The sequence below is a fragment of the Lipophrys pholis genome (assembly GCF_963383615.2).
Source record: "Lipophrys pholis genome assembly, chromosome: 19".
NCBI classification, from domain to species: Eukaryota; Metazoa; Chordata; class Actinopteri; order Blenniiformes; family Blenniidae; genus Lipophrys; species Lipophrys pholis.
Window position 1 is genome coordinate 7,058,821 of NC_137647.1, and position 51,348 is coordinate 7,110,168.

At 44.6% G+C, this 51,348-nt stretch overlaps 3 protein-coding genes across 4 annotated transcripts in view; 1 reads left to right on the top strand and 2 right to left on the bottom strand.

The window, feature by feature from the left end:
* fscn1a (fascin actin-bundling protein 1a) overlaps nt 1-6,316 on the top strand; it is a 16,691-nt gene extending 10,375 nt beyond the window's left edge. Inside the window, exons 2-5 of the mRNA XM_080488334.1 lie at nt 822-978; nt 2,021-2,142; nt 2,975-3,142; nt 3,581-6,316. Of these exons, the coding sequence (XP_080344460.1) occupies nt 822-978; nt 2,021-2,142; nt 2,975-3,142; nt 3,581-3,789 (656 nt within the window). The 3' untranslated portion in view covers nt 3,790-6,316. The remainder of the gene's footprint in view (nt 1-821; nt 979-2,020; nt 2,143-2,974; nt 3,143-3,580) is intronic.
* Nucleotides 6,317-12,628: 6,312 nt separating this feature from the next.
* On the bottom strand, nt 12,629-31,014 carry rnf216 (ring finger protein 216). Its single transcript, XM_080487704.1, has 17 exons — nt 30,924-31,014; nt 29,753-29,886; nt 29,491-29,621; nt 27,350-28,693; nt 27,169-27,245; nt 26,795-26,903; nt 25,481-25,642; nt 25,268-25,379; nt 24,951-25,084; nt 23,655-23,705; nt 23,320-23,457; nt 23,031-23,179; nt 21,426-21,504; nt 16,516-16,613; nt 14,709-14,931; nt 13,755-13,824; nt 12,629-13,547 (listed from the first exon to the last, which is right to left on the bottom strand). The coding sequence occupies exons 2-17, from the start codon at nt 29,817-29,819 to the stop codon at nt 13,114-13,116; spliced, it is 3,378 nt and encodes a 1,125-aa protein (XP_080343830.1). The 5' UTR covers nt 29,820-29,886; nt 30,924-31,014; the 3' UTR covers nt 12,629-13,113.
* Nucleotides 31,015-32,338: 1,324 nt separating this feature from the next.
* smurf1 (SMAD specific E3 ubiquitin protein ligase 1) lies at nt 32,339-49,277 on the bottom strand. Of its 2 annotated transcripts, none has more exons than XM_080488036.1 (18): nt 48,978-49,277; nt 42,180-42,218; nt 39,941-40,049; nt 39,691-39,824; nt 39,522-39,587; nt 39,299-39,374; nt 38,880-39,091; nt 38,700-38,784; nt 37,859-38,005; nt 37,327-37,552; nt 37,126-37,229; nt 36,040-36,154; nt 35,781-35,959; nt 35,541-35,678; nt 35,273-35,393; nt 34,952-35,153; nt 34,003-34,078; nt 32,339-33,926 (listed from the first exon to the last, which is right to left on the bottom strand). In XM_080488036.1, exons 1-18 carry the CDS (start codon nt 49,030-49,032, stop codon nt 33,827-33,829), a joined length of 2,184 nt encoding a protein of 727 aa, XP_080344162.1. In that variant the 5' UTR covers nt 49,033-49,277; the 3' UTR covers nt 32,339-33,826. The 2 variants fall into 2 exon arrangements, with proteins under 2 accessions (XP_080344162.1, XP_080344161.1); XM_080488035.1 differs by having other exon boundaries at nt 33,179-33,926; nt 34,003-34,087.
* Between the last annotated feature and the right edge of the window lie 2,071 nt (nt 49,278-51,348).

The window sequence follows — 51,348 nt, forward strand, 5'->3', positions numbered from 1 at the left end:
GTTGGATAAAACGCCCATGTGTACACATTAAAACTACAATTACTGGAATAATGCCTCCACATTCAGGTCTGAACGGAGCTCCCTGGAATTTGAGCAGCTGTTTGCCATTAATGTCATCTGCCATGACGGCGGCGGCCATCTTCAATATGGGTTCGTTGACGGCTGGAGATGTACACGGGTTTGAACTTGGATCACGATGGGATCTCCACAGACTGACTGTGTTTATCTGCTTCAGCTGCAGTAGTCACATTAGGATCACGTCACCATGTTGGCAGTACATTAACGTGGTGATTCAGCTTGAGCGCCACTCTGCCATTACACTGATTATGCAGTATTGTACTACAAGTCATGAAATGAGTTTGTTTTAAATGCCTGAGAATGACGTCATATAATTTCCATTGCTTGGCGTCAGACGGCCACACTTTTTAATTTCGTCGCCAGACTGTTTGCAGACTAACTTTCCGCCGCTCAGTGCAGTGCGTCTGCGTTTTCTTTGTGCCGTGACAGTTGTCCACCATGACGACTGATCCTTTGAAGCCCACTGCGACAGATGTGAGTGCAGCTGTGTGAAATCCCCAAATAATCCCAGCTGTCTGATGTTGCTCATTTAGCACGTCTGATCCTGACCAAAGAGAGTGTGTGTGGGATGTTTCTACTTCGCTGTCCGTGTGTGTCGCCATCTGGACTTTTGGTTTGTAATAATGTGCCTCTGCAGCTATTTCCAGCCCACTTGTGTGTGTGTGTGAGAGTTGGATGCCTGACTGACCCACTGGCCTGCATCCCCGCTGACCTCTCTTTCCCAATTGTCTGGCCCCTCCCAGGTATGGATCTCTCGGCCAATCAGGACGAGGAAGGCGACCAGGAGGTCTTCCAGGTGGAGATCTGTCGCGAGAACAGGAAGTGTGCGTTTCGGACGGCCGCCGGGAAATACTGGACCCTCACGGCCAACGGCGGCCTGCAGTGCACCGCCTCCACCAAGTAAGAGGCGCGCACACCCTCAAACCGAAACGCTCGCCGCAGCTACACCTGCTCCCGCCTGTCCATCTCTCGCCAGCAGTGATGGTTTGTGTGTTTGAATCTGGTTGGTCTCGGCCCTGGATGTTTAGTCCTGTCTAGTAATCAGAGCCGAGTTTGGGTGTGTGTGTGGTGGGGGTGGATGATGGCTGCAGTGAGTGGGAGGTGAAGAGTGAGTGACCCCCCCCCCCCCCAAATCCCATCACGGCTCTGGTATGTTACGGGAGACGAAGTGCATTTCTGTGCAGCCTCAACCTGCAGAAAGCGATTTTCTTTTATGTGCCGGACTCGTGTTCGAGGAGAGATCTGGCTGTTAACCTCTGACCTTTGACCCTGCGCTCCCGGATAATTTCCCTGCGAGACCACACGTAAATTCAGGAGTCGCGCCGTAAACTGCTCTTGTACTAAGTGGACTACTTAAGCGCTATTATCTTATGATAAACGACAAGTTTTTCCTTTTTTCTTTTTCCTGTTTGCACAAGTTACAAAATGCTCGAATAATCTGATCCAGTATCCGACGGGTCAAAAAAAACATGTGTTCTGACTCAACCCGGAGGCAGATAACCCTTTGTTTTTTGAAGATAAGACACTTTGGACACTGTGGGGTCGGTCAGCAAAACGCTCTGCAGGATGCTCCTCACATTCTTTCATCGCATTCTTAAGATTTCACTTGCTTTCCTCCTAATGGGGCAAAACCACAAAAATCCCTCGTTGCCAGTTCTGAGTCTTATTGCGGTTTGAGGGGGAGACATTTAGGATGTTTCCGAGCTGATTTAATGAAAGATCGCAGGACAAAGCGGATTCGCCGCCAAGCAAAAGGATTTAGAAAAGGAATTTGATTCAACTTAAGCACAGACTACAGACTTATCCTCCACACAGAAAACCTATCCGATTACCCAGCGGTTAGTTAAGGAGTGGAGGAAAGTGCCCGAGTAAACGTGACGCGCACCCCTGCGAATCACCCTTCTCACCTCTCGCACCCCCCCCCCCCCCCGTCTGTCTCTAGGTCGGCGAATTGCTACTTTGACATCGAGTGGCGTGGGAAGAGGCTGACGCTGCGAGCTGCCAACGGGAAATACGTCGCCGCCAAGAAAAACGGCCAGCTGGCGGCCACCATCGACTCGGCAGGTCAGTGATTGTTGTTGGAGACACACGGATGTCGTGTTGAATCTCGAGATATGAACATTATGTGACACGACTGGAGCATCCGAGGGCATCGGTTTGGGTTTGGTGGACAAAGGCCCCAGTGAGAGACGGCGGTGTGGAGATTGGATGGATCAATAGATCCAGGAAAAGACTGCTGTAGCTTGGTGTGTCAACTTTCAATATTAATGCTAATCAGAAAGTAAAACCACATTTTCTCCGTCATTTATATTGTATCTGGATATAGTTCATTAGAAATTCTGAGTCTCTGGAGGATAAAAGCCTCGTCAGCAAGTCAAATCTTCTATAAAATGTATTATCTAAACATTTGCAAGCTATTTTTATTTCTGTAATACAGTACAGAGGCAGGCTTTGAATAGAGTCAATGACGGATAAATACCATTCAGCTTTCATGAAACGCCCACTAATGTGTCCTGATGGTTAATAATCTGGAGTACAGAGACGCTGGTGAAGACATTCAGTGATGCCATCAGAGCAGCCGCTTCTCTCGTTCCTGCGAGACGCCGACATCCAGACAGGGAGCGGATCACAAAATGCTCCAATTATAGATCGGCTGTCGGGCTCCAGCGCCGGCGCATCAAAGCTGCAGCGCTGCAGTTTTGTGGAGTGGGAGGCGCTGGCAGCTGCTCTGCTCTGGTTGGCACATATCTCTGAGACGCATCGCGTACATTTAATCTTTTTCTGATGAGTTGTCATGAAGACTCTGCAACTGACTGGAGCTCAGAGAGCTCAGGTTGCCGTTCGGCCCGGTTGTTTCAAACCGGTTGGCTGAAGCGTCTTTGTTTCTGTGTCACAGGCGAGTCTGAGGAGTTCATCATGAAGCTGATTAACCGCCCGATCATCGTGCTGCGCGGCGAGCACGGCTTCATCGGCTGCAGGAAGGTGACGGGCACGCTGGACTCCAACCGCTCCTCCTACGACTACTTCACCATGGAGTTCAGAGACGGAGCGTACAGCCTGCAAGGTCGGTTATTGCGCCAATCAGCCATAACATTGTGACCGGTTCAGTTTATTTATCGCGGCGGTTTAGACGAGGATAAAATTATAAATGCTGGGAAACCGCCGGAGCGTCTCTCTTGGTGCTCGTTCTCAGGATGCAGCGTTGATTTTTGATCATTGTTGATCATTCAGTGCAAGTGGTCATTATATTATGGCTGAGCTGTGCAGCATTTACAGCAGCCGACATGACGTCCTGCAGGCACACGAGGGATTAAATCCTCTATTCTCTCGTCGCTTTTCATTGATTTGAGGCGTTTGTGCCAAAAGGAGGGATTTGATTCGGATAATGTTTTCCCGCCTTCACAATGTGTAATTCACACAAAGCTAATTGAAGCCGAAGCTTTCGTTCCCTCCTCCACTTTCACCCCGCCCCGTGACACGCCGCTCCCTCTCTCCTCCGCAGACTCCACGGGTAAGTACTGGATGGTGGGCAACGAGCAGTCGGTGGTGAGCAGCAGCGACACGCCCGTGGACTTCCTCTTCGAGTTCTGCGACTACAACAAGCTGGCCATCCGCCACGCCGCCGACAACAAGTACCTCCGCGGCGACCACGCCGGCGTGCTGAAGGCCAACGCGGACGACCTGGAGACCGCCACGATGTGGGAGTACTGAGGGGGAAGTCGAGTGGGGAAAACATCATGCGGGGGGAGGGGGTTGCACTCACCTCCTCGCCATGATGCAAATATTTCTACCTGTTCACACACCCACACACACTCCCTTCCTTTCCTCATATCGTATCCTGTACTTTTGACTTTATATGTTGATGAACTGCACAGAGAGAACGGGAAGGATGGAAGCTGGAAGTGGGACACACTTCTTTCTTCTTCCCTGCATCCTTCCTCCCTCCTGTTGTCCCCGCTCTGCTCTGCAGTGCCGACCTCCTCTGTTGCCATACTCGCTACGGGGGGCTGCGCACTTTCCTCTGCTCCTATCTGGTTCGCTGCTCGACCTGCCGCCCTCTCCCGTCGTTTACCTTACGATTGGGCCGCCCTCTTCCTCCTCCTCCTCTTCCTCCCAGAGCAGAGCAGAGCCATGTTTAGAACCCCCCCCCCCCGTCCATCTAATCTTTGAGTTATTTATGATGCTAAAATAGTAGCAGAATGATTTTTGCATATGTGTTTATATTGATTTGTGTGTGTCTGTAATATTTGAGTGGTTAGGGTGAGTTGTGGGTTCTCTTTTCCCCCCAAGTCTTGACTCAGGCTCATCAGTTTTATATCACTTTATTTCATTGCCTCACATCAACAGCAGCAATGATTTCAAGCACAGCTGGAGAGTGGATGTGTTGATTTTAACTGGTTGGATGAATAACTTTAGAAACTGAATAACACATTGGATGATATTGTAAAGCCATTTTGCATTGAGCAGGATACAAGTAAAAAAAAAAAATGCATTGGCTAACAAGCTTTTTGCCTTGTTGAAAATGGTTTCTGAGCATCACTGGCGAGAAAATATCACGACCCAGTTCTGTAAAGTCAGGCTTTAAATCACCTGAAAACTGAGACTACGCGCGGACCGACGGAGTGAGCCTGTCAGTCCAGACTGAGCAAATTAGAGAATCACAGCTATCATTACGCACAAATCACGATACAAACATAAACCGTTTAATCATTCTGCTACTCTATTAGCCTCTTTGCCAACCCCCTCGTCTTTGTACCAGTCTCCGTTGTCTGTGTGAGCAGCGCCCGGTGGCAGTATTTATGGTGTCTGAGCCCGTCTGGCGGAAGCCTCATTTTCTACATGATCCAATCCCTGGAATCGGTTCCCGTGCGATCGGATCTGGTAGAAACTAGATTCTCTGCTTCCGTCAGGCCGGGCTATACGTGTTCAGGAAGAGGCCTGGCTTCCTGTGAGGACTGTGATGTAACCAGAGTGGATCTGATGACGATAAAGCTATGGAAGATGTAACGGATGGGCTCCACCCCCTCACTTTTCATCTCAAGTTTAAGATATTCAAATGTATTCCAGTTTTTCTGTGTCGTTGTCGAGCTGTTTTCTCGTCTCGTCGGCGGTGGAGTCGGGAGAACAGAAGTAAACAAACTGGATGTTTACTGCACTCACATGTCTTATTGGAAAGAAGAAAAAAAAAAAAAAACACTCGCTGATGCACAGTTAGATTAACTTTCTATGTCCAAGGCACAGACATTATCATGGTTCAGTGTACAGTAGGTAGCAAGAGTAACTGGAGAGAGAGATGAGGTTTTTTTTGAAAGCTGCTTTTTGATTCCCTCGACCAAACATACACCTTTTCAGCCTTTACATAGACTTAAACCCTTTGAGACTGGATTAACTACCTATCATCTTACGCACACAAACTGGAGAAAAAAAAACTAAAAAACTGGAACTTGGTGCTACTCGGCTCGTAACACGTCAAGCATCTCATTTATTTTTTTCTTTTCTGGTGCGTCTCTGCCTCCCTGCACCCGAGAGCCTTGTTGCCCACCTTTTTCCTTTGTGTTTGGTTTCAGTCTCAACTTTCAGCCTTTCTAACGATCTATGGCTCAACGCTTTTGTTGGATTTTCTTTCTGTTAACGGAGGAAATTCATCCTCATTTGTTGGGTTGAACTGTTTTCTCATGCAGTCATGTAGCGCCCGCAGCTTCTGCCCTCTTTGATTCTCCACCCTTCTGCAGACTTTTTTTTAATTTTTTTATTACAACCCCCACAGAAATCATCTCATTCTTTTTTTATTTTAACAAAAAAGATTATCTTGGCTTCTCCACCCACCATCAGGCCTTCCTCAGATGTGGAAATCCATCCACTGTAGTCTTGAGGAATGAGACCTGACTGTAGTCGGTTGCTCCCAGCACACACACACACACATTTTGCATGAAGGGTTGAGAATCTCGAGTGAATGGAAGAAGTGGTGATGTTCTGAGGAACCAGCATCTCTGTGATGACTGGGACCGAGGCTTAAGACAAACGGATGTGGAAGAGTAAACATGTGGTAATGACTGTGCCTTACTCCTGAATTTTAAGGCAGTAGGAAAATAACTAAGTCCACATCTTTGCTTTGTATAACTGGAACTTCCTTTTGTATTATTATTTTGTATAATTTTTTTGATATTGTGGATTAATCTCTCTTGTGCCATTGGTTCACCCGAAATCCAACGACCAATAAAACTGGGATTTGGAACGCAATACGTTTGAGTCTTTTGGTCTTGATATGTAGTGAGTTATAGTTGAACTATCACCTAATGCAGGGGTGTCAAACATCAAGACCGTGGGCTGAAACTGGACTACAAGAGCCTCCAATCCGGTCTGACCATTAACATTTTAAATGCTGGAAAGACTCTGGCATGAAAGACGGAAAAACTAACATTAATCCTCCAAACCATGCTATTAGTGCAAGATGGTTCAAACATGCACACAAAAGGAAGCAATATGCAACAGCTACAGAAGATTTTTCAACATTTCTCTCTTTGATGATTAAAATTGGATTTATTTTTGGTACAAATTGTTTGGTTTTTGCAAAAACAGACTTTCTCATCACACCGACTCGGGTGTTGCAACAAATAAAAGCTTTTAAAGTTTAACTTCAAAGATCTTCATGGTGCTATTTTACCAGCCGGCCCACTCATGATGAAATCGGGCTGTATGTGACCCCTGAACCAAAATCTTTGACATCACCCGACTAGGGATGGGAATTGAAAACTGGTGCTGACTGAGAACCGGTTCCAATTGATCAACTCCATCTGAATCGTACACCTTAAATGTGTTCGATTCTTCTTAACGATTCATTTCCCAGCACGACGTCAAGTCGCGTTGCGGTACGTTGCATTACGTCACACTCTGCGACTCAGACCTTCAACCACGACAAAACATGGAGACGAAGAAGGTCTAAAGTGGGAGACGATAAATTACATGATATACGTTAAGACATGTTCCACTCACCACGTCCTGAATCCAGAGTCCACAGCCAGAAGGTCTCCCTGGGAAAAAAAAATGAAAAATGTCTCGGTGCAAATCCCGGCAGGCAAACAACCTGCACCATGGCTCCCTGAGCTACACCCCCCCAGCCTCCATCACCTCCCCAGAGCTCTGTGCTGTGTGGCTGCTGAAGAAATGTCCTGTTTGAGGACTATTGAGGGACTCTGCCGTCAATGTCAATCTGTCCCGTGTAGGTAATGTCTGCTCCAACAAGCCGACAGCGTAGACATATGCTAGTAGATCCTACATCTATGTGTGAGTCCCTAGTTTTCACACCATATAGCAAACGATCTACTAGAGTATGTCTATGTAGACGTACACAGTCAGGTAGAGGTCTACTTTACTATATTGTATTACTACTACTACTACTGTCTATGTATTAGATCATTCAGTGTTGAAAATCCCCTAAAAATAAAAAGCACCAACACCAAATGAAAACACAGCACTCCCTGCAGACCGAAAACGAGTTCCTCCTCTCACGTCACAAAATTCGAAAAAGTGTAAATTCCAGAGGGCATCCAATGATGTTTTTTTTTCCAAGAAGAAACTTATAATTCAAGTTTCATGTTTGGAAAAAATGTAATTGTTCCATTTGGTGCAGAAGACTGTGTAACCCCCCCCCCCCCTCTTTTCTTTCCCCTCATGATTTTATGCATTGACATAAGTATAACTACCTTAAAGTTTGCTCTTCGGCACGGAAAAACAATGACTTGGAGCTCCTGGAAAGAAAAAGAAAAATTTTCTTCCGATATCACAACCTTAAAGACTGGGTGATCCCAAAAGTATGTGGTCATTCTATACGCAGCTACTGTATTTACAAATATTTGTTGACAGTACAGGGACCATACGGTGCGAAGTCTTTGGAGGAACTTCTTTTGAAATTGTTCTCTACTGTTGAGCCAGGCCCGCTCTCCGGTTTCTGACCACGGTCCACTCCCTGTGTCGTCCCACTTAGACGCACGCGCAGGCACGCACGCATATACGGAAACACACTTTTTCCTGCCTCCTGAATGGAGCCTTTGTGCTGGAACATTTATTCTGGTACTGAGAGGAAGGCAAACCTTTCAAACATTGCACCATTTGGAGTGGTAATGTACTGATGATCCCCCCCCCTCCTCTAAAAAAAAAAAAAAAAAGGTCTTTAATCCATATACACCCCCCCCCCCCCCCCCCCCATGAGGTTTGCAGATCCCAGAGGGACACCCAACATGGCAAAACAAACACACACCAGCCCCATTTAATCTCTTCCCCACTGCTGCTTCGGCTCCCCCTTTCCCCCCTCCCTTTCCCTCCTTTGAACGATTCCGCTGAAAAGATGAGTCACTCAAAATATGACCCAGATCCCAGGAATGGCTGCAGTGGTTTGTGGGTAAAGTGTCGGGCTGCAGGCAGAGCCAGTTGGTCGTCCCTCTTTTCGCTCTCTCTGGGAACAAACGAACGGGTAGATAGATGGATGGAGGAGGGAGGAGAAGCTGTGTGCAAAATGGCCGCCAACTCCACCCACACCCACCTCCCGGCCAGCCACACTGTTACCATGGAAACAGCGGCTGCCAGAAGCAGAGAGGGCGTGTGTGTGTGTGTGTGTGTGGCATGAAATGGGCTAGAAATGTCAAAAACCTTCATTATATCCATAATGCCGGGGCCTTTAGAGGCCCGGCGTGCTTCGAGGGGGTGGGGCAACACAAAGCTTGGAGGGGTGAGGAGGAGGAGGAAGGCAGCGTCTGCCTTTGATCAGAGCCGAGCTCATCACCGAGGAAACGGCACAAAGCTGCACTCTGCTGCAAACCTCCTCCTCCTCCTCTCACATAACATCCAGCTGCAGAGTGTGTGTGTGTCTGTCTGTCTGTCTGGAGCGTCGGCCATCCGATCGCCAAATCTATTGGCTCTTTTCGTTCTAATCAAATCTACATCACACTCATTGCCCCCCCCCCCCCCCCCCCCCCTGGGTTTTTCCATCACTCACGTGTCCGGGGCTGTGAGGCAATGGGTCACTGGGTCAGTCCGTAATCTCTTCAGGGGATGTGAAGGAGCGACGTGGGGCTGCGCTCAGGACGAGCCTCACTGTTACAAATCTGCCATCAGGGCACTTTGCACATACTTTCACACGCTGCAACGCCAGCTCACCGACATCCCTGCATGTCGAAACAAAACCGTAACCAGTTAATGAACATATAACGTGATCAGGTACGAGCAGCTGCACCGAGGGCCACAGTCGTCTCATTAAAAATACACACACACACTCATTAAAGAGACACACAAGCAATAACAGAGACAAACAAACTGAAAAAAAAAAACTGTCTGGGGAGCAAACGCTGGCAGACACCAGTGGTCCCAGCAGCAGCCTTAACATGCACACACGGCCTGTAGCTGTGTCTCCGACTGTCACTATGTGTTTATTTTCTATCCTCAACCTGCTTCTGATTGTAAAAATTGAAGTTTTGAAACCATCAATCGGGCCTCTGAAGGTGAAAATATCACGTTCCTCACATAGCGTGACTCTTGGGGTGTGACGTTTGTCCCAGAATCCAGAACAACAGGAAGCTGCAGCAGAGGATCGTTGGCGTTTATCTGCCTCAGGTGTCCCACAAGATACGTGGGTCATGTCTGGTTCGCACGTTCAGGCCCGCAGACTGAACAACAGCTGCAATCTTGATTCATCACAAGCCATCCAGGGCGTCGGGTCGGCGATGAAAAGGCAGTGTTTGTTTGCTGGGGGGTTTGAATGGAGGAAACGCCTCGTTTTTACACTTTTATATCTCGCAGCAGATAAGAGCAGTTCCAGGATGTGACTTCGGCGACACTTTTCAAACACAATGAAAGGAGTGAAGACTGCAGCATGCACACATACAAGCCGTATTGAGTCTTGTACGCACAGTCTCTCATTATCTTTATAATTTTGTAAAGTTCTTACTGACAAATAGTCTTGCAGGTACAAGGTTGGACCCATTCTGCCTCCTAAAGTGCTTTAATTCTTCATGGCATTGATCAGAAAAGGTCGTGGAAACAGAGATTTTGGTCTATTTTAACACAAAACAATCACAGCTGCTGCAGATGTTTCAGCACATCCCAAGCGTGCTGAGTTGGACTAAGATCAGGTGACTGTGGGGGGAAATTTGAGTCCAGAAAACTTTGAAGAAACCATGGCGATGACTGGCGCATCAGAAGATGGCACACTGCAGTCATTAATGGATGAACCGTGTGTGGTGTCTAAATGATGCTTGGTCATCAAGTATCTGTAACAGCCTGAACTGGAAATACAAGGCAAATACTGACCCTACCACCTAAATACTGCAGTAGAAATTCATCCGAGGAGGCCACATTTTACATTTTGAAGCGGCAGTCTTAAAATTAGTGCATCACACTGTGTTGACACAGACTTGGTCTTCTACATAAGTTCATATTGATTTCAATCAATTGCCGTTTGAAGTAATTTTTCATTATTCATCACATAAATTTAACAATGGTCCAGAAACACACACCTAAAGCTCCAGTCTTTGGGTGTTTTCCCCTCGACTGCCACACAGTCACTACAAGTTTAATGCTTCCATGGCAACGGATCAATAACAATGATCAGTATTCCATGTCTTTTTATAAATATATCATTAATAATGCAAAAAAAAAATTATCTTAAAATAAAAACAAAAAACTGTTGCAAACTTGTGGGTTATACATTTATTATAAAGATAAATTTAGATAGAAAATAAAATCAGAGTGAGTTTCTGATTTTGTTTTTTTAATTGCACAGGATTGTATGAATGCTGCCCTGCGATTGGCTCACGAGATGTTTATGTTAAAGAGCAGTTAAGTTGAACCTGTTTCATGAAAAACCAGTACAAATCACAAACACACCCCACCACCCTTCAATCTATTAAATACATGACATCAAGGGTAAATGAAATTAGATTGTTTCCTAAATCTTTATTAAAAGCGCTGGTTAGAGTAACAATGGTGTCTCGGCTCTGTGCCTCCTCCATTCAGCCTAATCACGTCTGTTAAGCCGCTTCATTGTTATTTGAATTAAATGAGTCATTAGCAGATAAATCTCTTTAATTCTATCCAACTGTAATCCATGACCCGTGCGCCCGTCTGGATCGCCCTCGGGGTGTTTTCAAGGACTCGACGAGAAGGAAGGGGTCGGGTGGGATTTCTCGAGGAGGATTTTGTTTGCGGTGACAGTCGGGGCCGACGGGCCGAGGTCAAAGAGTGATAGTTGAAGGTCTTCATAGTAATCCGTGGTTTTTCAAGCTGCCAATGTCTTCGTCCATCGTCTTCTGGCATCAAAAATGGATTTTCTCAAACAAAACTAAACTAATAAAACTTGATATTTTCTCTTGTCTGGATCCTTGTGAGCCGTGTGATTGGCTGATTCACTAACAAGTAGTTGAAGTGACCGGCGACCAATCGCTGCACGTACGTTGATTTCAACCCAAACCACAAGCTTTTACTGTCTTAATGTAACCAGATTACAACTCTCCAGCGGTTGTTTAAGAGCTTAATCTGGTTACCATGACAACGACGATGGTCCGCAAACTCCTCCCTATTGAATTGAGTGGACAGTTTAATCCTATAGACGGCAATAAAACTCTCCATTGAGTCTAATCTGGCTAATCTTACAGATGGACTTATTTTTCAGTAACAGCAGTTTAATAGTATATATATTTTTTTTTTAAGTTATCGATGAGTTCCTGCAGTTTGAGGAAACAATAATACCAATATAATCATCACGCGAAGTTGGAAATCCTAGGATGGCATCGCCTCAACCCTCATTCATTCATCCAGCTTCAGACTGGGTTAAACTCATCTGGCTGTAGAAGTATGATGCACTTTGAATTGAATGTATGAACCCTCGGTATTTCATCAACACTGCCAACTTTAACAGACAGACTCTATTTCTCTTTGTATTTTTCATGACACGGTAGATATTTATAACACATTTCAGTATTATTACATATCTAGTATTCGTTTTTTGCCTCATGGCTCTAGAACACCTTAATCATTCTACTGTCCCAACATGACCCACATCACCCCGCATAGAGACAAACTGCTGACACTTGATTATTCATACTTTCATGCACCCTGCGGAGGCATCAAATGGACCCGCGTCTATTTTAAAATGCAACACAGATAATTCGATTCATGACTGCCTGGCTGGTGTACGCTCAATCTGACTAAAGCCTCCTGCTCTGTCTCGGAGCCGCCATGACTAAAACCATTAGGCCCTCGAGGCCGACATGGAGGCTTCGCCACGCCGCGCTCCTTCTCTGTGTGTGTGTGCAGAAACATGCGGCCGCGGGTGTGTGACTGTGTGGCAAAGTGATTTGTCACACTCGCAGCACACTTGGCCGAACAAAGAAGTCCCCCCTCCCTCGGTAACATCACAAAGCCCGGCTGCCGCTGCGCCGCCATTGGAGGAGAGCAAACCGCTGCGTGTTGCGATTGGTGCGCCGCCCCCGGGGGCTCAGCCGGCATGAGTCAGCCCCTTTTCCTGCACAGGGAGGCGGAGGAGGGGAGGAGACGGAGGGACTCTCAGAGAAACAAGAGCTTTTATTATATTTCCAAACAGTTTGTACAAAAAAATATCTTTCGAAAGTGGAAATAAATTCTCAAAAAATTTTCAGCGGATGTCTTTTGATTAAACGGTTTTAACAAAACATGAGGTGAAAAAGGAAAACAAATGTTCCAGTGGAAAGTCGCAGAACTAGTGAAGTCCCAGGTTTTGTGGGAGAAGGCAAAGTGTTCAAACGCATGTTGGTTTTTTTTCTTCTTCCGCTATAAATGCACTTATCATTTCAGTGTGTTTCTGTCCTCAAGTCGGTCGCTACGGAAACGGAATGAAAGGAAACAAGAAGGTTGGATAAAGTTTATAATGAAATGAAAAAGCGCAGCTACGAGCTGTTGTGTTTCGAGGACGTACATACACACACACACATACACACACGGAACCGGGGCTCAACACACTGGTGGTGGGGGGGGTAGGGATTGGAGGGGGGGGGGGGGTGTTGTGTGCTAGAAGCGTCTGTAGTAGCGGTGCGCCGGCCCGTAGTGCATGGGCAGATCCATCATGTCCATGTTGTGGTGGTGGTGGTGGTTGAACGGAGGGTTATTGTGGTCCAGGTTGTGGTTGTTATGAGGGTTGTGGTGCGGCTGGTGGTGGTGGTGGTTGTTGTTGTTGTTGTTGTTGAGCGGGGGCAGGTGCTGCAGCGGGGGCACGTACGGCGCCGGGCGCAGTCGGGGTATAAGTAACTGGTACATCCGGCCCTGGGGCGGGGCTGGAGGGTAGCGGACGCGCGGTGGGACGAACAGCGGGGCCTGAACCGCCTGAGGGTGAGGATGGGCCGGGGCGTTGGGGTTGGGCGGGTGTTCTGGGGGCGGGCCGACGCGCGGCCGCTTAACGTCTGTGATGGGCTCCGGAGGCGGGCCCACCCTCTTACCTGAATTATCTGACAGAAGAAGAAAAAACAAAAAAGAAAGTCAGCAGCTTAAAATGTCGACTTCTTTGGAGTCGGTTAATAAAAAACAGTTAAACGCAGGAAGCGGCGACAGCTGAACGCTCGAGCAGCTGAGAGGAAGAGTAACGCTGCAGGTGGAGGCCGTTCACAACCTGTTCCTTATTGAGCCCAAACAAGAGGAAACCAACACAAACTGACCTGCACACTTCTTGTTCAGCTCCGCTTCACCTTCCTTCTGAATCTCCTGAATGATTCGCTCGTCGTCTTGCTGCAGAGACACAAAGAAGACGCTGCGCGATGAGACTCTCCTCTCCGCTGTGATTCTCTGAATCTGCAGACGCTTTCTTGGTTTCAAGAGTTTTTCTTGATGCTTCTTCTTGCAGTTGACTTGTGAAAGCAGAATTCCAAGTACTTTTTGGAGTCGTAGAGAAGTTTGACAACCTAAAGAACTCCGACTTGAGATTTTATGTCGAGTCGGACATGAAATATCAAGTTTATGTTTAGTGTTACACCTAATTTGTTTCTGTCATTGTGCACGACGGTGTGAGTTTGCCTTCGTTTACTTTATAGCTTTCAGTTGGTAAACAATGACCCTCATGAGTGTGTTACATCGAGCACACTTGGAAGATATTAAAGTTTTGCCACATACTTTTGAACAAATGTGAGCGATAAGCCGCAACTCTCCCGTTACGTTTGGATCGGAAGAGAAATGTTACACAAATGAGGGATTTAGCACCTGTGACGCTCGTGCTTAACCCTTCACCTTCACGCCTGACAAAGACAAGACAACCTTTGAATGAAAGATAAGAAGGTGGCCGACCCCGTTCACCAACTCCGGGGCGGCTCTCGTATCCGGCCCTCTTTTGGCGTTCCTTTCAGGAGTTGCTCTTTGCCAGCTCGGCTGTTTCTGCAGAGCCGCTGGAGGAGCTCCAGCTCATTAGCTGCTCGGGGACTAATTGCCGCGTTGGGCTGCCAGCGATTCTGTGGCCATGTCGCAGTGTGCAACCCGAGTCAGATGGCGGCGTGCGAGCGGTGCGGGGGAAAGACCGCATGAAAAAAGACCACACCGGGATCTCGTGGTGTAAATTAATGTCCGCACATAAGTGAAAAAGTTAAACCTCGGAAGACGGCGGGCGGGAGGGAGGAGCTCACCGTGGGGTCGGTCCAGAGGGAGCACTTGCGGCAGTGACGGCAGGGGGCGCCGGGCGAGCGGGCGTGCTGGCAGAAGTGGTTGTAGCCGGTGATGGGCTCGCGGCAGAGGTAGCACATGTAGCTGCCGCAGCGGCACGACATCCGGTTGCAGCCCTCCGACTTGACCAGGCCCGTCCCACACTTGACGCACTTCCTCACCCGGGCAGCCGTCATGCGCTCCTCGCTGCGGAGGAGGGGGAATTAAAAAAAAAAAAAAAAAAAAGACGAAAAAAAACATCAGAAAGACACGTTGATCACAAGATCGAATCAAGTCGAGTGGGTGAAGCGACGGCTCGTCTCGGATTCTTCATGGAGACGTTAACAAAAGCCTGTCGGCTGTTTTGTTGCTCTTCAAGCTGTCAGACTGGTCGACGTCTGTCGGGCACCTCATGACATAACTAGATATTTATTAACAAGTTTGAAATATTCATAATGAAAATGAACAAAAACTAAAAGGAAAACAAAATCTCTGGTTCTTCACTCATGTTTTAAGCCTTTATACGGGGTGGCTTGTATTCCACATGTATTCCTCTAACATGTTTGGGTGCCTCATTCAGCAGTTTGGTGCAATGTCAGCATGTGTTCATGATAATCTGAATCTGGTTCTAGTATTTGTTTTAGATGAGACGCATGGTCTGCTTCTGGCTTCAGCATCTTACAGCAACTAAATCAAGTCAACAGGACTTCGTCATAGGACTTAGGAATCATTACTGGTCGCTACCGAGCTGGTCTCGTCTCACTGAATGGTTTGGTGCTCGGGGATTGAAACTTTGGGTGTGGCCAGGTCCAGCTTATTTGATTTGCAAACTATATTCACACCAAGGCTTCAGCTGAAAACAAAACATCTTTATGAATGTTATCATTTTCTTCAGTCAAGTGAAAAACAGCTCCTGATACCTTCAACACAAGACCGCGACCCCTATAATCTGGAGTGTCCTCCTGCCGTTACGAAACCTCCTGTTCTGTCCTGTTGAAACCGTCTAACCCTGATCCGCTGATCTGTCTAGCAGGCGGCTTCCCGTCTCTTTCGGCACCAGGACGTGAAGACGACCTGCTCATAACAGGAAGTCCTGCCTGTGAGTGGCCTGCAGGGCCACAGGAAGCAGCCGGGCTCGCCGCTTCCTGGACTGTTGTCCGGGAAACTGAGCTGTTTACCCAGCATCCTCTCCTGTGGAAATCAAAATGGTGTTCGTAGGAACCACTCTAGTGATGTTTTCTTTTAATTTTTATCTGAACATTTACAAATAAAAAAGCTAAACTGTCGCCTTTACCGCCTCTCTGTCTTACCGGCTCATTAAATGTGGGGATATTAGTAAGTATTTGTGGCGCATCATTGGAGATTTGGCATCATGAAGCAGCAGAAAGTGATTGGCCTATCTACTGAAACCCTTTTTTTTAAAATGGTGTTGAATTTTCTTTGCTACAAACAGCACTATCATGTATTTAATTGGTGCCACTCTCAAATCACACTTATGATTTATTAGATGATTTGACGGAACCCCCCCCAGTGAGGCGGGTTACCAGTGCTACACTCTGATTGTTTTATGTAAAAATTGAAAAAGTGAAACTGGACACACCCAAACGCTCTTGCATCAGGACCTTGTGTGTTTTACTAAGATGAGGCTGTGAAAATATCAATGGATGAGCTGGTGTGGGAGGGGCAGAATGCTTTCAATGGGATTCTCTGCTCCAATAAAAAGGTCATTATATTCGGATTAGACTCTCAAAATGATAAACTGCGAGTGAACGTTTGCAGATGTTGGCTTACAAGAGCACCCTCATGCGGATCTCGTCCCTCTCCAGGACCTGCTCACAGGTTTTCCCTACGTGCAGCTTCCACTGGACGTGACACTTTCGACAGCTCTCCTGAAGAAAAACGCAAAGAACAGAATAAAAACGAATTAGAGAGGCACATATGGTAAAAGAATGAGAGAGAACTGGCAGCTGTCATTGAACATCAAGAGACGAATCCATTCCTTGTCACATTTTCAATGCTATGAATGAGTCGGGCTGCGGATGGATGATGTTCCTCCACTGCGGGCGCTGCCACTGCAGCGACTCGGGGTGCACAGACACAGCTAGGTGTGGCTCGCCCTGCAAATGTGACTGCAGCGAGAGCACCTCGCCCGCCGCCTTCGCCGCGCGGTTGCCTAGAAACAGCGACTCCAGCATCCGCCGTCTCGCCATCTCTGAGCTAAAGGACACGCGGCCCAGCCAGCACCGTCGCACTCACACACAAGGATTGTTAACCCTTTGCTGAGTGGTGTCACCATAAATATTTGAAGCATTCATATAATATTGAGAAGTGTGATGCAGCAGCGTGTGAGCCACGTCTCCACAGAGAATCCCCTGGTCTGACCCTGAACTGTGGATGAAAAGCTCGCATTGAGTCATGAAACAACCCCCCCCCCCCTCCCATTACATGCTTCAACTCTCTGTGTAAATAAATGTGTGTGCTTTTGTAGCTTCCCAATAGCTGCAGTAACAATATTCACCAAGACTGCTGTGTGTGTGCGTGCAGGGTCAGAAAAAAGGGCGGGGATGGAGAATATGGTTAAATATAAAAGGTTTATAAAATTAAAATGAAGGTCAGGGTTAGATACTTTCAATAAAGAACAGTGTTATGAATGAATTATGAATTTACAACTCTTAATACTGATCCATGAAGGAATCTGCGCGGGTGATAAACAAGCATGGCAGTAAGTAAAAGACAATGATCTCTTTGGTTGGAAATTTCAGCACAAACCGAGCCTCGAGACAAATGGAGGAGCAGAGGTGAGGAGCATGGACTCATGTGCCAGGAAAAGCCGGCTCACACAAAGACGGGAGTGAGAATGTGGGAGACGATCGCCCCCTAGCGGCGGCAGGCAGCAGAGGACGGCGTGGCAGACAGAGAAAGTGAACATGTGCGACTTGTGTGAGACCTGTTTGATACGAAGTTGCACAGCAGGAACACACCTGAGCTCTTATAGCGCGGCCAAAAATACAGCCGGTGACGTGGGCGCTGAACCTTGTGCGTGGGCGTGGCCCCGCCGCCTCTGTGAGCTTAATTTGAATAGTGTGGCTGAAAATGTGACAAAGGTCGCAAACGCACACACCACCAGCAACTAGGAAAACAACTCGGCTCTCCATCCGTCAGCCTGAAACTCATTTCTTCAACTCCACTCATTTTTCTTGGTGCTACTCTCCGCCATCCTCCTCCGGTCACATCTCGCCTCTGTGGATCTTTTAGTTTCATCTGTTGTCGCGCGGCGTGCACGCTGCAGTGGCCCTTATAAGGCAGTGCAGGCTGCCTGCAAAGCTTCTGATTGGGGGGTTTGCATCAAGTGTGTGTGCACCAATGTGTCTTAATGTGTGTGGAGGGAGGTGGCCGTTGCTGCAATCCAGTGCGAGTGCAAATCACATGACAATGAATTGAAGCCTGATGGTTTCTGACACGAGAAGAATCGTCTGCATTTCTCTTGGATTCCTGAAATAATGGCCACTTAAAACACACTAAGAGCACAACTTCGGCTCTCGTCTGCCCTGCGAAAGTCTTCCAGTGGCCTACATTTCACATTCCCTTGGCTTCATGAAGTAATCGCACTCAGGCCAGGAGGAAACGGGTCCAAGTGTCCTCATAACCACATGTGGAAGACATTAACATCTGGTAGTGTGTGTTTGTGCACATTAGACAGAGGCAGGAGGAAAGGGGCAAGAAAGAGGGAACTGGAGGAAGTGGGGGAGGGGATCTGGGTCAAATTTGATCTGAACCACATTTTGAATTGGAAGAGGAAGTGTGTCCGACCAGTAAGAAACCAGTATGAGGGGTGTGGACAGTGCAGCCAGCCAATGAGGCGGCGCCGTGGCAGAAGGTGGGCGTGGACTTAAGGAAATATGTCAGTTACATAATGGAGCTCCTCCCTGCCTTCGAGACTGAGCGGGCCACGGAGCCCGATGTACAACAACTATCTTCCACTCAAACTACATTAAAATAAAAAAATTTAAAAAACAAGCTTCAATAGCTTGTTTTTTAAATTATGAAGACCTTCCAACTTAAGTATAATTTGTTATTCGTTACATTCTTGTATCTGGGAGTGTAAGGGTAATTCTGCTGTTAACAACACAGACACTGATATTAAAGAGGAAGCAGCTTCACATTACACTTATCATATTGGACAATTTAGTGAGGCACAGGGTGTTTATGTGCCTATTTTTCACCAACACTTCAACATGCTAACTTCTTCAGGTTGCCGTTGGTTTCTTGGTTCCTGCACTGCAGTGAACACCCATTGAGAAAAGAGTCAGTGCGAAGACATCTGGAGCGAGTCTAACTTTGAGTCTTTGGGTGTGGAGGACCTTGTAATGGGGTGCAGCTGTGCCATGATACTGCAGGGCAGCTATATACAAACCTCTGGCTCCACCTAGAGGCTTTGGGAGAGAATTACAGCTCACGTTAATCTTGATTTTTGATTCTGGTCCATCAGCAGGGTGCGGTTTGAGATTGAAGAAGGGATTTAATGCTGATCATTTTAAATAATGGATGAAATGACAGTGCAAGGACGTCGGTGTGAACTGCGCAACAATAGCAAACTTTTATATGGACTTTTGGAATTTCGATGTTAACTGAAAAGCCATTTACCGTCTACGGCACAGCCACAAACAACATTATCTTTAAATGTGAAATTAGAGGATGTCCAACAGTTAAAATTAGCTCCTTGGTCTTGGCGTGAGGCAAAGCGTGTGTGGGCTAAATGTGAAGTCAGAGTGTGTGAGTGAGACAGAATTCTTCTACAAAACAATAGAAATGATACAGAAGAAGGGTGGTACACTGAAGAGAGGCCAGCATCTCCATAAATGGCAGCTATTTTGTCAGATCAAACATGGAAAGAACCCCATCTTTTTCACAAGCATCTCAAGTCATTACAGCAGGAAAACCACAACTCACAGGTCTTCAAGTCCTCTGTAAATGATTCCATAATGGAAACGACCAATAATCTTTAAAGGCCGACAACAGAGCTGCTCACTGCCCTGCTGCAGCGAATGGATTACTTCTTACCAGTGATGAGAGCTAAGTCTTTGTAGTGATATATCCATCCATTCATTATTTTCTACTACACAAAACCTTCCTTCCTTCAAGCGGCCAGAAATGAAAGCAGTCCAAGACCAAAGTTAATGGAGAACCTAACATGGAATACCAGGGGGCCAGACAGTGTAAATTGAGAGGCATAAACACAACCGTGTCTCTCTACTCCCTTTGAGGAATGTGGTGATAAGTGTGTGTGTGTGTGTGTGTGTGTGTGTGTGTGTGTGTGTGTGTGGTCACGATTCTGGTCGCCTTGTGAGGCCTGATACCTCTGAAAATCTTGATTTGAGTGGCGGGCCCACCCTACCTGTTAGGCCACATTTCTAGAACCTCACGACATTTTATCAGTATTTACAGGGTTATTCGAAATCTGTAAAAGCACAACGGGATACAGGTTTTGGTTAATGTAAAAAATAAATCTTTGTAGTGATGGTGAGTTCTGATCTAAAAGATGTCGTTATGTCAAAGAGAAAGAACCACAAAGACAGACCTGGTTTTTGGCTGCTTCAGTTTTTGAAGGAGCTCACCAAAGCACGTCATTAAAACATTCTCCTGTTCGGTTTTTACAGTGATTGCCCTTCCTGCAGCAGCAGAAAGGAAAGCCGAGCCGAGACTAAAGCCAATGGGCTACCTGGGGGGATTCTGAGGGTAATCATCATATACCGCTATTGTGTGAAGACAAAAAGGATTGAAACTTGAAATGATGGCAGAGATTAAGTCTGGGCTTGCAGGAAATAAATGTAATTCAGTTGTATTGTCCTCATCGGGCATGACACCATGATACGAGTATGTGGGTGTATGATTCGGTTTTATGGCTTAGGTTAAAATCCACTGAAGGTTAGTTACAGTCCCCAGAAGGCATGAAAAAGAGTTGCTGTGTGTGTGTGTGTGTGTGTGTGTGTGTGTGTGTGTGTGTGTGTGTGTGTGTGTGTGTGTGTGTGTGTGTGTGTGTGTGTGTGTGTGTGTGTGTGTGTGTGTGTGTGTGTGTGTGTGTGTGTGTGTGTGTGTGTGTGTGTGTGTGTTGTGTTTGTGCCAAATAATGAAGATTTTTGACTGGAATTCATGTGACAGCTCTGGCACACACACACATACACACACACACACACACACACAGCAGCGCCTCCCCCTGCATTCCTCAGACAGAGGGAGGAGGCCCAGAGATAAACAGAGGCCGAGGTGGCGACCTCGCCAGATGGAACGGTTCATCATCCTCAAACACTGCTCATCAATCTCTTCTGTCGCACCGATGTTGATTGGCCTCAGATTCGTGTGTGTGTGTGTGTGTGTGTGTGTGTGTGTGTGTGTGTGTGTGTGTGTGTGTGTGCTGACATGATGTATGCTGAAGTGGGTCCTGCACACAAGCCCTGCAGGTTTTGGTCGCGATGTGCTGAATTATTCATGTCGCTCCATTTCAAGTCAAATCAACCCTCGATCTCTGTTCATTACAACGCAGCTCTGACAAACAAATGTCATTGTGATCATGTCAGACTGCACGCACAACGCTTACATTTGACTGTAAATAAAACCCGAACCCTCAATTATTGAGACACAGCAGGAAAGGCTTCTCACCGAGATCAAAGTGGAAAAGAAGAAACAGATTCAGCGGGACTGACCTTGCGGCATCGTGGGTTGGGGCAGCTGAACAGAGACATGTCTTTGTCCAACAGGGCCGGGAAGTTGCAAAACGGACACCTGCAAAGTTCAGAGAGGAAGAGGAGGTCAAGGGAGTGAAGGTGAGAGGAAATTTATGATACAGCTGTATCCGAGATGCAGGAAACACAGACGGATGAATGTCAGAGAGAGGAGACAGAGAAAGTCTGTCTGTGCTCCCTGACGAGTGCACAGATCCCCTCTATACCAACACCCCGCACACAGGGACCCTGTCTTAAAGGCGAGCGCAAAGTTTATTATGTCACGTTTCTACAAAAAAAATGAGGGACAAGAAAACTGTTCACTGCAGGACTCCAGGAACATTTAACATGAAATCTATGTGTTTGATGTTTAATGATGGAAGATAAAGCTGTGCGATTGATTTACTTCCTTACATTCAAGTAACTGATCCGCATGGTTTTAGTCACACCAGGAAAATGTAGGAAACTGTTGGGAAATCTAGTTATTAATGACCGACTACATCAACTATCCGTAAGGTTGATCGCACAATATCACAGCGTCGCATTCTATTTTTACTCTGTCATTGGACAAACATCTGAAAGCCTTTGATATCATCCCGAGAATCACACTGGTGCTGCGTCGCAACTGTTCCCTGATGAAGGTCACCAAAGCAGAACATGTTTGAATTGGCTCATGCTCACACCAGATGCCCTTCCTGCTGCTGTCGGAGCAGGTGAGAGGTTGAGGTTGGGCGCACCAGTTGCTGGGGCATGGTGGTTTCAGGGTGAAAGCTAAAAACATAACATGTACCGCCATGGAGGTTCCAAAAAGAGCCAATCCAGACGCATTTACTAGAAAAAAAAACGATTCAGTTTTAAGTGATTTTCTGCAGACTGCCTTGTGCTTTCAGCTTTATAAGGACGTGCACAGACGCACACACTTCACAAGTGATCTCACTAAATCCTTTAACTTGTTAACCGGCATTACAGATTACATGGTACGTGAACCACCTAAGTCTATAGTGCAAGTTGCAATGACTTCTGGTGCACGCATGCACTTTCGTCATTTCTTTAAACTGTTCTTCTTTTCTTATTGCATTTACAGATTGCACTGCATTATTTTTAATGTGTCCATCACACAGTAAAGAAAGTTATTTGTTAAACAAAAAAATGCACACACACACACATATATATATGCATGAATTTAAATAGAAATTCTTAGTTGAAGCCGTAATTTACCCTATATAGGTCAGTATCTGATTACCTGGATAAAAACACTTTATAAAAAATATAAAAAGTTGCTAAATGTGGAGTCAAACACAATTTATTCAAAAATACTTTTACAGTTCCTCTTAAAGAGCTCATTGTAGTTTATCTTCTCACTCTTCACACTCTGTAATTTGTCTTTCCATTTCGCCGTTTCGGCCACGTTGTGTTTCCAGTGTAATGTTTCGTGTAATTCTATGATCTTGCTGTACTCACACTAAAACTGCCACCTTAACCCCTGCAGGCGACCTGTTGGGATTCTCTCGGGAAATGAGATGATACGACTCAAGAGGTCCGGCTCAGTAAATAAATCCTGTTAAGTTTAAACATCGACAGACGTACCTCACAAGCTCATCGGCACAGGTGGCAGCGACGGCCTCCTCCGCCTGCCTCTCGTAGTATTTACACAGTATGTTTTCTGGTAGGACCTTCTCCAGCTCGCACACGGGATAGGAGCACAGACAGCCCGCCTCCATGCAGCTCAGCTCCGACTGCAACAAGAAACATGAGGAATTACGCCGTCCGATTCACAGCTCATCTCAGCCAGGAACAATTTGCAACTAAAACTTGTTCAAATGTGGAATGACTCAACAAAAAAAAATAAAAAAACAGCGCGTGTATGTGTCTGTACCTTCCCGGAGCCAAACACTGCCTCCTGAGCGTATTTAACCAGGCACTCTTTACAGAAGAGGTGACCGTCCGAACACTGCGTCATCTTCTCAAACGCAAACTCCCCGTAGCAGCAGCCGCACTCAATCAGCTGACCGTCCTGGAATCAAAATCACACAAGTGTATTTCGTTCTTTTAGTGGGATTGCATATTACCACAAACTTCTACCAAGTAGCTACTTTGAGACGAATTAAGTCGCACCGCTGAGAGAAATGATGCACGCAGGCGGTGAAGTTCTCCACAACACTGGAGTGATTAAGGTTTCTTAAGTCTGGATGGAGGATTTCTATTTCTTACCTTCTTATATTCGTCCTCATTCACTTGCAGTGCAAGAAGGAAGTCCTCATGCTGGAGAAAGAAGGAAAGGACATTGAAAAACTCAAGGCAAGGCGCTGAAGTGATGAGCGGGCTTTTTGTGAATTTCATTATTTTCGGCACATTTGAAAAGACCCTTTTAGTATGTATATTTTTTTCATAAATTAGTCGCTAAAGACGGAAGCAGTTTTGCATGCCCAGTCACAGACAGGCCACTAAGGCACAGCATCAAAGCTCATTGGATTTCTAACCTATTTTGATTGAGGTTTGCAAAGGGCAGACATGTGGTCATGATCCAGGATGCTTTTGGGACATTAAAATAAAAATACTTATGTTAGTCATCGAGATCACTTCTAGAGAAATGTTGTTCCCCCTCGTCCAGCCTACGTCTTTCCTGTTTGTAACAAACCAAACTGTGTCAGTCAGATTATTGTAAACACGGAGGAACCTCCATTCGCAATAGAAGCAAATGCACTTGAAGCCGCCAGTGAGGCACCGTCGTTATGATCAGCACACAGGCAACTGAAAGGAACTTTCCGAGCTGCACTGACAAACATTTTGCATTAAAGTGTAGAAAATATGCGCGATAAAAAGCACAAGAGATTACAAACTGGGCTTCAAAAAAACTTTAGTTTTTTTCGAAAAAGCTTTGCCAACCTCTGCTCCAAAATGACCCATCGGTGTGAATGTGTCAGACTATCTTTCTCCTGTATTTGCCCCGTGATGGACGAACAACCCGTCTTCATCAACGCTGAGCTGGGATTTGCTTTCAGCACTCGGCATTCGAGCCTTATTGATGGACGTAAACTCGGCACGCGCGTATAAAATTAGCAGTCAATATTCGCAGAGTATTTAACACCCTTCTATAATCAGCTGACAGTGGATCCTAAAATAAGACACTCCGGAGAACTGTGCCGACTCCTCTGGTGCGACTCTCCTTATGCCGGTGAGTTATCTGCTGACACTGTCAAAGTTTGACGGATGGTTCACCTCCAGAGCTACAGCGCACAGTAAATGACCTGCAGATAATTCAGTGCCTCGCGGGCCGCCCTTTCACGTTCACAATGGGGGAAGATTTATAAAGTTGTGCTTGGGATCCAAATGGCGGAACACTGGCCAGACAAAGCTTCTGTATGAAATGTGAAAGGCAGTCCTACGACCAGCTGGTGATCCAGAAATGTTCACTGTGTAGGGTTTCAAATGAGAACGGCTGAGCTCGGACGAACTACAACACTCTCGTCCAGCACAGCAGCCTCATCCGGTATAAAGTGGTCATACCTCTGCCCATTCCTTGGCCTTCTGCTGATAGAACGACAGCTCCTTCTGCACAGATGCTTCCAGATTGCTGTACGTCCTGCAGTAGCGACGGTCGTTTTCCAAGAAATACATCCTCTTCTCCGCTTTTACTAAACCTGGTGGACGGAAGAAGGCACAAGTGAGGGAGGGACGTTGAATATCTAAAGATTTCAAGAGTAGAAATCTGAGCATTGATCAATAAGTTTGTAAAAACACGCACGATGCAACAGCTAAAGACGTTTTCCGATCAGAGGTGATTAAAGTCTGATCAGTGGAAACCGAAAAAGTAGCAAACTCACCATGCTCAAAATAAAAATCTATGAAGCATCGCTCTGAGGAGGTCCTGCTCCGCCGTCTCTTTCCTAAAGGATCACCTGATTCTTGCCACTTCTTCAGCGCTTCACATAAGGCCTGGAGGAGAGGAGATGAAGGAGGAGTTTAAAAAAAAAAAAGAAGAAAAAAAAAAGCAGCTCGTGGACAGAAAGAAATGAATGTTATAGTGGCACAGCCACCTTGCGTGTGATTGCATAGTGTCCCTTCAGGGTGTTGAGGGCCCATTTGATGTCCTGACAGCTGAGCATCCGGAAATCTGCCATGAGCAAGTCGGCGGCCTGCATCACAACTTCAGGTCCCACAGTGCTCAGCTTGCTGTAGTCGAACAAGTCTTCGGTCACCTGAAGGATATTAAACACGCAGATGAGCGGCACACCGAGACAATGGGGGGGATAATTCACACATGAACCAAAAGGACTACAGACCAAGCACTTAACCTGCTGAGACTCTTAAAACTCTTTTTACTGATGAAGTGAAAACAAATTATTTAAACGCTTTTACCAACAGTCTGAATACAGTTCAGTCATAATCCAGTCAGAGAGAAAAAAAAAGTGGAGCTCGACGGATGTGCCCATGTAACAGGGTCGAAACCTCTCCGATAATAATTAGTACACACACTTTACATAATTACTTATTGTCCTGGCGTGGCCATTCAATACTGACCCACACTGCTTCAGCTTAGAGCGGAACAGGATTCATGTTTAGAGTTTTTCCTAGTTTTGCTAAAAAAAAAAATAGGAAAATTATTAAAAATAATAAATCTAGTTTAATGCAATAAGTTGATGAAGATGAATAAAAGCTTTTGTAGGTTGAAACATTTCAACAGCGTGCAGAGTGGGGACGTACTGGAGCTGAGCTGCAGCTTCACTGTAGATTGGATTACTTCTCATCACTATTAACGCGAGTGGCGTCGTTCACAAAATGCTGCAGAAACACACTTTAAAGTTTGTGTACAGACACAAGCCACTGGCAGTAAATGTGTGCATCGATCTGCATTATACACCGCCCTCTATACACCCACATAAATGGTCAGTGCAATGGTTCAAGGCAGGTCGTGTGCTCTTTGGACGCTTTGGTTTTCTCTCGGTCCTAAATCTGCATTTGGAGGTTTGAAATCGCTCACGTGTCAATGACTATGTGTGAGTTCTCGTTTCTCTGTGTTCTGCTTTTTTGTTTCATTTGCAGTGTGGAGGTGTCTGATGGAGGGACAGCTGGGAGGACCGCTTCTTTTCTGATGAAAACACCTCAACTTTGTTGCAGTTTGATTTTTTCGGTTCTCCTTTGGACGGTTTGTGACGATCGATTGACTTTCTTTCATTGTGTTAAAGTTCTGCTTTTAACAAATGACATAAATAAACAGGAAATAAACAGGATGACATGCCACTTCTCGTTCTCAGATGTACGTTAAAAGAAACAATTTAGATCATCATCACACAAATACTCTTTAGAACGTTGCAGGACTAATAGATAAAGACACAAAAACGTATGGAAACCTCTGCCTGGGCGTCTCCAGACTCCAGCAGGATGCTGGTGGGAGCTGCTGTGGACGCTGCCGTCTCCCTCCTTGGATACTCTGGATTTTCCAACAGCAGGTTACAGATACTACAAACAAGAGCGACGGAGAGACGCATGAACACACAAATCCATGCACGGACAAATCATTCAGCAGCCCATGTGACAACCGACATACGGTGTCTAATTCAATGATTTACCGCCGGGCAGTGCAGAAGGCTCCAAATGTAGTGTGCATTTAAATAGCAGCCATAAAACAAAAAAATCATGCAAAACAAATACATGTCACATGAAATTTATATAAAGTATGACTCTGTATGCAGTTCTAGAGGAAGAAAAGGTAGAAGCTCATTACACATTCAAGTCTTTCACATTATTCTTTTGGATCAGTTCTGCTACATAGGCTTCTTGGACATCAGGGAAGAGATCCATCTGTAGGGGGACAAGGAGTCGAGGAGAAACATGGATGAAGCCAGTCAATAAATCATATTTAACATAATAGTGAAGCAGATAATTCCAACATGTGTGATACTCACGACGCCGGTGATAAGGGATCGAACGAGATGCTGCTCCGGCCTCTCTCGTGGTGCGGAGGGTCCAGGTCTTGCATCCTCTATTTGGGGAATTTCCTCTGGTGCGGGAGGGACTGCAACCAGAGCAGGGGCTGGATTTCCTCTCTCGGCGCTGGCGGACAGAATGATACGAGCCGGCCCTCCGTTGTGGGGGGCTGATGCTGTAGGACCTGCTGGAGTTAGGGTGTTGAAGTTCACATTAAGCACTCTTAAACTGAGAGTGCTGGCTTGAGGAACCGCATTGGAAGGGCCAGTATGCGATGGAGTGTTGGGAACAGCGTCCCCGGGAGCCTGACTCCCCAGGATGATCCGGTGGCCTGCCTCTGGGGGACCGAGTCTCTCAGGGGCAGCAGCTATTAGAACTGTAGCGGGAACCCCCTGTATGACCTGAGGGGCTTGTGGGAGCTGGGCTGCAGACTGGGCGGGGGCCTGAGCCAGCGGTTGTGGCTCAATCTGAATGAGATTCCCCTGCATGTGATTGACTGTGACGTGCTGCAGGAACATCTGGGGCCTGAACTGTGGCTGTGTTATGAGAGCGGAGGCTTGGATGCTTGGCTGCTGTGGGACAACCTCTACTTTTATCCGGCCCGCCGGGTTGATGGGATGCTGCGGTTGTGCGACTCCACCGGCCTGAGATTGCGTCAATCTACCAGGCTGAGGCTGTGTCCATGTGTGAGACTGAGAATGTGCAGATGAAGTACTGGCCTGAGGATTGTCCTGTGTTACACTACTTGTACTCGCCCGGTCTCGAGTCTCTGCGGAGCAACTTGCTGCAGCAGCCGGACACGTTCGATGCGAGGCGCCGGCAGAAGAGCTCGCTCGGTGCTCCATTGCTAATTGTCCTGAAGAGCCAAAATGCGGCTGCGAGAGTCCAGACGTGCTGGGTCGAGGCTGGAAAAGTCCTTGTGCGGGTGCTCTGGATGCGTCGGCGCAAGCCTTGGCATTTGTGGAGGTAGATGGGGCGTGGGCAGAACAAAGTGCATGGAGCTCCACATTTTTATGTGCCGACGTACCTTCTTGCTGCGAGCCTGGATTAACTTTTGGCTGAGACAGTGCGTGTGGGGAAGGGCCAGGCTGAGGCTGTGCGTGTCCGGATGTGCTCGGCCTCTCGGGCGCATGTGTTCTTATGGCTGGCTGGTGGCCCTTTGGGGCCTTGGCATCCCGGGAGGTAGAGGGGGCAGAGCTGGGGTCGCCTGTGGAATTACCAGAACTTGCGCTACTTTGACCTACAACTTCAATGAGGTTGCTTGAGGCCCCCTTCCATTTTGCTGCGGGACGAATCACATGTTTGCGTGCAGGAGTCACTCGCTGTGGGGAAAGCACAAGAGCAGAAGAATCCACAAATGAATACCTCGACTGGAAAAAGCTGCTCTTGATGCGACTTGGGATTTTTCTCAGCTCCTGACAGACAATTCTTAATGGAAAACAGATGTAAACTGTTTACAGAAGGTTTTGTATTTGGTAGATTAGTTCTTTGTTGTAAAAAAAGCATCTTAGGAGGAATATTATATAAATCAAAGGCCTGTTTGTTTTCCTTTGAAATTGTGAAACTTTTGTGGGAACAAGCAGCAGAGCTCAGTATTTGGGTTGGGAGACTTTTCTCAGAGATAAGCTCAGGAATGACGAATCTTACTTGTTAGTTTTTTGGTTTGATTTGAATGATAAATCTGTAATATTATGTATCTTTAGTACTGCAGTTTCAATTCGAGCTACAACTGAGAAACTATGTTATTTCTACGATTTGAAAACCTCAAAACAAACTTATAATAGTTCAACACGCTTTTATCTTAGCAGTGTTTTTATTTACTGAATAGAAATCGAAGACTATTTTTAACATGGAAGGAAAATATGCCATTTTAACAAAAGCAAAACAATATCACAGCAAAACGAATCCATTGCATTTACAGTAAATTATATTTAATATTGTGACTGTTAGTGCAAAACGCATGTCGTATATAGACACTGGATCTTATGTGTGCTTTATTACAACAATGAAAATGAGATGATTTTTGTGCATTTTCTGAAGGCATCTATAACATTAACGTCAACTGTGATCACTCCGATGTGACATTTTAGCAAATGTATAAACATCACTTATCAATCACCTCCAATATGCTGATGTCGTCGTCATCTGCATCATCCGGGACTAAAACAGGGCTGCCAGGTACCAGAGTCACAGGCTCTTCGTCGGAGTCGTCAGAGATGGTGATCAGCTCTCTCTGACGAGAACGGGAGCCTGCACCAGCACAGGGCACAGACGGGGCATCAGACAGAATGTCACGGGAACAATTTAAAGAGAGCAAAAACAGAAAGAGACGAGAAGCTAGAAATGCCACTGTCGTGACCAGACGTCAGGTTGTGTCTCACCTTGGCTACGGTGGACGTTGAAGCTCGCCAGGTGAATGACGTCATCATCGCTGCTTCCGTCTGCCATTGCGAATCTACACTTACCAGCTTCCTGAATTAGCCCACACGCAGGTTCACTGGCCAATCAGTACCATCTAATCCACACACAAACATAAAAAATAAAAACATAACTGTATTAGCACCATTTCAGTGGACATTACAACCAACATTCTTTCTTTTCATTAAGTCTCGCTCTAAACCCAAGCAAAAGTTGAAGTAAACTTCCATTCAACTGTATAAAATCACTTTGTTACAGAGTTGAAAGGGCTGAAGGCAAGCACATGCACACATACCTATTTGTCACTTGTTTATTACTTCCTGTTTAAAATCAAACAGGTTATACTCCAAAAAGTAGATTATTATCACAGGGTGGATTCTGTTGAGTCACCACAATATGTAGCAGATTAGATTCTTCACACCACGACTGACACAAGGATCATCGGTATTCCCCTGAGATTCAGCACATGGTTTCATTATTGAATGGTGTCACGTCGAAAACGTCCCAACGTGAAGAGTTGAACTGCTACACCCCGAGATTATGACAAATCACCACAATAAGCATGTATTAATCAAACAAATCAGAGCGTTGGAATGAAAATACAGTAAATAACAAACAAAAAAAGCCTGAGCTCAAAACTCAAAGGTTTACTTGATGCGTTAGATTCTCCTCAACCGTGTTAGATGACAACCCCCGTATTAGTTTAAGCCCCCGGTGCACTGCGATCGGATTAAGCGGGACATATATTAATACAAATTTGCATTCTTAAACAACACTGCACGCAAACGCTGCGATAAACTACCAATGTTGTTACACTAGCTTCCACAAGGTCTGCGCGACACCTTTCCACTTGACATTACACTGGAATCTATGCAATTGCTATGCAGTTTACGAAGATGTAGTGAAAAAGAAACGTAGGAAAATGATAAACCGACCGTTTCCGCCCTCACAACACCGAAAATCGCTGCCCTCGGCTAAGCTAGCGTCCATTAGCTCGACTGCTAAGCGAGCCATCAGGGTAAGTACTTAGCCGACTTCCACCAGGATTTTGAGCTTTAACGTTGCTGAAAGTCGACAACGCAGCGTGCGAGAGCGACGTATGAAAAAGGGGTACATGCGGCAAAAGCCCCTTACCTCAGCCTCGCTGTGGACAACCAGGATTCACGCGTCTCAATCCGTGAATATCGAAACAAACTGCCAAAACAAGAAGAACGGCACCGACGTCACATAAATGCTGCGCACAGCGTGCGCGCTGGGGATTCTGGGAAATGTAGTCCACTAAACACAGGCCCATAAATATTTGTATTCGAGCAGCATAAAAACATACAAAGTGGGCTTGGAAACATTGGCAAAGAGCAAGAAAGCTCTTATTTGTTGAAGTTGGCATGACGTGTAAATGCATTAGAAGACATTAAATGTAATATAAATGTAGTAATATAATGTAATATAAACTTTTTAACAAAGGTTTGAGCATGATTAGGCCTTCAAAAATTTGACACTTTCACCTGTAAAAGTGTAATAAAATAAAAAATGTTTTGTCTTCATTGCTTTTCAGTGATGTTATCTTTGGTGCCCATTTTCAAGGCACAGCCATCGCTTAGTATAAAAAGAAAAGTAAAACTCTAACCTGAAAGTGGTTCGAACAGAATGAATAGACAGAGTCAAGGCCTATCTAATGTGCAGTGACAGATTGTCACACAGTCTAGAAGCTACAAATAGCAAAAGCATGGAGTTTAAATGATTTAGGTCCCATCAGGAGCAGCTGATCAGCTGACCTGATGGAACTGAACCTCCAAACCCTGGAGAAATGAAATGGAAGTTAATAAAATAAAAAAAAATCTTAAACTTTCTGCTTAATCCCTTGATTTATATCACTTTAGTTGCTTCTTAAGAATAACTCTTGCGATTTTCTATCCTTCCTCTAAAACATGTTTGGATCTGCCTGAGGATTCAAGGTTAACGTCTGATGATGTCGGGAGGCTTCAGATTTTAAGCAATATTCAATCACAACTACAACCTAATCAATATGCTATTATGGTTTCCTCTCAGTTAAAAAAAAAAAATGAATTGCTGATTCTAAAATGTCTGGATGCGTTGATGCATTTGCATATGAAACGTTGCGTGTTTGCCCCGTAACGTCCTATCCAGGGTGTTCTATCTGTTTTCAACCACTGTGTCCTGGGATCAGCTCCAGTGTCCTTGACCATAAATTGGATGAAGCGTTATAGAACACAGAGAACAGAATAGACGGCCCACCAATAAATGAAGATATCACTTTGGAAAACACTGAAGGAGGAAAAAATCAAGTCAATGTCCTTCAAACCCACAGAACCATGCGCACAACACGGAAAGTATTTTCAACTTAATTTCTTTTAATATAATCTTATTTACATTGTATTTTCATAAATGTTAAGTACATAGTAAGTTACAATACTTTTGCATCCATTACACAGTGAACTCCTAGAAAATGCAGATTGAAATGATACTGCGTAACAGTCCTCAATCTACAACAGATCCCAACCTTTTTTCGTTTTTGTTTTGTTTTTTTTCCCCTCCACGTTGCTCGCTCGAATATTTAGGTGTTTGATTTCATTCACTTCTACGAAGCATTAAAGACCATAAAGAGGCTCATTCATGGTGGTCTTGCAGGATGACAACTACTTTTTTCTCTAACATTCAGGCCATGGAAGAAAAAAAAAAAAAAAAAAAAAAAGGTTGGCAGAGAAACATCAGAGCCACAAAGAATCAATAAAAGATGGTGAAATGGTTGATGAAACATGTATGAAAAAGGCTGGAGAAATTTCATTATACATGTCACGGACAACCAGAGAATTCCTGAAGCCGACGCCTTCTTTCCGTCTCCATGGCTCGTTTAAAAAAAATTAAAAAAAATAAAAATTTTAATTCCAAGTCATGCCCCCTGACCTCTCCGCAACGTCAATAAAGTTAGACTTTAAAATGGATTTTCGGGGGGAAAAGTCATTTCCCTTTCACTTCAGCGAGCGTAACGACGAGGCATTTAAAACACACAGTTCTCATGAACTGATGGGAGCTAGCCCCCCCCCCCCCCCCCCCCCTTCCCTCCCCACAGTCGTATGAATGTTAAAAAAATGTAACAAAATCAACAAAATTCAATAGAACCCACTTTGTGGATTACTTGAATTGCATGAGAATTGACCCTTCGACTCTGGTAGAGGGGGAGATGAAGAGATTAGTGTGGGCTCTTCGTAGAGCAGATATAGCAGCTTGGTCAGTAATCACTTAGTAATAAATAATAAAACATCAGAGTGGATCAGAGTGGTCGCAGATACAAACGGAAGAGACAAAAAAAGTTAGCAAACTGAGGAGCAGGCTCATTTGATTTGTTTTTTTTCTTCTTCTTCTTCTTTACAGCGTAACCGAGTGCCATGCCTGACACACACAAAAAACACGCACGTATAAATTCACACTGTCTCACATGCACTCTCGCTCGCACGCGCGCACACACACACACAGACATGCACACATTCTGACACACGACAGTGGTTAAACATGAAGCATGAATACTAGTCAATCAATCAGCTCCTCAGACAGAAAGACAACTGATCGCTGCTTGTTCTTCCACAAATCTGGTTTCAGCGTCTCTGTTCGCAGGCTCGCGTCCGATTGGCTGATCGGTGGTTAGACATTCTGAAGGATGACATCATAGCTTGTTAAAACTGAAGGTTAAAAATGCTTCTTCAAAACATTTGAAAAATTTTAAAATACTTTTTTTTTTTTTTTTTTTTTTAAATCTTCTATCCGCCCGCCTCTGTCCTGCTGCTGTGCTTCCTCCTTTAACCCCCAAAAGTTCGGTGGTGAAGAGGTGGCAAGAGAGTGGATTTGTGTTCTTGTGATGCTTGGCTGCTCAGTATACTCGTCGTATACGTTATATAATGTTTGTGTGTGTGTGTGTGTGTGTGTGTGTGTGTGTGTGTGTGCATACATGTAAAAATGTCCCACCAAAAAAAAAAAAAAGAAAACAAAAAAAGAAGTTGTATGTGTTGGTTGTGGATTCATCACTCCACAGCGAAGCCGCAGGTCTCCTCCACAGCCGTCAGCAGTTTCTCGTAAAGTTTCTCGTAGGACTCGTAAGGAGGGATGTCGATCCTGTTAAAACTAGAGACGGAGAAGAACAATCAGTCGGCGACAGTAAGAGGAGGACCGCAGATGAACTTTGCGAGTGAGTTCTCACCATGTGTGAGCCTTGGGCAGGTTGTCTGTGTTGGCGTCTATCAAGTGGATGGTGAAGAGCCTTGGTCCTGCAGAACCTGTAGAACCTTACACACATACATTCTAGTTACCACTGCTCTACCCCAGAAGACGGGTCACCTCGCAGTTTGTAAAGCAAATCAAAACTTCAAACGTTACCTTATTGTAAAGTATAAGTTTACTGCATCACGACAACAGCTTTTCTGATCTGTTTTCTGACCACTGAATTCTTCATTTAATTCATATTTGAATCTCTCTTTAATCCTTTTTATCATATTAAAAACAACACTCCAGATCAACTTTTGGGATTTGTGGCGATAATAACTTAAACTGAAAAGCCATGAGAAGTTGTAATATGTATTGCGTACTGATTTTGATGTGCTATTTATTCCATTATGTTAGTTTTTTCGCCAGCTCCATCTGATGAATTTAAAGTTTTTGAAGGAATCCATTTAATTTAATAAAGAATCTTTAATAAAAACCAGATAACATATTTCAGAAAACTTCAGCACAATGTGCCATAATTACAATATAAAGATTTTATATAATTAGCAAAGAAAAACTTTACAAAAAATAGCTTGACCATCTGAAATATTAAAACTATTATTCCTATGTTTTTAAATATCTTGTGTTAGTCTGAGAAAAACGTAATCCTGTTTTAAGACGAGTCTTAAAACTACTTTTTTTATCGCTTGGCTTTTATATAACTGATATTCTCTTGTTTTTTTCTTCTGATCTCTACTTTTTGTATTTTATTGTTGTAAATTTTATCGTGTGTTTAATGTAAAAGCACTTTGTAACTGTGTTTAGAAAAGTGCTGCACAAATAAAGACTTGTTGTTAATGCGCTTGTACGTAAAGTCTGTAAGACCTTGGAAGGATGGAGTGACTGTAGTGACGGATGTGTGTGAAGCGAGCCGGTGCCTGACCCACCCTGCAGCGCCTTGAACCCTTGTAGTGGGACTCTGGTGGAGCCGGTGACAAACTGCAGGAGGCGCCCTCTCCTCTCCTCGCTGAAGGCCTCCACCGCCTGCCAGAACCACCGCACCACGTTGCTTTCGCTTGTGCAGTGCTTCAGCCGGGTGTTGGTCTTCCAGTCTGCGAGGTCGATCTTTCCGAGTCCGCCAATGATCAGCTGGGAGGGTTTGAGAAACAGAGTTGGGGAGATGGGAAGTACAGCAGATTTAAAAAAAATAAAATAAAAACAACAACATAATATGGCATTTGGTGGGCGGAAATTTTTTAAAGAAGTACCTCGAGTTCTTTGTGGTCGAAAGGTTTGAGGAGGTGCTGTGGGATGAGCTCACTGAATCCCTTCTGCAGAGCCAGAAACTGGGCTTCGATTCCTCGCATGAACCTCCAGTTCACGTAAAGTCTGAAACACAACAACACGAGCCCGGTCAACACAAATACAAGCCCCAGCCCCCAGCCCCCAGCCCCCAGCCGCCAGCCCCCCCCCCCCCCCCCCCCAAGTCACATTGACACACGGTTTGACTGAGGACGATGGTTTTATGATTATTACCTGACGTATTCCTTCTTATTCTCCTCGGTGACGGGGATATTGCGGCCATTAGGCTTCAGTTCGTGTTGTAGGAACTTCCCAAAGGCGTTGTGCTCCACGCAGAACGTGTGGTCGAGGACTGAAGTGATGTCATTCTCTCTACACACACACACACACACACACACACGAAATGGAGCCAGTTTACAAACTCAAATACAACGAAAGAGTCGAGTTGATTTGTGTGCAGGTGCATTTGCTCACAGTATCCAGACGAGGCTCTTGTGTAACTCGGGGTCGGTGGTCTCCAGGTCGTTGAGCTGGATCGGTTTGCCGAGCAGCTGCTTGTAGAAAGGCAGCGTGAAGCTCCCGTTGATGTAGTGGCCGTGGAAAACCGCCAGGCCCATCACACGACCCACAAAGTGGAAATATGAAAGGTGGTCCTGGGAGATGGACAAACACAGTCAGCCGACGGTCAAAGCATTTGGCCACAAGCGAGTGCTCGTCCCCGCGTGTCACTCACGGGGTTGATGGAGGAATCGGGGTTGATCTGTAGCGTGTAGATGTTGTCCGTGGAGTACTGGAAGAGGCCGTAGTACGGGTTCAACATTTCGTGACACAACAGGTACAGCCACTCCCTGCAGACAAGCAGCAAAAGTCAGAAAGCTTGTTAAAACAATGATTCACCCCATCATTTAATAAAAGAAAGAGCTAATGTCCTACGTTTATATAGAGAAAATTCATTTCAGTATTCGAGGTTGTCTAGACAATTTTAATAAGACTTGGGGCCTTTTTCTGTCCTTAGTCAGTGCTCTGTCATCTTTGGAAAATTAATGATCTATTTGACAGTTTCATAGAGCGGCAGGTTAACAGGTTATACAAACCATCATCATAGTAAAACACTGTAGTCCTTTTTGATACTTAGGCCTACATATCATTAATTTACTTTATATATTTTCATATTTATTTCATTTTTGTTTATTTATTTGTCTGTTAATTCTGGTATTTTTGTTGCTTTCATAAATTTCTATGTGTGTGTGTGTGTGTGTGTGTGTGTGTGTCCCATGTATTTTTATTGGTCTTTCAACAAAGATTCAGTAGAAAAAGAGAATCAATTATTAGACGGTGCCTTCTTCGTAGAGTGTGTTTAAGTGTTGTGATATGTTTGAAGCGATGAGTCGAGCAATAAAAAACATGAACATTTTTCTCCTAAAGAAAGATTTGCCATTACATCTGTTACATCTGTAACAGACTAAAATGTCAAATACTTGCTGGTGAGGATTTTGTCTTAAATCATTTAATGATATCAGTAAAATAAAAATGTTAAAAGAAATATTTGAACCACTTTCTACTGGGCTGAGGTCCCCAAGAACTGGCACATTGTAGGAAGTCTGTGTTCAAGAGATGAACAATTGTTGCTGTGATGCAACGTCTCTTTGACTCAATGGCATCGGGGCTGTTGTTGCACAACGTACAGTTTACTCGGAAAAATGAAATAAGTTTTTCCAGGGGATCGAGGTTTGTCTGCTGTGAAATATTAATGTTCTGTGTGAGAAGAGCTTACGATAACAACAGTTTGCAGAACTGTGTTGACTTTGTGTGACATTACCTGGCGACTCCACCATAATCCAGGCCCTCTTCTCCCCTGAACTTCACCATTAGCCGTTTTTTCAAATCTTTGGGCCTCATCTTCATTATCTGCCGATACGACTCCTACACAAACACAGACATGTTGTTAAAGACAAAAGAAGAACAAAAACAATAACCTTCAAATAGTTTGTTAGAGAAGCTGGTGGCTTTGTGCACCCACCTCAAAGATCTCCTCTCGGGACACCTCTATGCGGCAGTGTCCTGCTTGAGGCTGCTGTAGTGAAAGCTCGTGGCGGAGCAGCTTTAATTTATGTACCAAGTCTCTCTCATAACGTGCTGCCACGTCTCCGTCCCCTCCGCCGCCACTCACTCCGCCTCCTCCTCCCTCCTCGCCCCCCACGTCCATCTGGGGGGCCTGGGAGGATTCTTTTGCTTGGGATTGCTGGCTGGAGTTGGAAATAAGAGGGTAGGGTCAACATGACAACAGGGAAAGTGGCCAAGCCTTGGAGCAGACAGGATCACACACTGTGCGTTCAGTCAGAGCAGCTAAATCTGCTATAAGCCCACTTTTTTTTAAAATTTATTTGTAAATCACACGTTGCAACACCGTTAACATCCAGTCCGAGGTCAGCGTCACAGATTAGATGAACAGATTAGTCTTGAAATCACTGATTTCGTATTTATCCGAGACGTCTGGGAGTCTGTGACCAACGAGCAATCGCAGTACCTCCAGAGTGCGCGCACACCTGTACCTGATAATAGTGTGTAGGCGTGGGTCCGTGAACTGAGTGGTTCGATTGTTGTGGTCCACAAAGTAGATCCGACCGGACACAGTGCTTCGGACCTCCCAGCCAACTGGCAGAGGACCAAGTTCCTCGCAGCTCACGCTGGCCAGATCCCTGCAGCAGAAACAAGGACGCAGACTGAGATTAGTGAGCTTTCAATCAGCTCCCTGTCTCCGACTGTTCTCAACCTACATACTAGAGGTATACTAAAGGGGCTCGAGGAAATAACCTTAGATTTTTTTTGTCTTTAGCTGACATAATTAATGGGTGAAAAAAAAGGACAAAACAGCTTTTCAACTAAAGACGATAGAAGCACATTGTGTATGAGGAGACATGGTGGGTCTGTTTAGAATGCCATGGTTGTCAGTTATTATTCTATGCAACTTCTAAAGTATGCATTTTCAGTAGCTCTTCAGTTGGATCGGGCAACACGGGAAAATACTCACTCCCAACGTACACCGATGAGCCTTCTTTCTCCCATGGCCATGTCATCACTATTACATTCATGGACCACTTTAACTAGATACTGACCACTGCAAACTGGGAAGCAAATCCTTGTCAAAATAACTGAAATCCTTACTTTTGTCCATGTTTGACTTGGTACAACCCACCAGCTTTGTCAATGACTAGCTGACAGAATTTATAACACATAGCTGATCAGTGTACATAGGATGATATATTCTGTTCCTTTCTTCTATATTTGTGGTCCATCTGCTACAGATAGTATGTAGTTTTGTTGTGGGGGATCAAATCTCTTCACGACCTGTCTGAAACGGGTCCAAAAGAAACAGGTTAGGTAGATTCATACCGGGGTATCCGAGGGTCATGCCAGGTGCTAACGCCTGTCTGTGTGTGGAGGAAGTAAACTTGGCCTTGCACTGTTGTTCGTTGCTCTGTTTTTAAAGGATAAGAAAGACATCATATGAAAGTTAGATGACCTATTATCAGCAGTCAAGACAAAATCGAGTCAGGTTGCTTTTGGGCTGACCGTATCCCTCCGGCAGGTCAGGCGGTTGGTGCCCATGAGGTCTGTTTTGAGGGGTGTGGCCATGACCCCTCGAGTCCTGCCCTCTTATTCGCTGCGTCTGAAGACGACTCTCCTGATTGGGTGAATCGAGCCGACAGCTCCCGCCGCCTGCTGCCCCCGTGGGGTCGGAGTAAGGCAACGGCTCCTCGCTGAAACATCCCTCAAACACGGGCCTTCACAAAGACACAGAGCTCTCTAGATCCGTTTCCTCAGGTTTTAGTAAAATGACAACATCTATCGTCTTTTTATTTACAACTCAGCAGCAGATGGCAACATCAATGAACCTTCAACACAAACACCTCCCTATGGGACCTCACTAGCACAAACAACAGCTTAAGCACCGGCATGAAACTGAATTCAAAAGCAATTATCACACTCACCCATCGTTTTCCAACAGCCCTCTACAGTCCACTACAGGGCCTCCACTGCCAATGCGGTCTCGCGTCTGTAGGCTGACTGTAAACAAACAGAGGTCACAGAGCTGATGGATCGGCAGAGTGGGAGCGCAGCATAATGCACACAGTGAAAGGCAAGCGACACGGTGAGCGAGGAAGACAATGTGAGTGATTTACACGGATAATCTATCACAGTGTCCGGCCTTACCTACGATCTGCCCCCGCACTGCATCACTGTCAGATGGGTTCAGCTTACATAGATCTAAACGCTGGTCTACAAATACAAATGAAGACATTTTTTTTGTTGAAACAGCTGTTGGTTAATTGCACATTTGTGTGTTTAAAAGTGGCCCATTGAACAAAAAAGACAGACTTACATCCTGTGTCTTTTAGCCTGCTGATGGCATTAGAAAGCAGTCGTATACAGCCCAGAAAACCGGCCCCTTGTCGTTTATGGATCTTCTTGTGGTTCCATATACTAATGGTGATGGAGTCTGTCTTCCCAATATAGCTAAAAAAAATATAATAAAAACAAACAAACACACCAATGCATCTCCATCATTAGAGACAGTTACAATGCACCATTTTAAAAATATATTTAAATTTGAGCTTTCAGAGGAGACTCACAGGTCATAGTGCTGGTTCCATTTGGGGTCCAGTGTGCTTTTGACTGTGTCTGTAGAGTGGCATTGACCCGATCCGTCCACCACAACCTTGGCAAATGGATCTGGCAGACCTGCATGCACACAGCTCTCATCACAACTTTGCATTGACTGTCAAGCATGTTAACCTGTGTGTTCTCTGATGATTAGTCTGAACTTTGAGCCGGTTGAAGACAACTCATTAAAATAAATTCAAGCGAGAGAGATGATTTGGGTGTGTACAACTTGGTCACGTTTGGTTTGGTTTGGTTACAGCGAGCCCTGGCACGAGTGGCGTGTTACAGCGATCCATGTGTGGACGTGTGAACGCTGTCATCAGCACACTGGTGTGCACTAAACAGGAAGACAGAGTCAGCTTGAAACTATGTCCCGGTACGCTTGTAAATATACTCTGATGAAGTTCGATCAAAGTTGAAGTGTGAATGCTGCACGGACCAAAGAGCTGTAAGCAGACCAAACACAGGATGTGCTGCAACTAAAAAGCAGTGTATAGCCGCAGTTTAGCGTTGGTTGCATAACGGAGGAATTCCTGCAACTGTTTTAGCGCCTTCATACATTTTATAGGCTGCCAATGAGCTGCTAGCTGGTGCATTTAGTGCAGCTCACAGCATTTCATTTTGCAAAATAAACTGCCTGTAGGCATTTAGAATGTTGATGCAAGTCAGAAGCAAACTTCTCCAACTATAGCACAGGGGACTGTACCACCAGTGTGAACATCAGCTGCCGTTACATGGACCATAATCTGATTAAAATCGCGTCGCATAAACACTTATCTGATTGGATTGGCTTTATCTGATAGAAATTATGATGCGATCGAAGCAGGTTGCGTAACCCGAGCAGAGTCCATGTAAACGCCACATCTGATCGCTTCCTGTCGAGCTTTGTGTGTGAGACTCATGCATAACACCAATACGTCGTTCAAAATGTTAGCAGCAAAGCACAACTGGTAGATGTAGGAGACGACAATGCTCTTGAACATTAACAGACTTAAAAAAAAAACTCGAAAGGCTTAATGGAAACTAAATTTGGTTTCGCAGTGTCACAAATTAATAGATTTGTTTTATTTTCTTTAAATCCATCTTCAATACTGACAGACTTCAAAAGGCTGGATGTAGGATTTTGAGTGCATGTCACAAACGGCTTAAGTCATATAGTGCAAAGGATTGTACGATTCATCCATCAACTAAGGCGCCGTTTGCCAGAAACATTTAAAGTAAAAACACTTCATTTTTGTGTTTCTTTTCAGAAAAGCTTTACGTTTACACGACAATGGCAGAAACACTAAAACGAGGTAGTTTTCATGTTGGGCCACTAGTGGGCACTGTTTGCAAGTACACAGACATGCATATGGACAGATGACGAAGTTGAATTGCTAAAACGGGAGCCTGAACAAACCTGAACAATTAAACTACCAAGTTCCAGTAGGACATGGACTAGGAGTCATGCCACTCTGGAGGCAGCCATTGTTGTTAATGTCCATCTGCGGTGCACATGCACAGTGGCAGCATTTCGTAAAACTTGCATTTCCCCCATTTCCACAGACAGAGTGTTTTCAGTGGCTCAGATCACTGTCGTCGTGTAAACGGACACAACACTGCAACGATTGTTTACCTAATTCACTTGTAAACGGTGTCTCAATCAGATAATGTTCTTGATGCAGATAAACCCCCATATAAATGGGAGCACTTTATTCAGTACCATGTAAATGAGACCGTCTGAGCTCTCAATTAGAATAACAAAAAAGAAACAATAGTAGCATTCACAACAGCTTAAAGCCTGATCATAATACAATATCCAGCACAAAACAGTAACTGCACACATTTATCTGAATATCTGTCGACCATCCAGAGCTAACTGAGAATTTTAGAGGCCAGTATCTGTATATATTACTTATTTGGCATAGTCATTATCAGTCCTTGTGGTTAATTGTTTGAGCTCTGAATGAGGAATAAATCCGAGCATGATCACACAAACGAAGCCCTGGTTCAGGATGACAGTGTAGGGTATTATGTTGTCACGGAGCTATCACAGGTCAACAGTTCTCCCTCACTACAGCAACTGAGCGACATCAATGCCACCTTGTTTAAAGTGCTGCTTCCGAGGACACACACACACGGACTCGGACACATCACTTCATTGTGTAGACTGACACACGGTGGCATGACGATTACGCACGTGCAAGAGATCAGAATGAAAGTACTTACGAAAGAAGTCTTTCTTTGCGAGGTTCTTGGCACATAATACTGCAAAAAAGAAAACACATTATGAGAAAATGCCAGATATGCAAATATTGAACTAATCTCACAGTGTGTAGGATGCAACAAAGCTGCAAGTGTAGAGCAGTGAACAACATCAGAGGAGGGCGAATCCTGGCGAGGATAATATATGAATGCCAGCGGATGGTAATGAGAAAGAAAACTTATGTGACATGGAGACTATGAGTACAGTAAAGTATAGGCTAGTGTCAGGATCTTTACACACACACACACACACACACACACACACACACACACACACACACACACACACACACACACACACACACACACACACACACACACACACACACACACACACACACACACACACACACACACACACACACACACACACACACACACACACACACACACACACACACACACACACACACACACACAGAATGGCAGGATGCCTCCTCTGCCACATCATCTTTGTGGATTCACAGTGCAAAGCTCAAACTGACCGCAGCTTGGGGAATCTGTAACTATGTACAAAATGGTTTGTTCATTTTGTGTCTGCCGGGTTATGCAAGTTCTTGGTATTTGTGTCCCCAAACAGCTGGTACATGTCAGCTGGTACATGTCATCTGGTGAAACGTCGAGAACACAACTGAACCACTGCAGATTTTTTTTTAAGAAGCATGCTCAGGCCTTGGTGACAGCGGAGTGAGTGTGGCTGTTAAAACGAGAAAACAAGCGATCTGTTTGTTTCCACGACTGACGTAACGCACTCTAAAAAGACAACAAAACACTGGAAGGTGTGATTAACCTGAATAATATTTACACTGCAGCTACTAATGCAACCTGTTGTTGGCCTTAAAATGTGCGGCGGCTCTGCCCTGGTTGAAGAAGACAAATATACAGACGCAGCAAAAAAATACATTTTTTAAATCTGAACTTTCATTTCCAGTTCCACAATCTTAAATAACCTGATATCATGTGAGGATTATGGCTAGATTTTTCAGTCCAAAGTTTGAATTGAATTATTGGAATGAATGAATATTGCTATTGTATCCCAACTGAAATCAACCTGAATGCATGAATGAGCTTGACTGTATCATTGTAAGAAAAGCAAAAAACAACTAAAAAGAGAATACGAAAACTAATATAAGAACGTGTGTCTCATTTGTCATTGAAACTTCAAAAAAGTCTTTTATGCACTTTGCCTTCGTGACCTCCTCATGAGGGCAAAGTTATTCTTTATTAATGGGTCGAGCGTCTTGTTGGAAATCTAGAGTTCTGTACTGCTGACCTCTTTGTGAAACATGACAATCTGTGAGAACAAACTGGAGTATATCAATTCATATCGATTCATTTAGTAGCCATGACTACAAACTTGTTGATTTGGAGATGGGAGGCCAGCAGCATTTACTGTACAGGAGCTGTGTCAAACTGGCCTGACAGAGGGGCCAATCCAGCACGAGCACATTGCAAAATGTGAAAATTAACAAGAAGACATTGACTGGGATTTCTTTTTAAAACCGTTATTAAAGTAACTTCTATTTCTAATCTATTAGAATTGCAGTGGAGCAGACATGTTCCTGAGAACCAAGCTGATAGATTGATGAATGCTCGCTATCTTATTGCTGAAATGGCATCGCGTGTGAGTTTCTGAAAACATGCTGAATGCTGCAAAATGCTGCAAATGAAAGGACATTGTATTTATTTCACTGCGTTTGAGCCAGAACACGGGTTGGGGCAATAAACAAGTTAGAAAACACGAGTTTAACTGTTGATCATACTGTTGCTCAAGATGTTGAAAAAGGTAACCCGAGGCACTAAAAAAAAATCATAATTACAGGATTATTTTTCTGACATTTTGAGGCTACATGATAACTACCCTAATTACAAAAGAAGATTAATTAATAATGGAACCAATTATAACTTTCAGGAATAACTAAAAGCCGCACTGCGTTAAAAAAATTGTAAAAACTCAATTGTGAAAATGTTGTCTCAGCCTCGGCTTGACGGCCGTTTCTTTTTGACATGCTCAATTACCTAAAGCACGCTTTCAGCACCAAGTAAAATCTGGCAAGATTTGGTTTGGCCTGGAGAGCCGTGAAGGAAGTTAGTCAAGGAGCCGGCGGCTGAGGATGTGGTGACTGTGGTGGCGTAAATGTGTCTGGTATGGCCTTGTCTATTTCCTGTGATTAACCCATGGAGAATGGCTGCAGGATATCCTTCCCCGTTCCCATTCCTCCTCCTCCTGACTCACACATTCCACATCGAGACTTCATCTTTTCTGTAGACACAATGAAAGAAACGCAGCCCGAGAAGGACAGACTCAGGTTTCTAATCTCTGCCACCTCTCGCAGTAGAGGAGCAGAGGAGACTCTTTGTCACTGTTCCCACTGCACAACCCCTCCCTCCCGCCCTCCTTCCCTCCCATCTCCTGCCAGACATAGAAGACACCCCTAATTTCACCCTGCTGCTGCTTCATCCTCTCCACCTCTGACCAGCTCCTCTGTGGCACTGAATGTGTGTGACGGGCTCTTTGTCAACCTCTCAGGAAATGCCTCTTTCTGCCAAGGTCATGGCTGGTAAAGAGACACACAGCAGTGGCTCAGCCGGGTCTCAATTTTCATTCAATGCCATTTTCTTTTTTTGGCATTTATGGCTTCTCTTAAAACACACACACACACTGACACGCACACACACACACACAACTGAGAGCTGAAGAGAGCCAGCAAGGCGGAGATTTCTATTCATCCACTCTTGAGGGAAGAAGCACAAACAATCTGAGGGAGATGATGAAAAGCTGAGCTGCTTCCTCGAGGAATTTGAAGTCACGGCATGTTCGGAGCACAATCAGCCTCGTTTTGCACTTTTGCTTACTCGCGAACTTTTAGCCAAGAGGACAATTCATATTGTTCCAGTGATGGATGCAACTATTAAAACTGCACAACCTCGTTAAGACTCCTTAAATCACAGATAATGGGCAAAAGCAGTGGAAATGATGCCTAAGAGGGGTAATCTTTTTATGCTTTCATCTGAGATGGAGTCAAAATAAAGCTCCTAACACTTCTGTTGAACTCTGTTGACGACCCTGCTTCAGTATGGACTGAAACACAAGAAAGGAAGAAGAATGGCCCATGTGAGACTACCTGGTGTGTGTGACCTTCTCCTCCCAGCTCCAAAAAACAAAGTGGTGGCTGGTGGGCACGTGAGCAAATATTTCACCTACTTAATAACACACCCCACACCAACATCCAAACACACAAAGACACAGTGTGACAAATGGGTTTCTATGCTCCCTGCAACGCAAGTCTGAGCCAATATCAATCCAAATCAGTCATGGAATATGTTCGCCTCTGCATTGTTAATGTGATCTCTATGAGAAATGGTGTCGAAGGTTCGTCCACATTGCTGCATTCATTCTGGCCGCTTTTGCAATACTGCAAGCTCAGTAAGTGAGAGGATTACAAAGACTTACACTGCTTCCTAAGTTCGCATGATTCGCTTTCCCTCTTTATCCCAAACAGCTCTTGTATCCTTTCACTTTTATTTTTTCCTTTCTTTTAAAATGAAACTCATCACTCTCTCCCTCCATTGCCCTGCTTCCAGCTCTTTCCCTCCTTCTCCTGCGAGAGCACCGGGTCACCTGTTGTCCTGACGCTGCCTTGTTTTGGTGATTGAGCAAGTTGGTGCTCAATCCGACTTCCTGGCAGCCAAATCTGTGGCGCACGTGCCCAAATCACACTGATCCTGCTGAATCACACTCTTTTATTTAGTAGCGGGTATTCTTAACAAGAAAGCCTATTCATGCACTGACAAAAATACACTGTTTTTCATACTTTTTGGACCATTTATTTTCTTGGAATTTGCCTTGCTTGGACCATGTTTCTGCAGTCACATCTTGTTGTTAACAGCCTAAGAAGTCACTAAAGCATAAGGAACAGGTACAAATACAGGAAATATTTGATCGCAGCAGAAGCACACTTCTTATGCCTTGGTGGATATAGCTATACAGCATTTTCTTTTAAAATAGTGTCTATTCAGTTGCTTCCTTTTTACAGGGGTTGCGACATAAGTTATTGCAACTCAACGCAGACTAGATTAGTTTGTACACTTGATATTCTCCTGCTGCAACTGGGATTTCAACCCTGTGTCCACACTCAAGATCAAGACTTTAAAAATACATTTTCTATTAACACGACATGATCAAAATTAAAAAAAAAATCTGGCTTATTATCTGTTGTTTATTTTCATACTATGTACCATAGACACCAAAGCCACTTAATAGCATTTTCAGAAAGTATCCAGCTTCTATCAGATCTCCCTTTTATTAATTACAAAGCACTTCACTATTTTAAAGTCAAGGATGATAACAAAAGAAAAAAAAACAAGACGATAAAGAGAAAAGATGCAATAATAATTCCTTGTCTGACCGAACATAAACGCAACGTAGTCTGTGAAATCTGACCCAGTATCAAACTCGCCCAAGTCCCTGCCACAGACACACAGGCCTTTTTCTGATGGGAGGCCAAACAACCGCTCTCTCTGACAGACTAAACAGAGCTGGCTAGCCTGGCGGCATTGCGCTCCCATTGGCTCACTGCACATTCCTCACCCAATTAGAATTCCACTCATACCTGTGGGGGCGGGGCACAGTCAGGGGCAATAACCTCGGTTTGCATCCAAGCTGAAATAATGAGTGACTGGTTTACGCATACAACCCCGTCCCACATGCACTTTCATCATTTTCCTTCATTTCAGCTCATCCACCTGTTTTCTTATAATGTACTCGTGTTCCTGTATTGCATTTACCACACTGGTACTGCATCTGCTATAGCACAAGATGACAGTCATCGATTATCTCAATTCTTCTCATATGTGACTGATTGTTATCAAATCAATCTACCAATTTCTAAAGTTTAAAAATATAACTGAAAAGACACAACTGACATCTTAGTATCAAACTAGACAACGCAAACAACAGCTGGCTGACTCTACCCCTTTAATGCATTTGTTCCTGTAACAAGCCGCATGTAATCAAAGACCCTCTCAGAAACCTGCTGACTGTCCCCACTAAATCATTAAAAACTAAAGCTTTCGCAGTTAAGAGTTAAGAGGTACCACAGGTACCTTTCCTTTATCTTAATGACTTCTGGAGATTTTATTCTTGCACCACACGACGTTTTCTGACAACTATCGGCAAAACATGTTTACACCAGATTGATATTGTTCCTTTTTCTCGATTTAGGCTGTGTGACACTCAGCATCTCAGACATTTATCTCTTTTTTTGAGAAACATATTCTAAACGTGAGGGCCGCAAAAATAAGATGTGTGAACATACCAGACAAACAAAGTTTCTAGAACGGCATTGGTAGTGGTACAGCGAAATTGTCCATTGTTTCTAAAAAAGTGCTTCCCCTGTTGTGTTTGCAGTTAATTGATAGATTTGTTTAGTGCTTTTAAATGAACTCTATTTGCAACTGTTAGGTGAATTTCACCTTCTTGCTTTTTTATTGACAAACAGGGCGGTTTCCTGCTCTAGTTTGACTCTGTATAGCGGAATAAAGTATAGGGTAAGCAAATGGTTTGCAAAGATAATAAACTGAATTGAGTGAGGAAGTGAGACAGATCTGACTTTTGACAAAAACTGACTTCTGCTTTTCTTGCTTGGATACCAGTTTGAGAACAAAACAATGAAGCATAGAGATTTAAACACTGTGTGGAGGACATTCTTAAACAGCACATGAGGACATCAGTGTTTAGGGCAGCACTTTTGCTGAAAACGCATCGATCACAATCGTTCACCAGAAATGGTTCATATAACCCACATAAAGAAATATTTTGGTGTGTGTTTGCACAATTTTCAACCATTGGGGCGACAAGGGGTCTGTCCAGAGGCACAGAGGGGTCATTTCCATTTGAATAGAGGCCCCTGGGTGCACAGTGGGGTTACATTAGCTACAGTAAAACCTTTTGTTCCAGCTGTGACAGACAGAAAGAAGGAAGGGGAGACTCCTAAACGGGCTCCGAATGGGGGAGAAACCCGTCAAATGTATTGAAACACACGGTCCAAAGAGGCATAACGTGTCAAAGTTGGTAGAGATAACTCCCAAACGAGTCGGTGTAGCTTCAGCTGACACAGCAGCGAAACTACCGATCGATGGTCACTGGTAATCCAGGGCTAGCATGCTAAATCTAACGACAGATCGATTTAAATTTTTTATTAAAGGGGCTGCTCGTCGTTGTCATCCGAAGTCCAGAGCCCGTCGCAATCACTCGGGGCTCGGGTTGGTGGTCAGCTCTCCCCTCCGAAGGAAAAAAAAAAAAAAAAAAACTGGGTGTAGCGAGCGAAGCGTTAGCGGTCAACACTGGACTGCAATGTTGCTGCTAGCTAGCGCGAGCTGGCTAAGACGCGAGTGGTGGCAGTTGGTAAAGTTTCTCATCATGGCAGTCGAGCGGCGGCGTTTTTGTTTTGTTTCCCGTGAGCTGAAAACAGTTAACCGGTCTGCTTATCTGAATTCGAGGAAAAACCCACGAGGCAGCGAGCGGGTTCTTAACTGTTCTCTCGGTGGATGCTGTTAGCATCTGAGCTAGCAGGCTAGCACTTGTTTTGCCACACAAAAACCGGATGTTTAGGAAAACAGGGGCTCCGAATGCGCTTCGACCCGTTTGCGTACACCGGCACATTTACACAAGCGGGTTATAGTAAATGTATTTTAGCTCCGGTTGAAACATGCACCGTAAGCGCTTTTCTCTCGAGCTCGTTTTTTTTTTTTTTTTTTTACCTGTCAGTCGGATTTTGATGCTGGACCCGTTCCTCCGACTCCCAGGATTCGACATCACTCCGGGAAAAACGATCACACAAACTTCCCGTCGGAGTCGTCCGAAATAGCAGTTTCACCAAATGCTGGCACCGCGAATAACTTCAGTTGCGAATCATGCGGTTTGTTGGTGTTTCCCTCACGGATAAACATGTATTATTTCACCGCAAAGTCCTGCGCTTCTTCGAAATCCTACAACACGGGAGAACATTTTTGGGCAGGCTCAGCGACGTCATGACGTCACGTTCTTTACGGGCAGAACGTGACGTGCTCGCTCCAGGAAGCGTGGGCGCGCCCGCAATGATCAGACGCCGTACATGAAAGAAAAAAAAAAAAAAAAAAAAAGGGAGATTTTGTTTTATTCACAATCTCATTAATTTCTAACAACATATTGTTTCAAATACAAAAAGTCATGCACGCACTTCCAGTAAAAAAAAAAAAGAAAGTGGGTTACATTTTTAAATAATAGATTTTAATAATATAATGATGTACCGGAAAGCAGGAAAATTTGGATTGAAATACCAGCCAAGCCTTTCTGTATGGAGTTTGTATGTTCTCCCCGTATGTGCATCGGTTTCCTCTGGGCAGTTCGGATTCCTCCTCCCTCAGTTCAAAATCATGCAAACAAAACATGTGAGGTTAATTGGTGACTCTGAATAACCCCTGGATGTGAATGTTGGTCTGTGTGGTTGTCTGTCTTTGCGTGCTTGCCCTGTGATGGACTGGTGACCTGTCCAGGGTGGAACCCTCCCTTGCCCATAGTAAGCTGGGTTTTGCTCAAGGGCTTTGCGAACCTGCACAGGATTAAGCAGTATAGAAGATGGATGAATGGATGATATACTACTGATTAACCACTTGCAATTTTCCCAACACTGATTGAAGGGTCAAATTCCTGAAACATTGTCACATTATCAACAGTCAAATGCAAAGAGCCAGTTGTGTTTGACTGGCTCTTTTTAAACAGAGGCCCTAACGTTGTTGTCATCATAGCGGCTCTCTTGTTCATTGAGGTTTTAAAGCAGTGACATTTTTATAGATTCTGGCAGTGTTTTGTGAGTCAGATTTCTATGCAGAATGTGTTTGTGTGTGCATGAATTTTATGTTTCGCCCTTGAAATAATGTGTGCCATTCATCCTGTGCAGTCCAGCACGCACTTCTATTCACCTTATATTTGTACCCCCATGACTAATCTGAAATTCTTCTAACATGAAGGCAAATGGTCTCTAATTTTTATGGATAATGAAATTGTATTGAGATAATCCTCTTATCTGTCATTATATCCAATTATTCCGATTTAATTTATGGAGATAATCATTCAAAAATTCCTGATTAAGTAGTGCTTGCTGTTTATCATGATGGCCCTTCCACAACCCAGCTTTACGGGTTTGCCATTATGTAAATGCATGCACACTGAAACAATACTAGTAGTTGTTTAAGTAAATATGGATGAATGCCATTTGAATCTTATTATACTCTTCCAGCAGCAGGGGAGGAAGCGCTTGATGTGCTCCCTTTTTAAAGAAAGCTTTGATGCGTCATCAGAACCAAAGTCGAGGAAATATACTAGTGACGCTGTTGACAAATGAACAAATGTGTTGTGTGTGTGGAATCCTCCAGCAAACTGACCTTTTGAATTCTTTTTCAGGAGGTAGTAGCTAAAATGTGATGGGATTCTGTACAGAGATTGACAAATAACAACAATGTAATTTATTAGTTTATGTTTTACAGTGTCTGGGTTAAGGTTAATCTAAGATATTATTTTGTGATATGGGTTGAATTGTCTCTTCATAAAGCGGAAGCATGCATATATGAATTTATCACATTATAAGGCATCTTTAAGTACAATTTTGACATTTCTAAGCTTCGAAGTGTCTCTCTTTTTCGTATCTCAAAATATTTTCACAAAACTGTATGTTGATCAGGAATGCAATGTGTAGAATACATGAGGTGAAACGTTGGAAAAAAGCTTGAAGAAAAGCCCAGTGATCAGGGATTACAGCTGGTGGGATTTGGCTCTTGAGCAGCCCTGGAGTTAGCCGCATGGCTGCAGTATTAGCTGAGGGAACAATGGACCTTCTCAACTGCCTGTTTACAGGGCACAGTAAATCTACATCAGCAGCTTCAAGAGACTACACACACACACACACACACACGCACACACACACACACACACGCACACTCATACGTAGTCTCACAAGGCAGCACGTGTTAAAATTTTTACCCTCTCTTCAATCATAACATGGGTAAATATGATAGTTTAAAGAGATGAGCACTAAATTACTGCTGTTTTAAGGCTTTATTGAGGAAAACTGTTACAACTGACTGGGTGATCAAG

What these genes read in the sequence shown, in the direction of transcription:
- rnf216 (XM_080487704.1), bottom strand. Translation starts at nt 29,819, where the DNA reads ATGGCAGACGGAAGCAGCGATGATGACGTCATTCACCTGGCGAGCTTC. An exon ending in GATCCCTTATCACCGGCGTC is followed by an intron (nt 27,246 to 27,349) that starts GTGAGTATCACA and finishes GTCCCCCTACAG; the next exon opens with ATGGATCTCTTCCCTGATGT. An exon ending in ACTATGCAATCACACGCAAG is followed by an intron (nt 25,380 to 25,480) that starts GTGGCTGTGCCA and finishes CCTCTCCTCCAG; the next exon opens with GCCTTATGTGAAGCGCTGAA.
- smurf1 (XM_080488035.1), bottom strand. Translation starts at nt 49,032, where the DNA reads ATGTCGAATCCTGGGAGTCGGAGGAACGGGTCCAGCATCAAAATCCGA. An exon ending in CGCCTACACACTATTATCAG is followed by an intron (nt 37,553 to 37,858) that starts GTACAGGTGTGC and finishes TTCCAACTCCAG; the next exon opens with CCAGCAATCCCAAGCAAAAG. An exon ending in TCGACCACAAAGAACTCGAG is followed by an intron (nt 35,154 to 35,272) that starts GTACTTCTTTAA and finishes AAACCCTCCCAG; the next exon opens with CTGATCATTGGCGGACTCGG.